We start from the raw sequence: 72,089 nt of genomic DNA, 5'->3' as shown, positions 1-72,089 counted from the left end.
GAAGCCCCCTATCGATCGATCATGTACTACGATCGATTCGTTTTTGGTTAAAGCAGTTAACGTTCTCTCAGAAGAAATTAACCGAACTGAGAGACGTCTTTCTATGGGTCCAAGCTCTGTGGGGGTCGATCGGGGTAACGAGGTTAGCACTCCCCCTAGCCCACCTGGTGAGACCGAGATTGAGATCAATATGTCGACTAATAACTCACCGGTTACAGGGGAGCTGGCCCTGGACACCATTGGTATAAGAGGGAGTAGTGGGGACTGTTCTCGAATATCACTGACCCCTAATTTGATTCCCCCCGAGAGCCCCCTGCCATTGGGAAAAACTAGGGGATGTAGAAAGAACATTTCGGAACGGGGGAATTTAAATTCTAACCCCAAGCCAAAAAATATTCGTGCTGCGAAACTAGGTTTGCTAGTTGATCAGCCGAACAGCACAGATCCTATACCCCAGCATTTAACATTGGCTATTATATCCGATAAAATGATAGAGCTACTAAGGCCACTATATGATAAATTGGATACTTTGGTCAGGGAAATTCATAAAATTACTGGAGCGTTGGATAAAGTTAATGACAAATTTACAAAGGAGCCAAGTAGAACTCAACAGAAAGATGCTACTATAGGCCCAATTAACTTGATCACCCCACAGGATAGGGAATCTCTTGATAATTTAAAGGAGCAGATTCTTGACTTAGATGTGAGGAACAAGGGTAACGAAAGAATCTTAGTATCAGGCAATTCAGCTAATAATTATGGACTTAAACCACTCCAGAAGGACGGAATAGTGACCAAGCCGGATAAACTTATTTTACCCAATTCGGTAAAACCGGTTGACCTAAGAGTGCCAGCCCACGAGGAAAGGAAGATGTCCCTGGGTCCAAATCTGCCCCCCTAATGCAGCGCATATGTTGCTATCCTGGCCAACGTACCTAAACTTGAATTCGGCCAAGCAGAAGATCATGAGTCTCTTACAAATAAAGTAGTGTTCTGGTTAACTAACAATTGTAATTTTCCAATGGAAGGGATAAACCAGATCCTGACAACACGTAGAGTAGGTTGGATTGGACCTTTAAGAAAATGTTTTGGTGGCGATTGTATAATTATTCATTTTAGGTCCCTGAGGTGGGCGTTTAATACACTCAATAATGCGCCATTACCCTCTCCTCGGGAATTTAACACTACTCTTCTTCCTCTTGGATATTTTTATAGACATTTAACGGGAACATTCGGTGACGGGTATTTAGGTCGACCCAGAAATGGACCCCGATCGACCTCTCTTCTGTACCCTTCCGTTTCTAACTTTGCTGTCCCAGTAACTAATAAATACCAGGTGTTGGGTAATTTGGACAGCAACGATTGACGTAAGGGATCCTTACGGATTAGCCAGGCAACAAGGGTAAGAACCGTATCCAAAGGTCCTAAAACAGGGAATTTAAATGCTAAGAATATAATTAGAAAGTCTAATTTATTATACCGGAACAGGGCGGGATTTTATCTAATAATGCAATATGTCCATCCATTGCTTCTAGTGAATGTATCTTTCCAGAAGCAATTACTACTAGGAAAGAGGTGGGATATGATAAATCTCTTCAGCAATCTGATGTAACGAATATGGCCATAGGGTACCAGGTTACCACTTGGAATATTGCTGGTTTTAATAGGAAAAAAGGTACACCATCATGGGTAGATTTTATATCGGCCCAACACGATATTATCTGTCTTCAGGAGACGTTGTGTATCGATCCAATTTAGGTAGAGGGCTTCACCTCCCATTGGCTCCCGGCTCAGGCTTCATCTTCCGGTAGGGCCAAGAGAGGTCTTTTGATCCTGATCTCTATTAGCTTAAACAAATGTAAAATTAATAAATGTATTAATGTGGGTATTTATGCTCAGATTATGTGGTTGGTCTCCCTTATAGGTAAAGATGTTATCCTGATCAATTATTACAATAATGTGTTTAGCTCCTCACGTGGTCTAATTATTAATGATCTGGAAAGAGAACTTGAGAAGCTGACCAGTATTATCAGGAAGCCAATTGTTATTGTTTGGGTGGGTGATTTTAATGTTCAAATATGTCCATTATCTTTAACCAAAGTTTGTGGCCCTAGGAGGGGGGAATCTGAACTTGACGATGATTGCTATATGCATTTCCCTCACTGTGAATATGGTTTGGCCCTAAATGGTGCCATGGCCAAATGGGACCTAGAATTTTTATATTGTGCTACTGATAAACATAACAAGAAATGCCCTACAATCACAGGCAGAAATGCAATGTCTATTATTGATCACATCATCATTTCCTGTAACAGTGCACATTTATTTTCCCTACCGTGGATAACGGTTCAACCCACTAGTGATCATAATAGCATCTCTGTGTATTTACTTTGTTGGGGACCAAAACATATTTTTAATGTACCTCAAAGTTCATGCATCGTCCCTATTAGACCAAATGGTGTCCGGATAAAATGGGCCGGTGTGGACCCATCTGGAATTTTGCATGATGTTGTCACTCAATGCCAGAATGAAATTGAAGTTTATCTAGGGGATGAGGTTGATTCCGCATTGATGCTAGAGAATTTTAACAAGATAAATAACACAGTGGAGAAGCTTTTGACGAAACCAGTCTGCAAAAATAAAAAACCCAAGGCGGGCTGGTTCGATACTAGATGCACGAAGGCCCTGAGTAATCTCAAACAAGTTTTGAGATGTAATCCTAGAAATTCGGATATAATCAAGGCCTCGCGTGCTGAATATGTTATAGCTTTAAAAAATAGAAAAACGGAACTTCAGGAAATAGCTTGGGAAGATTTAAGTCTGTCAGCCGATACTAAAAACAGCAAATTGTTCTTGGATACTGTAAATAGCACCTTTTTGAATGACGACCATATCCCCGAAATTAATTCCCATATCAACTGTAATGATTGGGTAACCCATTTTTCTAATATTTTTAATCCTATTAATACAGCTGTACTACCTACCCAATCTAACCAGTACTCTGTTGAATGGCCTATTATTCCTTTATCAATCAGCCTAGAAGAGGTTATCGATGGTATAATCAGTAGTAAGGGGGGTAAGGCACCAGGACCCGATGGGGTCCCCATAGATTTTTATAAGAATGAACTTGTTCTATGGTCCCCTTTTTTAACAAGAGTTTTTAATGCCGCCGTTGAGACCCAACTCCCTTTGTCATGGGGTCAATCCATTATAATACCCATACATAAGAAAGGAGTTAAAACTGATGTTTGTAATTACCGCCCAATATCTCTACTTGACTCGTCTATTAAGATCATGAGTAGGGTCATGTTATCGAGATTAGAAGCTTGGGTTCAGGAGAAGGAAGTACTTACTCCAGTACAACATGGATTTAGAAAGGGAGTTGGCACACTAGAGCAGTGTGTCAATTTGGACCTCTTGATTGGAAAGTATACCCTAGCCAGGGAAGGAAATTTATATTTATATTTTGCCGACCTTAGGAGCGCCTTTGATTTGGTAGACCATTCCATTTTATGGCCATTATTGCTAGATATGGGCGCGCCTAAGGAGATAATTTATCTCCTAGCGAGATTATATAGAAACCTGTCAAGCAAGGTGTGGTATGGACTTTTAGGCGAATATACTCCCTCCTTCAAAGTTAAAAGAGGCATCCGACAGGGCTGCGTGCTGGCTCCATTGCTTTTTTCTTTGTTTATTAATGAAGCAGATGCAGCCCTGAAACTGACCGAGTCGGATGCCCCTAGGGTCGACGGTTTGCCGCTCCCAATTCTTTTATATGCGGACGATGCGGTCTTACTCTCCCGCACTCCCATTGGTTTACAACGTCTCATGGACAATTTTACTGTTTTTATTGCTAAAAGGAAACTTTTAAACAACAAATCGAAAACTTTTGTAATGGCCTGTGGCAGGAACCCTATAACATCTAGTACTTATTACATCGAAGGCTCTAAGGTCCAGACAGTTAAAACCTTCAGTTACCTAGGCATTACGTTCGCAGGAAATCGGTCATGGGTTCAGGAACAGGATAATGCCTGCTCCAAGATGCTGAGAAACATCAATGGCATTTTTAGATTTGCTGCCAAACTAGGTAACCGACGCATCAGAGACATGTTGACTATTTATGAGATACGATGCGTCACTGCAGCCCTCTATGGGGCAGGTGTCTGGGGCCACTGTCAAGGCAATAAATTACAACAAGTTAAAAATTCTTTTTTAAAACGCCTACTGTGTGCCCCTTTATCCGCCTCTACTGAATTGATCCATAGGGAGGTGGGCATAAAATATATTTCAGACTTGGCTCTAATATGCCCCCTCCTATTATGGAAATCTATATGGTCAAAAGAGGAGACACTGTTCACGCAATCCATAATACGGGACTGCCTTAGTTTGGAAAACTGTTTAAAAATACCCTGGATTAATTATAATATCCATTGGTTTAAACTCTTATTTAACTGTGATATCCGATTGGATCCAGAGTGTCCAGTTTCTATCGATAGAACTGAGATAAAAACAGTTATGATGGCTAACAAATTAGAGGCAAGATCCCACGCCATCAAGACTCAACCAACTCTCGTATTTTATTTTAGCTTATTTAGCTGTGCCTTATAAGGCTAAGAGGGCCTTGCGTTCTGACCAGAAACATCTGCTTCAAGTTCCCAGGGTGAAAAGGGCTCGGGCTGGTGGACGAAGATTTTCGGTTAATATAGCCATTTTGTGGAACGGACTTCCTCTGAGTTTGCGCTCAGAGACTTGTTTTTTGCGGTTCCGTAAACTTCTTAAAACGTATCTTTTCCCTCTTTTCCCTGCCTGACGCTGCTGAACCTGTCTGCTTTTTTATGGTTGTCGCCCTGGACAAGCGCTGGGATGCCCTAGGGTAACTATGCGCTATATAAAACTCAGATTCATTCATTCATTCATTCATGTACAAATGGATCTTAAAAAGGGTTTCCAAAGCTATCTGTCATTTGTGACCAGAGCATCACATCGTTTCGTGTTGACACGATTAAGACTAGGTACCATACACCATCTTGTTAATTTCCCAGTCACGAAACAGAATTCCACTTACCCATGCCCATGTGATGGAGTATCCCACCAAAGCTGTCGCCACATGCTACTTTTTTGTCATTTTTATACTCATCTTAGGAAATTTTATTTAAAACCTTTCTTTTTATATTATAATACTAGATCTTTTGAAAATGCCATGGAGTTGCTTTTTAGATTAGATGATCCGCAATTGTGTTTTTATCTAGCCACATTTCTTATGAAAGCTATCAGTACTAGGAAATCTTTGATCATCGATAATTGATTTTGAATTAGGCTTGCTTATGTTCAAGTAATATGTTAGGGGATCTTTGCGATCTATGCACTCACACTTTTGTACTTTTGTACTTTTGTACTTGACATATCATGTTTATGAATTTTGATACTCTTATTTTTCAGCCCCACCGTTTTTAGATTTTATCGTTTTCTTTTAACCAGATTGTTTTATGGATGTATTGCTTATTTGGTTGATTTATTTGACCGAATAAAAGCTTATAAATTGAATTGAATTGAGTGCAACGTTCTCCAAAACAGTCTAGAAGATGTGTTTGCTATTCTAATCCAGTCCTAGAATATTTTGGGGAAGGTTGAACATTTTCCAAATATTTTTAGAAAGGAGTGGAATGCTGTAAGTTAGTATTGCTACCGGTCCCATGACACTTAACTAGAAATGCTTGTATTACTTACTGGCTTGCTGGTAAGCTCCATTACTCCAAATCATGGCCTTTCTTGTCAATCTCTTCACACAGTGAGTAATAGTCTCCTTCTCCACAGTCATTCCCCTTATTAAAAAAAGTTTCAACCTTTCCAATATGGCCGACATGGTCACTTCCTGACCTGAGCCTTGTGACATTTGTTCGAAATAGCAAATGTAGCAAACAAGGAGTCCCACTGCCTGAAAGATGAGGTTCTCGCCAGATAAATGGAGACAGCCCAATGAAGATCGAGAGAATACAGTAGACCTTCGTGCTCTGAGGATGGAGAGGCAACAAACACTGGAAGGGCTAAATTCTGAGATACATGAAAGGAGGATGCCATTTTGGAAGAAATGAGGCAACCAATCTAAGAACCACCTTATCCTGAAAAAAATAATGAGGGTCTCCATACATATTAAGGCACCAATTTCTCCCAACCTCCTTCCTGGGGTGATGACCACTAGAAAAAGTAGATGTTGTAGGTGAGGAAACTGAGGCACTGATTCTAGATGCTTGAAAGGACTTTCCCTTAAAAACTTTAGACTCAACTGAAGATCGCGTGCCAGGAGAGGGACATGAACTACTGGAATTCTCATGGAAAAACTTCTCAGGAGACGTTTTGTCAAAAAGTCAGAGGAACCTTAGTCGGAACCCCTAACAACTCCTATAGCTGACCACAGGCTATGAATAGCAGAAACTCCCAAAGAGTTTCCATTACAAGAAGAAGCAGAACATTCCTCAAAATACACCAGGAATTAAAATTCTTCCAGTGCCTCTCATAAACACTTAATGTACTTTGTCTCCTTAAATTTTGGATTGATATGGGAGACAGCATCCTAATGCTATCAACCTCTCCTTTCAATTTCCAGGTCCAGCTATAGCCGCTGACTCCCCCTCGTGACAGAAGGAAAAACCTCAGGGGGGAGAAGAGAGGCTGGACAAGTGAGAGGAGGAAGGACTGCCAATTAGGGAAGCAGGAGATACCAAAGCTGACGTGATCATCCCCTGGCTACACAAATCACTTCTGCCAGGTCTGACATGATCTTTTCAAGTACTCTGCTGAGCTCTAAAAAGGGAGTAAAAACATTCAAGAGCCCCTTGGGCCAGACAATGATGATGGTATTCACTGTCCATCCCCCTAGAGCGAGAAGGGAGCAGAAGATTGGAAGAAGTGCATCTTTTGGAGAGGCAAAAAGACCTAGCCACAAAATCTCAAACCTGTTCTTAAGAGCCTGAAAACCCATAAGCAACAGACACGTCCCTATGGAGGAAGGGAATACTCGGCTCAAGCTGTCCACAAGCACATTTTCTGTCCCTGAAGATAGGCTGCTGACAGAGAGGAGATTCCCCTCTGTCCAAATTCTCAGTTCCTCTGCCAGAGGAGCTAAAGATGAGACTCTGGAGCCTCCCAGATGGTTGATATAAGCTCTGGTAATCTGACTGTCTGTATGAACCCGGACTGCCTGGTTATGCAAATGAAAATCTAATGCAACAATGGCTTTGAGAACTGCCAGCACCTCCTTCCAGTTGGAGAAAGCCAGTGTCTCTAGATCCGACCATACTCCCCGTAAGTAGTAAGTAGAGATTCTCCAATGCTGCCTCCAGCCCAGACTGATGACATCTGTTGTCAAAATGCGGGGAGCAAGCAAACATATGGGTATTGCCTTGGACAAGTTGGTTGGATTTAACCACCACTGAAGCTTTTGGGCTATGACCGGATTCAGGGGTCCAGTGTCTGAGTCTTGTAATAATCCAAAGATAAATCCTAATGGGACAAGAGATGGTTATTGTTTTCACATAGGAAAGCAAGAGACAATTGAACCAGTTGCACTCTCCCGCTATCAATACTCTCACACATGAGCAACTGATTAATTAAAATAATTTTTCAAGGACAAAAATCGTTTTTATTTAATTTTTTCATTTTTAGGTAGGGGAAAGGATTCCCTCCTTTTGCAGGAAGTTGGTATTCACCTCTGCAGTATCCACAGATGAGGGGATATCCAAAGATATTGAAGAAGACGCCTCACTCACTTATCGCAACATGCTTCATTATCGGCACCTATCCACACCCTGGTAAGATGATACCACCAGGGCAGACTCAACCATAGATGGAATGGGATTTCTTAGATAAAGTCAACCTGGACATGCAGGGATCCAGATGAGTGATTAGTTAAAAATACCTATAGGTATACCCAAAGATGCTTCTTTATTTTTAGAGTACCTGAGGTATGAATAAAAACTTGAATTTATAGGGTTCTATTAAACATAATCGTTCAATTATACCCTTTTTGCCAACATGTTTCGGCCCACTCAAAGAGCCCGATCGGGTCGGGGGCCTTCGTTAGGGCTGAATTCCCTGCTCTCTCTCATGCATGCACACTATGCACTATGAGGCCTAACGATCTCACCTGTCTTGATTGTTTTCCAGTGGACTTTCCTCCAATAGTCATGCAGTACATGCAAGTGGTGTCGTTTTGTAGTCACACTTTCTTCAAAGATCGAACACCGCGGGATTACCTCAGTACTTCGAACACGTCACCCGGCAGCGGTCTGCGTTGGAAGTACTGAGGTAATCCGGTGTTGTACGATCTTTTTATGTTTAGCACTGAGCGAAAGTCCCCTGAAGACTTGTGGACCAAAAACCTGAGAGAGTAGCAACCCTGAACCATCTTCTCCTCTGGAACTGGTCCCTTTGGAAGGAGATCCCACACTCTCCGGGATAGAGCCTTATGCTGTCGAGGGAACCAAGGAATAGGAGTTGGACAGAAAAGTTCTCCTAAGTGGAAAGAAAGATTTTATTGTACAACTGGGATTCAATGTGCTTGTTTCCGGTTCAGGGAAGACTTGGCTCGGCAGTTCGGGCTGGACTGTTCCAATGACGCACAGGGTCAAGACTGATTTACATATAGCTGGGTCTAAACTGAGGTGGTGAAGTGAGCTAAAGAACGATGATGGATTCAACCCAGATTAGTGACTGGGGGTGAGTATCTGAAAAGTTTCAGCGCTTCGTCCATCATCTCCTTGTGGTTGCTTTGTTTGCCCTAAGTTGGCAGGGTATGCCCACCCTGTCCAGACGTGGATCCCTTGCTCACTTTGCCACTGGATTCAAGGTAGCCTGGCTGATGAGGGGTGTTATCCCAAAACCGGTCCCAGGATGCTTGGTTCCGGTTCCGGGAAGACTTGGCTTGGCAGTTCAGCCTGGACTGTTCCCATGAGGAACAGGGTCAAGACTGATTTCCATATAGCTGGGTCTGAACTGAGGTGGCAAAGTGAGCTAAAGAACAATGATGGATTCAACCCAGATCTGTAACTGGGGGTGAGTGTCTGAAAAGTTTCAGCGCTCCGTCCATCATCCCCTTGTGTTCGCTTTGTTCGACCTAAGTTGGCAGGGTATGCCCAGACGTGGACCCTTGCTCACTTTGCCACTGCATCCAAGGTAGCCTGGCTGATGAGGGATGTTACCCCAAAACCAGTCCCAGGATGCTTGTTTCCAGTTCAGGGAAGACCTGGCTTGGCAGTTCGGGCTGGACAGTTCCCATGAGGCACAGGGTCAAGACTGATTCGCTCCGTCCATCATCTTGTGTTTGATACCATTTTTAGTACCAGCAAGGACTTTTCTGATGACACCCAGGGGTCTACGAAATCCAAGAGTCTTCCTCCCACCTTTATGTGACAGTCATGACTTTTGTGAGGGAGAAGTTGCTGGGGTGATTAAAAGCGGGGGCCGGAATTTTACAGCAAATGGGTCAGCATGGCTGTGACCTCCTACTGTGAAAAAGCTAACTGATCCTCTAAATGCTTTATGTAATCCAAACTCTATTCTCCTCAAAGGAGGTCAGATGGAGGCCAGCAGCTTCTATCCTCTGCTGATGTTTTGACCAGTTCTTCTAGCTGAGTACCAAAGAGCTTGCTGCTGTTAAATGGATTGTGAGTTAGCAAATACTTCTAAGAGTTGTCAACCCTCCAGTTTTTTAACAGAGATGACATCTGTCAGAAACTGCACATCCAGAGGCCGCCACAGCTTCACACAGACCATCAAACGAGACTCCTAAGAGGAACCTGACCTCCTGCTCCGTCATTGACAGTCTAGAGGCATAATCTTCTTCTTTCTGGAGTTCTTCTGCTACAACCTGAAAGTCATGCAGCAGGGACTTCACTGCACATTTGGCGTACGTTTCTCCTCTTAGCAAAAAGTTGAGTGCACCATACACTACTTTATCCTCTGAATCTACTTTCTTATCCATAGCAACAGATAGAGACACATCTTCAGATATTACTGTACCAGCCCTGCCACCAGGGAATCAACCTTGACTGACAAAGGAAATTGATTCTGAAACCCCTTCACAGTGTATCTTCTTGATCGGAATCTGTGGAATGACGTCCTCTCCGCATCTTCCCACTCTCTGGACAACAGGTTTCTAAACGCCTTGTGAATAGGCAGGGACTCCAGATATGTGTGTCTATATTCTGCAAAGAAATCTTCCTCATCAGGCTCAGCTGCAAACTTTGGCAAGGATAGAATGGCCTAAATATGCCTGATCAGGCCAGTAAGTGCAGAGTCCTGTACATATTCGTCCTTCTGATCTAGCTCTTTCTCAGAGCCATCAGTGTCGTGTGCTTGAGAAGAAGACTTCTTTTTTAGGGGACGGGGACCCTCTTTCGCCTTCAACGCAACCTCCAAAGCCTTACTTACCTTTTCCTGCACCATGCCCATCTGTTGCAGATCAGTATTAATATTAGCAGTACTGGCTCCATGCACTGAGTCATTCCTAGAGGAATTTGCCTAAATTTGCTTCCTTTTTGTGCACTTTTTCCCTCCACGATCACTAAGCGAGAGCAGCATGACCAGAGACAATCCATTGTTCAGTCTTAAATACTCTGCTTAGGCTCCCTACTTCCTGCTTTAACAGATGAGAATAGCAGCAATACCACCACCCTGACAGGTCACGGTGTCCATCAGTGAGAAAATGATTATAGAGATACCAGGACTCGAACCCTTAACTTTCAGAATGAGAGCCTAAGATCTTAACCATTATGCCACAAACTATGGTTAAAAAACAAAACGAATGGTGCCTACATGAAAGGCACACTATTTGCGCTATCTCAATCGTCCAGTGGGAGAGAGGCATACTGAAACTCGGTCCACAAGTAAACAAACGTGCTACAGGTTGCAGAGGAAGACCGATAAAGCAGGCCTATCTGCAGACCCTGGGAAGGAAAATTAAAAAACATTAATAGATAAATATTGAATAAAAGACAATAATAATAATAACACTTTCCCTATGGGCGAATGATAGACAAAAAGAAAAGGAAGTATAGTAGTTCACCCCGACTTTATGTGCCTTATACAGGAAGTGGAAACAAAGCAAACACAAGGAGATAATGGACGGAGCGCTGAAAGTTTTCAGACACTCACCCCCAGTCACACATCTGGGTTGAACCCATCATCATTCTTTAGCTCACTTCGCCACCCCAGTTCAGACCCAGCTATATGCAAATCAGTCTTGACCCTGTGCCTCACTGGATCAGTCCAGACCAAACTGCCAAGCCATGTCTTCCCCGGACCGGAAACCAGCATCCTGGGACTGGTTTCGGGGTAACACCCCTCATCGGCCAGGCTAGCTTGAATCCAGTGGCAAAGTGAGCAAGGGACCCATGTCTGGGCATACCCTGCCAACTTAGGGCAATCAAAGCAAACACAAGGAGATGATTGACGGAGTGCTGAAACTTCTAAGACACTCACCCCCAGTCACAGATCTGGGTTGAATCCATCATCATTCTCTAGCTCATTTCGCCACCCCAGTTCAGACACAGCTATATGCAAATCAGTCTTGACCCTGTGCCTCATGGGAAAAGTCCAACCGAACTGCCAAGCCATGTCTCCCCTGGACCCGGAAACAAGCCTCCTGGAACCGGTTTCGGGGTAACACCCCTCATCAGCCAGGCTAGCTTGAATCCAGTGGTAAAGTGAGCAAGGGACACACGTCTAGACATACCCTGCCAACTTAGGGTAAACAAAGCAAACACAAGGAGATGATGGACGGAGCTCGGAAACTTTTCAGACACTCACCCACAGTCACAGATCTGGGTTGAATCCATCATCATTCTTTTTTTATTTCCATATAGCTGTGTCTGAACTGGGGTGGCGAAGTGAGCTAAAGAAGGATGATGGATTCAACCCAGATCTGTGACTGGGGGTGAGTGTCTGAAAAGTTTCAGCACTCCGTCCATCATCTCCTTGTGTTTGCTTTATACAGGAAGTGATCATGTCGATATTGGTAGGGGTTAAATATTTGTTTTAAACTTTTTAATATGTTTTGCAGTTACGAACTCAGACCAAGGGTATTGGAGCGCCAGTTGCATTGCACAAAGTCACATTCATTTTCTTCGGCATGGGGAGATTAATTAATTTGCCCAGAATCACAGGATGTTGAGAAGACGCAGGACTTGAACCTGGTACCCCAGTTCCAACAGTAGCAGCTCTGGGCTTAACGCCCCATTCTCTCTGCCAGACTTATATGGGGAATGATATTAAAAGAGACTGTCACTCAGTATGTGAAAACTAGGGGTGCCACCTGGCTAGTTTATACCGGCATAATTGGTTTTTTAATGTCCCTGACGGTACAAAAATAAGAAAACTCACCTAATCTGGTATTTTTTCCTCTCATCAACACATACTTTTTCAGTATGGTTATGTGTGACATTTCCATTTAGTGTGTTGATGTGTGACATTACATTGCATATGTATTACACTTTGAGCAACACTTTACCATGAGTGAAAGAAGCAGTTATCATTATGTAATCATGCAGAACTGGCACATTACACACTTCTGTGCAAAGGAATAATCTGGAACCTTCAAGATTAAGGTGCTCATGCAAGGTCACCAACATATTTCCTTAATTCGTTTTTGGCATCATAACAAATATATGCCCATGTACATCTTGTAGAGGGAAAAGTGATGAGGTGGACAAAATATCACAAGGACCCTGGCACACTGAACATCTCAATGTAGAAATTCATGTGAGTGGTCAGGATTAATTTATATAGGAAGAAGGGGCCCTGCAACAGAACATGTAACCAAATAATGCTAAATCTGTAGTAAGGAACATAATAAATATGTCCATAGTTTATTTACGCTATAGGTATACAAATGTAAGAACTGTTTCATATAAGAGTAGCACATTGCCTCATCGAGCGTAGTACTCTCCAGTAACGTCATGCACATTTCATGCCATCTTGTTTAACAGCCATCAAAAAGAGACATACTTTCTACTGCTTGTTTGGAGAACATACAGCGTAACAACATTTAGAAAGTCTATGTGTTACATGCATCAAGCTACTTACCGGTAGCAAACGGGCCGATTCACGGGATCCGCCCCTTTGCGACCGGTAAATAGCCATTTGGGATGCATCAACCCCAAAGGCATTCGTAAAATAGGTACTCAAAATTTTTGCAATTACCTGTTTTGTGAATTTAGGGAATCACAATTTGCGAAAAATGCACAAAATTGCATTTTTCTAATTGCCATGTGGTGCATACACATGCCCTTGGGGCATGTGTGTGCTCCACATGTGCACACATACCATTTTTGGGGGTGCCATCGCGTGGCCTTTTGGCCCCCTAGCACCCTTGAAATTGTATTCGCAATTTGCGATTATCTATTTGGTAATCGCAAATTGTGAATGCTTTCCCATTCATTCCTATAGGCCTCAAGACCCATAGGAATGAATGGGAAAGCATTCCCTAATAACGAATCGCAATTTGCGAATCGCTATTAGGGAATGTGTAGAAATCGCTATTTTTTCTGCGAAACCTACATGCATAAGGAATTGCAATTCCTTATTTAGCGATTCTTTAATAATCGCCATTAAGGAATCGCAATTCCTTTGCTTGATGCACGTGGCCCTATGGCCTTTATTTTAAAACAAACAGTGGCGGCTGGCATGACTCGTGGGTGGCGGGCGCAGGGTAGCGCAATTAAAAACAAACAAACATTACAACACTTACCTTGCCGCCGGTCCCACCGCCGCATCTCAGCTCCTTGCTCCTGCTCTCATCGTGGGACAGGAAGCCAGGCTCCCCTGACCAATCACAATGCTGCAATGCAGTGTTGTGATTGGTTTTGAGTGTCCTAGTGGTACGCTCAATCAGAGACTGGGAGCCTGGGCTTGTTGAAAGTGCGCAAGACTGGTTTGGGCGGCCCGAGAGGGCAGACCAAACAGTCATTGTGCACTTAGGAGTGGGCAAACCTCTCCTGCCCTGCGTGAGCAGAGCAGCCCTGCCCGCAAAGGAAGGAAACAAAACATGATAATAACTAAAAATTATCATCATTTTATATTTCTTTTCCTTTGCACTGCTCAAAGCATTGGGGCGACGCTTCTCCGCCTTAGCAGAGGAGCGATAACTTTGATCATGAAGCAGTGCTTTAATGGCCTCCCCACGTAGTAGGGGTCTAAACTGGAATGGCATGTAGAGCAAAAAAACAATGGATTTAGGCCCAGATCCCTGTACTGGGGTGAATGTATGACATTGTTCAGCCTTCTGTCCATCAATTGTTCTTTTTTAATTTGTTCTCCCGACGTAGTAGACCACCCAGCAGACTGAGTGTCACATAAATTACTTTGTTTACTGTGACAATGTCACTGATCACAGAACACACTTTACAGCAGCAAGATGAATTCACTTAATTAAAAGCATTGTTAGGACACAATGTCATCTGACCGGAATGATGTCTGGCCTAAGGGGCAGGCTACCTGGGTGGTGCCCAAGACTAGGATTCATGCCATCGCTGCAGAGACAGTGCAGTAGAGATTCCCTTTGTTTGTCTTGTGGAGAGCCCTCGGGCAGAACAGCCTCAGATTGGCCCATATTATTCCTGCTGTCATTGATTGAGCCAAAGCAGTCAGTAGCTTCGCAATTGTGGCCACTAAAATAGCTCCTCTAGGAGCAAGATGAAACTCTCATTGAAAGCAGCGCCTTTTTAAAAAGCCAAAATCTGTAGCGGAGCTCTGAATGCAGCCTCGTTGAATGTGCCTTGTACTTGGGCTACAACAAACGATGGATTTAACCCAGATCTCTTGACTGGGGGAGAATGTATGCATTGTCAGCATTCCGTCCATCATTTGTTTGTTGATGTACTTGGGCTGTCCTCGCATTCTGTGCCAGGACCGGAGGCTCCGATAATGTTTCTGAACCTATACTACTCAGAAAAAACAGCACCCAATCAAAAAACAGTAAAGCATACACGCTACATTTCCCATGAGGCTTTGAACCACCCCTTTAACCCCTTCGCCGCGGCACGAATTTTGCCGCGGCGCTGGGGGGGGTTCGGGGTGAGCGCGGCGCCGCCATGCTCATGACGGAACCACTCCATCATGAGCCATGGGCGCGCTGTGCTCATGACAGAGTGGTTCCGTCACGACTCCGCCCACTTGCATTATTCGCCCGCACAGGCGGGGAATCAGCGCCGCGTGGGCGGAGCGGCCGCAACGGCCGCAGCATTGCGGAACCACTCCGTCATGAGCACACGGCGCCCGTGGCTCATGACGGAGTGGTTCCGTCATGAGCAGGCAAGGGGTTAATAAACTCACCAATCATCTGGTAACATCTAATACAAAATAGAGAGGCACCATCTTCCTGCCTCTTTCTTTGCTGCTCCACATTCAAGATAAGTGGCTCTCTATTTTGTCGACATTGCTTCAGATTATAATTGTCATAGGATTGCATTTTATATGTGCCGGTGGCTTCACCGCTTATTACCCGCTTGCCTGAACGGTGGTTATTTCTATTCGGTGCATCTTGCGCCTTACTGTTATGGGCTGACTTCTGTTTGTTTCACCCCTTTCTTTCATGGTTTACTTTTAAGTTTACCTTTCCCTCGGCGTTCGGAGTACGCCGCTTGTTTCCCTTTATGTTTTTGCCTGGGGCGCTTCCTGCACAGCTGCACTACAAGCGGCAGCCCATCTTCGGAGCGAGGTTGCGTGTGTAGCCCAATTGGGCTACACACGCATACCTCTATGGAAGCCTGCTCGAGCCGCCTGGCAGCTTCCAATGGCATTGCTGGAGCCACCTCTCCACAAGCTATAACAACAGGGGATCTGCAGCTCTCTGTTACCGGGGCATATTTTTCCTGCTATCCACAAAGAAAATTCAGATGCCTGGTGAATTCCAGTCCCCAGTATAAGTCCTGCAGAGCACGCAGGGGTAACTGTGATAGCCTGCAACCAGCTGAGTGCTCGCAACTGATGCCCTGTCTCTGAGCTGAGCAGGACTGTAAAGATTATTCTTTCTGGTCAACCTCTCCCATTGCAAACAATATAGATTTGTTTTCCCGGTTGACCTGCGCTTCCCTCTGGGGATTCTGAGTGGGGTCTTGCTTCCTCTGGCGAGGATGTCGGCTTATGAGACCTATTATCAAGGTCTGGCAGCCAATGGCCCTGATGAGGATGAGGACTATTGTTATGAAGACGGAATAGAGGTCATTATTGATATGTCAGTCCAGAAATCTCTAGATAAGACCCTCACCTCAGCACTCCTACCCATTTCTCAATGCTTAGATGAGCTGGCAGGGCGTTCAAATCCTCCCCCCTCAGTGATCCCCCCCTTTCCCCTTCCGTACCTGCTTCGCCACATGTGAAGGTAATTGCCAGAGTGACAGAAGGGACTTTACCTGATCATGCTTACAGTGCAGGCGCACCTTCCAATCCCTATCTTCCCCCACCCTCTCTTCCTTCAGCTCCTGTTCCAGTCACCGACACAGACACTGATACTTGTCGTCTCAGGGATGCCAACCACGCAAACGATCAAGAAGCCCAAACACTCAATTTCTACCTCTTTGGTTTCTCTCTTCACTTTTGACCCTCTGACATTCTACATTCGAGGTCCTCTGATTGGTCCCCTGCTCCTACAATGGCAGAATATATGCAATAAATCTGCGGCAATGTTTTGATAAGGAAGTGAGGTCCCGCTTATGCTCTGAATGTCCTGGGCCAGATTTGCTCAGCCCTTACCTCCGACATTGATACTTCCATGCAAACCTTCCTTAAAAAGTACAATAAAGACCTGGAAAAGGGCATTGACCATGCACTTCATGCAGGCCAAGACAAGCTCTTGACGTTTCTGGTCCCTTGGCCAAGATATTAGAATTGGCCCTCCAAGCTCAGGAGACTGGGGCTCCTGTTCATCTACTGGGCAATGCCAACTGTGCACTGGCTTCGGAACGCCAAAAATCTGTACTTCTTAGAATTGATCCTCAGCTTGTGGTGTTAGCTTCTGCAGAACCAGGTCCCCTGGCAGAAGGCCAGTTGTTTGGTGACTGCTTTTTTAAAGATCTAGCCAAATTCATCAACACATTCACCTCGCGAGACAAATCCCAAACCTCCCTCAAACGAATCTCTAAACCCCTTTCTGGCAAGGTCCTCCTTGCGGATTTCACCCCAAACGTAGAGGCTACACCCAAGATCTGGCCCAAGCAGGGTTTTACCCTACAAGATCCAGTGGTTTACGGGGCCAATTTAATGAAGGAGTCAACAAACGTTTCTGAAATTTCGACAGCCAATCTACAGGTAATGATTCCAAGGACAAACCCCTTTTTCCTCTGGGAGGCAGACTGAAGTACTTTATTCACAATCGGGAAAAGATTTCTTCAGACTCTTGGGTTCTAAACACTGTCCAGGGTTATCAGATAGAACTGTGTCACCCTCCCTTTCAAGATTCTCTCCCTCCCCCTTTCTGTTTTTCCCAACAAGATGAGTCTTTTATAGACGCAGAGCTTCTGGAACTTTTGTCAAAACAAGCAATTGCACTAACGTACCCTCACCCGAAGGTTTTTGCAGCAATTTATTTTTAGTACAAAAGAAAGGGGGCAGTGAAAGTTTAGTGCTGAATCTCAGACTTTTCAACCCTTTTGTAATTTATCATCTCTTCAAGATGGAGGGCATCTATCTATTAAGGGATCTTTTGCAGGAAGGAGACTGGATGGTTCGCCTAGATCTGAAAGACGCTTATCGGTCAGTCCCTATTTGCCCCTCTCACCATCTGTATCTACAATTCTACTGGAAAGGCCTTTGGTACCAGTATCAAACTCTCCCATTCGGCATCTCCTCGGCTCCCTGGGTGTTCACCAAACTTCTGAAACCAGTGGTGGTTCGTTTAAGAGAGATGGGGGTTCGCATGATCATCTATATAGATGACATGCTCCTACTGGCCCCAGATCGTTCCCTTTGGTTGACTTATTTGTCTTGGACGATGTTCCTTCTTCAAGAGCTGGAGTTTGTGATAAACAACGTGAAGTCCATGATTGTCCCCTCCCAACAGGTCCTGGGATTCCAGGTGAATTCCATCACGGCGCAACTACTTCTTCCTCCTTCGAAAGTGAAGTCCATCAAGAGGGAATTGAAATCGACTCTGTCAAAACAGATGGTGTCTTTGAGATCCCAGATCGTGGGGTTGCTAGCATCTTCGATTCAAGCAATTTTTCTGGGTCCATTACACTACAGGGCCCTTCAACATCGGAAAATTCACTACTTGCAGCAAGGCTTCAATTACGACCATCTGATCCCCTTAGCGGCCAAAGCCCAAGAAGAACTTCAATGGTGGCTCCTTCACATGGAGGCGTGGAATGGAAAAGCCATTTTTTCGGAGTATCACCAGACGTAGTCATCAAGTTAGATGCTAGTTGTTGGGGCTGGGGCGCTCGATGCAGAGACTTTTTTACAGGCGGAAAGTGGTCTGCAGAAGAATTATGACTTCATATCAATTGCCTAGAACTTCTAACAGGCTCTTTTGCCATTCAGTCAATCTCTCCCACCAAAAGAAGCTGGTGCATTCTTTTGTGGATGGACAATGTGTCGGCAGTCTGGTACATCAACGGCTTGGGGGAAACAGATCGCCCTGCTGGCCAACATAGCCCAAGACTTTTTGCACTTCTTACTTTCTTAGAAGATTACAGTCTTAGCAGAGTACCTTTCGGGCCAGGACAACTTAGTATCGGATTGGAATTCCAAATTCCTGAGGGACTACAGCGACTGTAGACTCCATCCTCAAATTTTCAAGATTATGTTAGCTTGGGGTCCATGCCAGGTGGACCTTTTTGCTTCCCAGCTAAAAACCCAACTGAAACGATTCTACAGTTGGAGACCAGATCCAATGGCCTTCCTCCAGTCATGGAGAGAGCACATGCATTACGTGTTCTGACCTTTTACCATGATCTCAAGAGCAGCTGCACAAATCTGATGCCAATCAGTGACTCTGGTTCTTGTTAACCCTCTGTGGAAGACACAGTCTTGGTTTCCGACTCTGTTGGAATTATCTGTAGCTCTTCCCATTTTTACAACAGCTATTCCTGGACCCACTGGGTGCGCCGCATCTGCTAATTCTCCAGGACCAACTAGTTTTCATGGTCTGGACGTTATCGAGAGACATGAACAGATTAAGGGACTATCAGCGGCGGCTTTATACACCAAGCTTGGGCTCCTTCCACCTACAAAAGATATTCTTCAGCATGAAAACAATGGGTGGATTGGTGCCTTCAACTGGAAGTGGATCCCGTGGGATCCGAATTGAAAGACGTACTGAATTTCGTTTTTGAATGTGCTGAATCTGGATTACATTACAGGTCAGTAAATAATTTTCGGTCAGCACTGTCAGCTGAACATAATCCTATTGATGGTAAATCCGTAGGTGTTCATCCTGTGGTATGCAAATAACTGAAGGGCATTAGGGTGGCTCGTCCCCTGAAACCAAGGTACACTTAGTTATGGGATGTTACAACGGTTTTGTCACTATTGGAGTCATGGCCTGATAATAATTACTTGACTTTGAAACAAATTTCTGATAAATTGACTATGCTTTTATGCTTGATTTCTTGCCGACGGGTGTCGGATATTCGTGCTCTGGACCTAACAGGTAGGTTGTTTTCTCGTGAGGGTTTTTTTTTATTATCTCAAAAAGGACAAAGACAATGTCACAATCTATTGATTATACTGTGTTTCCACACAATGCTCAAACGTATGTTGTAAAATGTTTGAAAAGTTTATGAGGAACGTACTTTGGTTAATAGAACTGAACCCCTTCGTCCCTTATTACTGGCTATACAAAAAGCGTTCCGCCCATTGGCCAGATGGGTTCGTTGGATCATGTCTGAGACTGGAATTGATGCTTTTGCTTTAGGTTCTAGATTGGAAGATATTTTTAGGGCGGCTGATTGGTCATCTGATTCCATGTTTAATTTTTTTTATCATAAACCTATTATGCATGCATCTTCAGTTGTTGTTGTTGGTGAGCTTTAAACCAGCATAATTGGAGCCTCTGGTCCTGCCATAGAATAGAAAATGTTCTAGCTTTTTGCGATAAGAATTTTAGATTCTATTAAAAGCACGGAGGCGAGGATTATCCCCCCCGTTGGGGCAGGTAAGATTTACAATCTCAGTATTGTCAAGATATAATTTGTGTGAAAAGTATCTTTTTGTTCCCTCCCTTCTTTCTATTCTTATGTCAAAGATGGGATTCAAGGTATTTTTCTCTTTTTGGATCAGATTCAAAACAAACTTAAGGGCCAGTGATTGTCTGTTTTCGCTGGTTGTTGTTTATCTCCATTTGGCTCAGTTTGGATTCTTCTTCAGTTTGGACGTCCGTTGAAATGGTGGTAACTCTCCGTTGAGAGTTTGGAACTGTGTGCTTCTCCTCTTTTTTTTATTTTCTTATATTTGGACTGCTTGTTCGCAAAGAAAGAGGAAGGAAAATGGTGCCTCTCTATTTTGTATTAGATGTTACCAGATGATTGGTGGGTTTATTAGAGGCGTGGTTCAAAGCCTCATGGGAAATGTAGTGCGAATATACTTTACTGGTTTTTCATTTGGCTGCTGTTTTTTCTGCATAGTAAAGATTGAGCAGCATAATCCACGTTGAAGATGAATACAGCTGATGTTATATAAAGTTCTACTTAAGAATTACAAATTTGCAAACATTTGTGACAAGAATTTTCAATTCTGTTAAGGACACGGAGGCACCGATTATGCTTCTCATTCCTTTACTGATATTTTCTCAGCAGCCAATATAAGAAAAGTAACCAAAACACTACAATACCCATGAGCCCCTTATAGGTCACATGACTAACCATAGAGTATCCCCTATATAAGCTCTAGTCAAGGTGACAGCATCATCTTTCTTTAACAAATCATCAAACAGTTAAGTCCATAAATAAACAGCTTGATACCGAAGAACCATCCTTAATGTGGAAGAACCTCCTCTTGAAGAGACAACTTGCAGCCCAACGGGGCTCAATATTCAAGACCTGGTTCCTGAACCAACTAGACGGGGTATCCTCCTTGAGAACGCGAAGACCCTCCATCAATGTAGACCATCAAGCTCTACTTGTTATCAGCACCTGAAAGTGTCAAGGATAAACCGTAACACCATTCGCCATCTCTGATATCACATCAAATAAATCAGAAAGGGAAGGGAAAAAAACATAAGAACAGGTATGCAGTATGAAGATACTAAGCAACAATATCATGCAATTTACAATGCAAATCGCTTGGGTGGGATAATCCTCGCCTCCGTGTCCTTAACAGAATTGAAAATTCTTGTCACAAATGTTTGCAAATTTGTAAGTCTATGTCAGGACCGGATGCTCCGATTATGCTTGTTTAAAGCTTAGCCACCACCACAGATGCCACATCAACAATAGGCATATAGTTAAAGGATTTAAACGTGGTCTCCGTTGACCAATCAGCTGCATTCATAATGCCTGAGAGGCTGACCCTTACAGAGAAAGCCTTAGACGCCATAACCTCTCAAGCTGAATGGGCTCCAAATTTTGATACATCAATACCCGCTTCGCTCATGAGCCAGCGCACCTATCTTGACAAGGTGGCTGGGGTTCACCGGGCGAAATGGCTTTTGCAGTGCAATTATCAATTGACCTTTCAAGTCTGTACGAAACTCAGCTGTACTCACCTCGTAATCTTTAAAACACTGCACAACACACAGTTTAGGATTGTTAGGGAAAACTGGGTAAGACACCGAAGAGGTATTACACTTGGTTCGCTTTGTGATCGCAAAAGTCACACCCTCTGGGGAAAAACCTACGTCCCGCTAGATCTAGCGCGCGTACATCTGAGACTCGCTTGCATGAAACCAGGCAAAGTAATATGGTCAATTTAGAAAATAGTTGTTTTTTGACAGATACTTATTGGAAGGCCAGTATTCCAAGATTCTCAGGACGGAAGAAACATCCCATAACTCTGAGTACTTGGGACAAGGGGGTTTGACCATCCGGATACCCCTGAGCAGTTTACATACAAGGGGATACTCTCCAACCAATTTGCCATGCACTGACACGTGACCTGCTGAGATAGCCGACCAGAAGTTTTTTACAGTTCTATAGGCTAAGCCCAAAGCTGCGATGGAAGCTAGTAAGTTCACAATCAAAGAGACATGTGCCTTAGCGGGATCCACTTCCCGTTGAGAGCACCAACTACACCATTGTTTCCAAGCTGATGAGTATCACTTGTGGGTGTTAGCCAACCATGCTTCGTTAATAAATTTGTCAGCGTCTCTTGAAAGTCCTGGGATCTTCCATCTGTCCATGAAACCCGCCAGGCTACGAGAGGGAGTTGCCCTGATTCTATCAATGGATGAGGGGCTTTCAGAGGGTCCAGCAACAGATTCCACAGCAATGCACAGAGCATCTCCAGAAGTACTAGAAACCATACCTGCGCTCTCCAGAGTGGGGTGATCAGTTTCAATTCTGATTGATGACGTCGGGTTTGTGCCAGAACTCTTGGAATCATCATGAATGGAGGGAAGGCATTGCACAGAGATGCCGGCCAGTCCTGCAGAATACATCCGTGGCCAGAGCCTCTGGATCCGGACGCCAACTGTAAAAGGCTGGGAGTTGTCTGTTGAGGCGTGAAGCGAACAGATCTATCTGACAAGGGCCCGAAAGACAGTTCAGTGACTGGAAAACCCAGGGATGGAGTCTGCAGTCGCTGAAGTCCCGCAGGTGCCGGGCGTGCCCATCGGCTACTTCATTGTTGCAGCCTGGAAGGTATTCCGCCAAAACCGAAATTCTGTGTTGAAGGCAAAAGTGCCAGAAATCTTTGGCAATCTCCGCCAGAATCCGGGACCTCGTCCCCCCATAGTCTGTTCACGTAGCGTGCCACTCACACATTGTCCATGCGAAGCAGGATACAACAGTCTGTCTTTCGAGGTGAAAGGCAGCGGATTACAAAGGAGCCTGCCAGAAGTTCCATACAATTGATATGCAATGAAAGCTCCTCCTGTGACCAACGGTCACCAATGGAAATCTGACCGCAACAGGCTCCCCAACCCCACCGGCTGGCATCGGATTCTATCACTACATCTGGAGTGGATCCGAAGATGGCCCTGCCGTTCCAGGCCTCCATGTGGTCCAGCCCCCACAACATCTCCAACCGTGCCTCCTTGGAGAGAGGGATCTGCTCTGTGTATCCGAGGCCTTTCTGAAGATGCCGAATCTTGAGCCGTTGGAGCGCTCAGTAGTGAAGGGGACCCGGGAATATCGCTTGAATAGAGGAGGCTAACAGTCTGACGGCCTGTGCTACTGAACTCAATGACACACTCTGCTTGTGCAAAATAGACCTCAACTCTCTCTCTCTCTTGATAGACCTGATTTTCGGAGCTGGCAGCAGGAGTTGGCAACTCCGGGAGTTGATCAGAAAACACAAAAAACTCAATCCATTGAGCTGGAACTAAAATTGTTTTTTGTGGGTTTACAATAAATCCGAGACTCTGTCATAGGTTGATCGCTCATTCGAGAGGGGTCATCACCAGTTGAGGGCAGCGAACCATGATGATGATGTTGTCTAAGTATATGATCAGACAAACACCCTGTGCTCTCAATGATTCCACAACTGGAGAGTGGAGTTTTGTGAAGCACCAAGGTGCTGACGAGAGGCCGAAGGGGAGGACTCTATATTCGTAACAAACTCCTCGCCAAAGGAACCTCAGAAAATGTCGATGTGGTGCGTAGATGGGAACAGACAGATAAGCATCTTTCAGGTCTAAACGTACCATTCAGTCCCCCTCCTGAAGGAGGTTGCGCAGAAGATGCCCTCCATCTTGAAATTCCGATGTACTACCTATCCATTAAAATCCTTTAGAGTTAAAACAAGCCTGGATCCACTCCCCTTCTTCTCGAATAGGAAGATGCTGCTGATAAAGCCCCGGAGTGAGGGTCTGTGGCCACTGTTGCCCTTTTCCTTAGGAGAGAATCTATCTCTTCAGAGATAAAGTCCTGATCTTGTTGGGAAAAATACATCTGGGGGGGAGGAAAGTCCTGACTGGGGGAGTTGTAAAGCTCTAGCTTGTACCCCTGCACTGTCTCTAAGACCCATGCATCTTATGAGATTGTGTGCCAAGTGTGTAAAAAAACTGTATCCTGCCCCCCAACATTACTTCTGTACATGGAATCAGTCTCACATGAATTTCCGGCATCCTGCTGACCGCCCTGATTCCCTCCGTATCTGCCCTTCTGGAATCTGTTCTTGGAACACTGGGTCGGGTAGAAGGAGGAGTTATTATTGTAATTGGAATCCTGGTAGCCGCCTCATTGCTGGTGGTATTGAACACGCGGGGCGCCTTGGTTGTAACCACGGCCGAACGACTGCTCTCAGTATTGTCCGGCCCTGCCGAAAACCAGACGGAAAGCCCATTTGAGAGATCCTTGAGCTTTGTTCAACTCACTGAAGGTGGCGACGAACTTAGTAAGCTCTTTAAGGAAGGGCTGACCGAAGAGAACGCCCTGGGCTATGGGCCCTGACTCCGAGGAGGAGAGCTTTGCTAGTTTGGGGTCCAGCTTTAGTAAAATGGAGCGCTGGCCTTCGCGGAGTTCCGCATTACCAAGCTGGCATACAGCCCTCTGCGCCCATCCAATCAATTCCTCCAGATCTATTGCCAGTACAGACTCTTTGGCTCTAAAGCCCAACTCTAGTATATTTGTCAATGGGTCCGTCAAGTCCAAAAGTTTTTCCTGGCATGATCTCCATGCTCGGTCAATGCCCTTTTTAGGGTCTTAGGTGTATTTCTTCAAGTACGTGACCATAGAGGGGTCTATCTCCTGTGTCTCCGCCACCTTTCCTGGCAGATCAGGCCTTGGGCTGATCTGTGCCGTGCACTTGCGTCCTTGTCAAACGCCTGTCTAAGGTGAGCCTGGACGTAATCGGCCACTTCTTGGAGTGGGAGCCAGGCAGTGAAGTTGGAGTGCACTATCTCCGCCCGCTCGAAGATAAGGAGCTTAGGTTGTGAAGGGGTCTCTACGTGACGCTCCTTCTTTGATCTCTTAGAGGGTCTAGGAGCCTCTTCTTGGTCGGACGTATGGGCAGAGGAGGTGTCATCGTCGTCATCCTGAGGTAACTCAGTGACAGTTGCCTCCTTATTGGGGGTGACATAATCATGTTCGCCCTCCATTGTTCTGGCTAATCTTGCGAAGTCCGCAGCGTGGAGATTCCAAGCCCCTTTCCCACTGGCTTTGGGGCTACTGCCCTAGCTGGGAAGCCAGCCGTGTTGCTGTGCATAGCCACACAAGTGATGATTCAGCGGCTCTATGGCCCTCACCAGGGTCTTATTCACAGAATACTGCACTCCTGCATCTAGCACCTCCACGAGGTCTTGTTCCATGGACCCAGAGGGTTCCTCCTCAAAGTATTCCTCATAATAGAACTCCGATATGATGGCACACAGTTGTGTGGTAAACTATTCCACAGGAGGATTGCCTGTTTAAATTTCACAGGTGAGGCTTATAATCAGTCTGAGGGTATAGGAATTCAGGGGGAGTGGGCAACCCCAGGCAAGCCAAATATAATATGTTAGAACTTATAATGTGGAGGGAGGGCTTGCCAGATCCACTCTAGGCAGAGCCTATGCTTATTAATACAGCCCCACACACACTGGACATGCCAGGCGTCATCGGGAGCTGGTAAAGAGCCAAAATTGTGATAAGAGCCAGAAACCTGGCTCCCGCGTTCATTTAAGCCCGAGTATTAATTTTAAAATGGGAAAAATGGCTGCCGCGTATGCGCTGTGTCGTTACCGCAGAATGAGGACTGCGCGTTCGCCTGACGGGCGTCCTCGCTCCCTTTCCTCCCGGTCCACTCACTGAACAATGCGGGCGCGAGACGCCCGGTCAGGGAGGCAAGGCGCTCCCACAGGCACGAACGGATCCTAGTCTGCGTTTGGCAGGGTTGGGGAAATGCTATAAGGCAAGTGCAAATTTGGCTCGAGGGCCGCCGTGAACAACTGCAATAGCAGGCAACTTTCAGTCAGACCCAAAACATTAACATTTATAGCGTTTACAATCGCAATAATCAATCCAAATATCAGCAGCGGCCCGTGCAGGTAAGAGCGGTGGGCGGTGTGGCTGGGTAGGGGAGAGGGTATTTTAACAGGCAACGATGTGGGAAAAATCATTATTTATTTAATTTTCCCTCGTGGTCGTCTGTCGAAATCCCCTACCACCGCCCACCGTTCTTACCTGCATGGGCCGCTGCTGCCAAATATTAACCCATAAACCACCGTTAGTGTAAACCACAAAAACAATAAGCAGTGATGGGAAAGCTCTTAACTGGCTGCGGAGCAACAAAGAAAGAGGTCACTGACACTGTCACCGTGACTAGAGCTTATATAGGGGCTATTCTATGGTTGGTCATGTGACCTGTAAGGGGTTCATGGGTGTTGTAGTGTTTTTGTTACTTTTCTTTAATTGGCTGTTGAGAAAATATCAGTAAAGAAATGAGAAGCATAATCGTTGCCTCCGGTCCTTAAATTGAATCTTAAAATGCTAACAGGTGGCCGGTATTTTTCTCTGAGAAAAGTGACAACCATAGTAAAGACTGGTACAAAGAAGACTGTCGAGGAGGTAACAAGGGCGTAGGTAAAAATGTCAGCCGCAGAGGTTCATGGTCGCGTCTTTATATGCCAAGTTCTGCTTCTGTCCTGTCCCTTATAACCTTGTTTGTAAGCCCTATTTCTGTTTCCATGGCCGATCAGCTCCGCGCTGCGTGCTGGAAACACACGTAGCCTTGAAGAATGCCCTAAGCGGCGTAAGCTGAGCAAGTGCGGTATTGAAAGTAGCGCAGTTGTCGTAGCGAAAGGGTTTGACTTTGCAAATACGCTCGCGCCTCCGACGCATGCGCATATGCTACATGAGAGGCTGTGGCTTGACTGACGCATGCGCAGTCCTCAGCCGCGGGTCACAGCGCCCGCAAGATGGCGAACTACAAGCCTTCGTCGTTGGCTTCTATGCCACCCACCTTGGACCCAGGAGAGTACTACGAGGTGACCCCAGAGCAGCGAAGGGCGCAGGAGGAGCGGCTGGCCTTCAGGTCACAGATGAAGCGGCAGTACCAGCTGCAGTTAAACGATCCTCACCGCAGGCACTTGATTGTGAGTGGGAGTGCAGCACCCGGGGGGGAAGGGGGTGTTAATCCCATGTCCATGTGCTGCTGCTGGCCAGGATTTTTCCTTTTGACTTCTGGAATTTGTATTCATGTTTTATAATGATATTAAGAAGACTACAAGTCCAGAATTCAAAGCAAGCCCACACTGGAGAAGTACTTCATATATGGACTTGGGAATATGGCAGGGTTAATATATATGGACCCATTCTACACGAATTTGCAGAGCACAGCGCATAATACTACCGCGGTGCAGCAAACCAATGTTCCTGTACAACACAGAAATCTAAAGTTTTCAGTCCGGCTCATCTTTATCCCATCATAAGAATGGCTAACAAGTACCAGCATGTAATACAGCCTGTGTTAGCTGGATACACTTCCCTTCATACACTAGCATAAAGCAGTCCACACGCTATTATAGCCCGCCAGCAGCATTGCGAGCTTTCCATATCCTGGAGTATCTTGAAGTTCTCATATTAGATTGTATGCAAGTGTAGATGCAACATTTGGCGTATTTTCATGAATTATGTGAGCCACCACTAGTGTGTTGGGTCCAGGTTTGGAGGTGCTAACTGGCATATTTTATCTTGTTCTGATCGCCTCATGTGGGGGATTGTGTTGAGTTTTGTAAATCACGACTAGTGTGTAGTGTTCAGGATACCACACGTAGAATTTTGCGTTTTAGTTCTGAAGGCCACACTTGAAGTATGGTAAATTATTTACGAAAATCACCTTTTAAGTCATCAAAATGTATTTAAAAGAAAATAGATCTGCAGATGTAGATTATTCTTTTATTCAACAAACGATGCGCAATCAGTTAGGCTACAGACAGTGTCGTTAAACTATTGCTTGTTTATATATGCTTTATGCAATCAAACCACACAGCCAGAAATCTGAAAAACATTGTGATAGTCATATTAAAGTACAGTACTAATTCAAATGGAATCCAGAGTCGAGAACAGTGTATGCAGACTGTAAACACATGACAGGATAACTTTTGTTTTAGGCACTCCCAAATCTCTTGCAGTTGCAGCAGAATAGGCACGCTGTCATCTAGTGATCTGGCCTTATGCATAGAAAAACAAAGGATTTTGAAACTGCTGTTTAATTGCTTTTCAAGTGCTAATTCAAGGAAGAATGTGCTACTTCGCACTTATTGTAAGTGGCTAGCTGATTAGACTGGTGGCAAATATGAGCAGAAGAAGGAAAAGACAATTGAAGAGGAAGTGGGTTGGATGCACTACCTGGGCTGAGAGAGTTGTTGAAAAGGTTCATGAACAGCATAGGTTTTCCTTAAACAGGCTGAACTCTGATGTAAATCAAAAGTTCCAGAAGTGTGATATAGATTTGGGCCAAATGTTCAGCTCATTCATGCCCTGCATGAAGATACATCGCACACATAGTTTATACAAGAGATAGCGTGTGTTTATTCTCACTCTTCCTTTCTCTCCCTCCCTGTTCTCCCCCCCCCCCTTTTTTCAGGCTTAAAGCGCCGCATACATTATGCTAAAAAAAGAAGTAGAGAACTTGGTTCGTTTCGAGGTTTTGGGTGAAGAGCAGTTCCTTTTATATGGAACACTCTACAACACCACACTACCTACACTCCAAATCTGCTCACCTCAAATGTCTGTTTTTCTAGCAGTGTGTTTTAAGTATCGGATTAGCATAGTGCTATCCACGCCGAGTTAGAAAAGTGAGGAAGCCCTTTCCTATTTTTACAATAGTCTTTAAGCATAGAATTAGTGTAGTGGCATCCACACCGAGCTGTGTGATCTGCCCAGAGTTCCCTACTACCTTGTCTGCATGTTTTATGCAGCACTCTCAGCCTGAAAGGGTATTGCTTTGACTTGTATTGGATGTTTCCTTGTCTGGTCAAAGCCATGTCTCTATCAGAAGGTCTAATAAGAGCTAAACTGATGTGTCAGTGACTGTTTTTCTTCATTCCAAGTTCTCTTGTATATTTTACCAATTGAAAGCTGTAATACTGTGCCTGGATTTGTAAAAGGCTTTTGTAATTTTGCGGCTCGGCGTGGATGGCAGTAGCTAATCCTATCCCTAAGACTTTGCTGTAAAAATGCCAAAGAACTTTGCCACTTCTCTAGCTCCGTGTGGATGGCACTATGATAATCCTATGCTTGAAAACTGCTAGAAAAACAGACATTTGAGTTGAGCAACGTTAGCGTGCCGGTGATGTTGTATAGTGTTCCATATACAGGAGCTGCTCTCCACCTAAAACTTGGGAATTGCACAGAATATAGATAGATGGATCTATATCTCCCTTTCAAAAACGGCCCACTTTACCAACAATGGGCGCTCCAGGCAGTGCGTATGCGGTACGGCAGAGCCATTCCGTTTCAATTTTTGCACACCATCTACCGAGGAAGAAATTCCGCTCGCACTCACGAATAGAATAACGTTGAAAAGTAATACATTTGAAGCTTCGATTTAATCAGCATGCCAGTAATTCTCTGTGCGTTTCAGTCTCAGCAGAGACCTTGCTCACGAGGTAGACAACCCAACAAATGCCGCATTTTTATTTTTTATTTTAAATGTGCATGACAACCTTTTGCATCACTTCCTGCAGCATTCTGCAAAGCATTCTGGATATTGTAGTGCATATAATTAAAACCATAAGCATTTTTATGTGAAACACACAAATCCTAACATGTGATAAACCCCTTAATCATCATGCCAATCGTGTTAGTTCTAATACATGGATTATTTAACAGATTGCTCGATTATGACCTGCTCTTTGTTTCCTCATTAGGCACTGTAACATAAACATTTACATTGCTGTTTTTCAACAGTTGCCCGTTTCTGCCTATTAAATTTGTAAGATACCGACCTCCCAGTAGGTACATGTACGTGTTACCAGTTATACAATCCTGCCCTCCAGTGGGCATACCCAATATTTCTTACTCATTTCTGACTCAGAACCCTACCCACCAATGGGTTTGTACTGACAGCCGTTCATAATCATGTTAATCGCATATTAATTTCATCAAAGTAATCCTTGTATCACATTTATATCATTATATCCAACATCTTGCGTGTGGGTTTACTATTGGTCTAAAAAATAGTAATTACTGTGAAATGTGACCCCAAACTAATTCCCAAAATCCCTAAGTGCATTTTAAAATAAAGGGAAGCAGAAAATATTTTTGGCAATTTTTAACAACTAGAATGACGATTCTCCAATTATCATACAGAGAGAATCGTGATTTCATTAAAGACAACAGAGGCTGACATTATGCAATAACTTTTATTGCTGCCCAAGATATGCAGCCTTTCAAAGTGTAACCATTACATTCCAATCAACATAACAATGTGCCATAGCAACCAAATATCTTCCTCTTAGAGATGCGAAAAAAATAGGACAACTTCTTCACGTTAGGTGTCGTTCTGAATTTACAGAGAGGATGAGTCTGAAAGAGAAAAGAAAATTGGTAGACAAAAAACATATTGACTGACATTTTTTTTTGTTTTTGTTTTTAAATGTATATCCACCAGGAAGTGGTGGGAGGGATAATGTCAGCCTCCGTTGTCTTTAATGAAATCAAGATTCTCTCTGTATGATAATTGGAGAATCGTCATTTCATTACAAGACCGGAGGCTACATTATGAAAGTTTAAAGCTTCGCAGTACTACATTGCTTACATGTTCTACAGGCTTAAGGTAGAATTTAACAAAAGTGGAAGCATTTGACCAGTCTGCTGCTTTAAGGATATCTGAAAGTGAGCCTCCAACCCCCCCCCCCCGCCCACCCCCAGAAAACCTTGCTGGCCATAGCTCCTCGTGAGGAATGTGCACCAAATTTCTATAGATCTATACCTGCTTCCAACATCACTGTTCTAACCCATCTAGAGATAGTAGCAGAAGAGACTGCCTTGTAGGGTTTAACAAAGGAAATCAGTAACTGGTTTTCATTTATAGGTCTAAAAACATTCATTTTTTCTAAATATATTTTCATGCAACTTACCACACAAAGTTTGGGACAGTCAAAAAAGAAAGGATAGAAAATATTTTCCGACATAGTTTTGGTTCTTTTCCATATTTTAAATAGTACCCCATCAGGAGAGTAAAACCTATTTGATATTTCTAACGCTTTAACATCAGATACTCGTCTAAAAGATATAAGGCAAAGTAGAGTAGCTAACTTAATAGAGAGTTGTTTTCTCGTAAGGGAAGAATTATCAGGCCAAGAAGAAAAAAGCTCAAAAACAAGATTTACGTTCCATAATGAATCATATTTGGCATTAGGTGGACGTTTGAGTCTTCTACCTTTCATCACTCTATGAATTAGGGGATCAGTACCGATAGAGAAGTCATTTAATAAGGAATGTCCTGCAGAAATAGCTGATCTATAACAATTAACCGTTCTATAGCAAAGTCCTGATTTAAAGAGGTCCGCTAAGAAGTTTGCTACATCAACTACAGGTGCATCCACGGGATCCATATTCCTTTCCAGGCACCAACTACACCACCTTTTCCAAGCCCCAGTTTATCTTCTCCTTGTTCCTGGAGCCCAAGATTCGTCCAAAAGGTCTTTAGCCTCTCCCGAAAGGCCTGAGTATCTTCTTGAACCCCTGAAATCTTCCAGGCAAGAAGGTTCATTTTTTCTTCTAAAAGAAGAGGATGTACCTCTCCCTCTGGGCCTTGAAGGAAGTCCAAACTCCCTTGGATAAATCGTGGAGATTCTATCGCTAACTCCATCACGCTTGGGAACCATACTTGAGAACTCCAAAAGGGAGTAATTAGAACAATGCAGCAACGCTCCATTCGAACTTTCAGGAGCACTCTCTGAATTAATGCGAAAGGAGGGAAGGCATAACAACCTGGTGAGTCCCATGGTTGTAGAAGAGCGTCCACTGCTATTGCTAGTGGATCTGGTCTCCAACTGAAGAAGCGATCTATTTGAAAGGTCAGTCTGCTGGCAAAGAGATCTATCTCGAAAGGACCCCAAAGATCCTGAAGACTCTGGAAAACTAAATGGTTCAGTTTCCAGTCGCTCGAGTCTTTTAGGAACCTCGAGGTCCAATCTGCTCTTGTGTTCAGCTGACCTGGGATAAATTCTGCTCTTAGAATTATTTTTTGGTTCCAGCAAAAATCTCAAATCTTTTGGGCCAGATCTGCTAGAAGTTTTGACCTGGCTCCCCCTAAACGATTGATGTAGGAAACAGCTGTAAAGTTGTCTAATTTGATAAGAACTAGACTGTTTTTTAGTATATGCTTGAAGCTCATAAGGGCGTTCAGGCTGGCCATCATTTCCAGACAATTTATATGTAAGGAGAGTTCCTCTTGGGACCATCTCCCTCCGGTTTCTAATTTCCCAAGTCTGGCACCCCAGCCTAGATTGCTCGCATCCGATTACAATGTGTGGTCCGGGGTGTTCCCGAATATTGCTTTTCCATTCCAACGGTCTAAGTTGTTGCGCCACCATAATAGATCCTCTCGAGCTTCCAGGGAAAGGGGAATAAGGTCTGAATACCAAAGGCCTTTTTTTAGTCCTGAGGATTTTAGTCTTTGTAATGCCCTGTAATGTAAGGGACCCGGTGAAATTGCCTGGATGGATGAAGATAAGAGACCTACTATCCTTGCAAGTTCTCTCATGCTGACTGAGTTCTTGGTTAGGACATGAGAAACTTCTTTCTTTATTTTTGATAATTTCTTCTGGGAAACTTGTAATTGAGTTAGAGGAGTATTCACCTGAAAACCTAGAAATTCTAAGTTTTGAGAAGGGGTCATAATGGATTTCTCCACATTGATGATGAAACCTAGACTCTAAGAGATCTACAGTCCATTTCATGTGAGTCAGTAATTCTTCTTTGCTTTGGGACATCAGTAAGATGTCGTCTAGGTAGATAATGAGGCGAACTCCTCTTCTCCTCAGGGAACAGACCACTGGTCTTAGTATCGTGGTGAAACACCAAGGAGCTGAGGATAGACCGAAGGGAAGGCAACACAATTGATAAGTTACATTTCTCCATACACATATCAGGAATTTTTGAGAGGATGAATTCATAGGGATGGTGAAATACGCGTCCTTGAGATCTAGTTTTATGAGCCAATCCTTCTCTTGGAGGATGTCTCTCAGAAGGTGTATCCCCTCCATTTTGAAGTGTCTGTCTACGAGAAAGGAGTTCAAATCTTTTAGATTTATAACAGGACGCCATCCTTTGTCTTTCTTTTTTACAAGGAAGATTGTGCTCACAAAGCCTGGACTGTCGTCCGAGACGATGACAATCGCTCCTTTGGATAACATTTGGGTTACCTCTGCGTCTACCAAGGATGATTTCTCCTGATCTAGGGTAAGTTCTCTTGGAAGTTTGATCTGATAAGGGATAGTGATGAAGTCTATTTTGAAACCTTTCACAGTCTCTAAGACCCAGGCATCGTTCGTAATGGTGGACCAGTTGTGACTGAAGAGGAGAAGTCTTCCCCCTACCTTTGGGAGGGAAGAAGTAGGGAGAGAAGGTCTTACCTGGTTGTCCTTGTGTCTGGAATCTTCCACGACTGTTACCGCCTCGTGCTCGAGTGCAGCGGCCTCTTTGGGGATAAAAGTTGTTGTTCCCCCGATAGAATCTCGAGTAGCCACGTTGGTTTTGATGGTAAGAGGACCTATTAAAACCTCGGCTGACAGCCGGTCCTCCCCTGTCAGCCCTTCCTAAAACTCTTCCTCCAAACATTCTTCTCATATTAGATTGAGCTTTGTTAAAAGCTGAAAAAGTTGACACGTAATTTCCAAGTGTTTTAATAAAAGCCTCTCTGAAGAGTAGGCCGTTAGGGTCTCCTTGAATATCTTTGTTAGCCAGATCTCCCAATTTTGGATTCATGCGCATTAGGATGGCTCTGCTCCTCTCTGAGGTGAGATTGGCATTAGCGTTACCCAGGAGGCAAATAGCACGTTGGCTCCATCCTCGAAGGAGTTCAGTATCTACGGGGGTACCATTCAAGGAGGATTCCTCGGCCAGATCTAGAAAGAGGGCCAAGGGTGTCGAAGTTTATCTTGGCACTGCTTAAGGCAGCATTCTAGCCCTTTACGTGGATCTCTCCCAGTTTTAAACAGAAAGGTTATTAGTTCAGGGTCTAGGTTTGGGGTTAAACCGGCCTTATTGTCCAGAAACGGTCTTGGACATTCGGAACGCATTAGATTTCGAGTATTTCTTTCCAGCGGTTTTCTAATCCAAGCCTTAATGAATTTGGCTACGTGATCTAAAGGCCACCAATCCGAACCTCTAGGATGGGTAATTTTAGAAGGGTTAAACATCTCTGAACCAGAAGGATCTTTAATGGTGTTAGAATTAGTAAACTGCCCCAAATCTTCATCAAGGTCATCCTCCAATTTTTCTTGTGGGTCAAAGATGTATTCATCGGTCTCATCAATCATGTCATTTGGGGAAAAGTAATCATCGTCATCTTCGATGAGGTCTATTGTGCTGTGAGGTGCACCAGATCTTATTGTGCCGCGAGGGACACCTGAGCTTTTTGCGCCATTAAGGTAGCTCGTTCTTTTTGTGCCACTCTGGACACCTAGATCATGTGTAGCGCAGAGGCTACCAATAGATAAGACCCTTTCGTTGTTAGTACGTAGAATACCATGAGGTTCAATATGTTTAGTCTTTTTTAAAGCCTTACCGCCTTTAGTGGGGAGGCTGTCCAATTCTTCATCCGAAGAAAGCATTGATGGATCTCCATGAGTATCCCTTTTCCTTTTGGTAAGTGCTGCTTCTACAGCTTCTTTCAGTGAGGACTTTAATTGCCTCTCAAAGAGGTTCATTAAGGACGATTGAGTAAGGGGCGTTTCATTGTTAGATTGGGAGTTCTCTTGAGACATAATGTAATTCAAAATATGATTGTATACATATATAATTGTCAAAAAAACTCTTATTTTTTCCCCTTTTCATTTTTCTTTCTTGTCAAGCCTGTGAAAGAAATGTTCCTTTCTTGATTTTAGAAGGGAAAATATCAAGGTATTGTAGTTATTAGGGCTTAAAGAGAGAGAGAGAGAGAGCAGGCAAAGATCTCAGTCAGTTTGATCTGGTAGCGTTGGAGTAAACAGCTGATCGCGGGACGTTCTTTGAGCGCTGTGCGTCTCAATGGAGACACACAGCGCGTGAGATAGACATGCCCTTATTTTCATTTAAATTTATGCCTTGCTGGTCACAAAAAAGCAATGAGGTTTTGTTTGTAAGGTGGGTCATAACCAGGGGAGCCGGAGAGAGACCCGGAAGTAATCTGATGCGCTTGTATTGAACGCACGTATGAAGGGGGAATATACTCTGTCGAGTACAAGATGGGAAGGTCTGAAAGTGGGGAAAGGCAAGTTGTAGGGGGCGAAAGGGATGTTTGCACCTTGTGGGTCTAATAATCAAGGGCTTTATGCCTAGTATCCTTCTTACAAATTGCGATCGGACTTCAAAGCCTCGATCTAATTGCTCATTACGGACGAGGGAAAGAGAGATCGGAGAGTTAGGAGCTCTGGCGCTAAATCTAAACTAATTGTTAGATATGAGAAAAGAGAGAGAAAAGGATCCCAACCGTAAATTGGAAGGGAGAGGAGTTTAGAAAGGTAGGAATAAGAAACTTACTATATCTTAGGTTAAAAGATATGCAACATCATTATAATAATATGTAAAGGGTCACATTTTGAATATTAAGGTGTATATATAATAAGTAAAGCAAGTAAAAAACAGTATAAATATGTTTAAAAATATCAAGGTCATGAGAGAAGAAGTTGTACTTAACGGTCCGTGGGCAGCAAATAAAAGAGGACGATATTTGGTTGCTATGGCACATTGTTATGTTGATTGGAATGTTTTATTTGTGATGTAATGGTTACACTTTGAAAGGCTGCATATCTTGGGCAGCAATAGAAGTTATTGCATAATGTAGCCTCCGGTCTTGTAATGAAATCAATAAGTCTCCAGATATTGGCACTTTATAGTTACAAATGAAAATGAAGTTCCTCGTCTTGGTTCAATCCATTAGGGGTCAGAGTTTGAAAGTTAAGGATGTGTCGCGATTCTTTTTGTCTTAGAATATTTTCTCTGTCTCCCCCTCTGGTTATCATCAGATCGTCTATATACCTCAGCCACATTACAGTTTTGTTCACATAGCGTTAATTTTCGTGGTTCCAGGCCAAGGTATTTTTCCACCACCCCATCGTTAGGCAGACATAACTGGGGATAAATTATAAGCCCATTGCTGTCCCAGATCTTTTTCATCTCTAACAGCATTCTGTTGTGATCCGAGAATTGGATGTTTCTTTCTTGTAAAAAAAAATTCGCAAGCTGTTAAGCCAATATAATTTCTTATGTTTGTATAAAGTGATATAACATCTATAGTCACCAATTTATATGTTTCTAACCAAGGGATTTCCTGTATGTGTCTCAAAAGGTCTCCTGTGTCCTTTAGGTACAATGTCAATCTTTTCACATATGGTAATAAATACACATCCAAATAGTCTGCCATATTCTCCAATAACGCCCCTTTCACAGATCTTGTCGACCTACCTGGCGGTCTTGTGGGATGCTTATGAATTTTTGGGAGAAAGTAAATTGTCGCTTTTCTTGGATGGTCCTTTCTGAGGTATTTTACCCCCTCTTCATCCAAAAGGTTGTTCATCATCCATGATGATAATTTCGCATCCAGTTCTTGTTTCCACTTCATCGTTGGATTTTCCTTAAGTTTCTCGTAATATTCCCTATTCCTCAGTTGTGAGTATGCCTCCCGCATATACGCTTCTTTCTCCAGGATGATGACATTGTCCCCCTTATCTGCCATTTGTATTTCGATGGTTTCATCTTATTTCAGGCTATGCAATGCCTCTCGTTCTCTGAAATTTAAGTTGTCTGTCCCTTTTTTTTAATGGTTCAATTGGTAAAGATCTTTTATTACCGACTCATGGAAGGTATCGATTTTGTTGCCCTGTGGCAATTGTGGATATAATTTGATCGAGTTTTCTTGCCACTGGTTCCTGCTCCTAATTGTGGGCAGTAAATGTCCAGTTCTTTTGTTTCACAATTGGGATCTTGATCTAGTTCCATTAGCACTACAACGTTGTCAGTCTTTTGCTGCCAGCTCCATGCTTGGTCCTGTGATCTTTTTACTATACTGTATCATCTTTGAATTTTCTGCTAACAGTTTAGCCAGTTTTAGTTTTCGAACGTATTTATACAAGTCCATACGCATTTGGGCCAAGTCAATGTTATTGGTTGGACAGAAGTTTAGGCCACGTTTTAATAATTTAATTTCCATCTCCGTTAATGTTTTTCTTGAGAGGTTAATCACTTCCAGTTCTTGTGATGGATTTTCAATGAGTTCCATTTTTACCTCATGCTTCTTGTCATTGTTCCCACTCTTTTTGGATTTGTTGTTCCGCTTGCCTCTTCTTGTGGGTTTGTTCTTGTATACCCTCGTCCTCTGCCGCGATTTGTTCCTGATTGGGTCCCCATATTCTTCTCCCAATTTTTCTGTTGGAGAGCCAATCTCATTTCTCTTAAAAAATAAAAATTAAAAAAAAAGTGCATCTCGGTCACCCTTCACTTTGCTCTGCTTCCCCTGCATCAGTGGAGGTCGGTGATGAATTATTTATTTATATATATATATATATATATCTATATCCGTACAACAAACCTCCGTTCAGGGAGTCCCCAACCCTTCAGGGAAGCCTCTCAAACAGCGGACACGGAGAGGCCCGCCAAATCACTGCATGTGAACAAACAGAGGCCCATTACCGGGGTCAGGAATCCTTTAATCAAGGAAAAAACAGCACTCTTGCTTCCAATAACCCCTACATGTTTCAGCGCTTCTGCCTTGGTCACGGGAAAGAAGCAATATGCAAAGTGCGTACGTGCATGTAGTTTTAAAGGTCTTGATCACATGACTGTTCAGCATATATCTCCCACAATGCATCGGAAATATCAGGTAAGTTCTAGTATTTTTCGAAAGTTCTCTTTTCCATAGCACAGATAACATAATGAATGCTTCTCTTTCCAATGCATATTTGTGGTAATCAAATCCAGATGGAACACAGTCACGGAAAAATAAAGTTACCAGCGAAATGCTGAGATGACATGACCTCCCTGTTCAAAGTCCTGGTCCCGGAACGATCGGTGTAGGAGCTTATCCTCACCAAATCCCTTCCATCGCCGCTGCTTCATTTTACGCTCCATTAGCATAACCCCGGTGGGAGAAACAGCAGTGCGTGGGTCATACTCCTGATTTGAATCCGTACAACAAACCTCCGTTCAGGGAGTCCCCAACCCTTCAGGGAAGCCTCTCAAACAGCGGATATATATTCAATCCCAAACTGCCGAAGGCAGAGCTCCACAATTCGTCCCAGTTAAAAAATATCTGTCCCGCTCCAATCCAAAACACTCTTTCCCACTCCATTCTGCCTCCATTCCCCCCCCCCCCCCGTCCAACCAAAACAGTCTGCCCCCCCCCCTCCAGTCCAATACGGCCTGCCCTGCTCCAATCCAAAATGGTGTACTGACTCTATGACAAAGTTAGTAGGTCAGACTTACTTAAAATGACATCGACTTTATATTGCTACTTTGCATTAACAAAAAAAAAACCCTCAGAAATTCACTAAAAAAACTGCTTATGACCGCCCATATTGCAATACTCATTACATGTTCTGTGACATCATTGATAACATCGGTGACAACTGAAGTGACTTCAGTGATGACAACATTGTGCTTGCCGCAGGCGCGTTATTGTTACTTCAATAAACTATAAAAGGTTGCTGCCTGGATCTCCAAGAGCACATAAGTGTAGTTCACAAGAGAAGAATTAAGGTAGGAGAGCAAAGATAGCTGAAGATTAGCAGGGCATGAGGTCAGCAGTCGGCCCAGCACTGACAAGTCCCAAAGAAACCCATCACAAGAAGTAATCGCAGCATGAGAGCGTGAAAGGACTGGAGACTAAAGAGCATAGTGTCTGCTGTCCGCATCAAACAGCAGACGTATGGCGCAATGCCTGGGGATCTCGGAGAGCATAGAAAATGAAACTCCTTTGAAGGGAGTTATACTGCGAGAAAAAATACAGGCCTAATGATTGAGAGCCAGGGATCAGCTGCCACATTGCCTCAGCATCCGTGCAAAGTGTTATCATGGATCTCAAACGGGACATGAAAGGGCAAGAGTCTGGAATTAATAGACTGATGGTCTGTCATTGCATGCACCTTGGGCATCTAAATGATTCCAGAACTTACACGTTGCTGTGAGGAGAGCAAAGAAGAGCTGAAGACCATGAAGAGTACATAGGCAGCCGTGATAAATCAGCGTGAGCAATCATTAGTGCAGCTAGGAAGACTTAGAGGAGGGCAGAGAGCAAAGAATGCAGGAAGGCAATTCTACTGTGAGAGAAAAGGCAGAGTTGAAAACTAAATAAAGTCTATGGCCTATTGTCAGAGGTGAACAAGATTGGCAGAATGGGTTTTATTTATTTATTTATAAGGTTTTTCTATAGTGCGAATATGATCCATCAGGGTATCGGAGTTCTTTACATTATGGGGCGAACAAGATATTTAGGAGACAAAAGAAAACAGTCCACCAGTACGAAAAAGGTGCAAAACAAAGAGTTCAAGAGGTTGAAAACGTTTGACCTCCATATGAAGTCGGTAATAAAATGGTCATGGTCAGCAAATGAGTCCTAGTCATCGATAAGTTTGTGAAAGCAACAGGTGTGATTTTAGGGCAAAAATGTGTTAATCAGTAGTATTTTCACTTCTGTTTTTTAAGGAAGCGGTAGACGGAATCAAATGCATTTCTGGAGGCAGTGAATTCCACAGTTTTGGGGCGATACCCGAGAAGGCCCTGTTACATGTGTTTTTCCTTTAAAAAAAAAAAAAAATCTGTGGTTTCAGCAGCAGGGAGCTGCTACTGCGCGATGTTCTGATTCCACCCAATAGTTCTAGTTTTTGTGCCAAATACATAGGGGTATTGAAATGTAAGGCTTTATGCATCATACACAATTTTTAGTTGAATTCTTTCCTCATAAGGGAGCCAATTCAATAATTTCAGGCCTGGGGAGATGTGCTTGTTTCTTTTTGTTCCAGTGATGAGTCTGGTAGCAGAGTTAAGGGAGTCCCTGAGAGGGGCCAGCTTATAACTAGGAAAGCCCGCAAGTGTAACATTTCTGTAGTCCAGTTTAGGCAATACGAGATCTTGGACCGCAGATTTAAAGTCGTCCTGGGGAAGGAAGGGTTTTAGTTTCCTTTGCTCATCTGATAATTCGCTCCTTTGGCAGCGCTGATTTGATTCTGCATGTCCCGCTATTTGTGTATGGTAATTCCCAAGGATCTCGCAGAGTCTACCATGTGAGGAGAGCAGTTGAAGGCTGTTAGATGCTTCATCCATAGGCCGATCTTGAGTTTGTGGTTTGGGGGGGCTGGGGGTGGAGGAGTAGGGGTAGGGTAATGAGGAAGAATTTCATTTTGGCGGCATTCAGTTTGCGGTGATTGCAGTAAGCCAGTTTTGAGTATTTTGTAGAATATTATTGAGGGACATGAAGTAATCTTGGGAGGTGATTTTTCAGATACAGTTGAGTGTCATCTGCATACATGTGATAAAGTATGTTAGAAGATGTCAAGGCGTCTGCTAGCGGTTCCAAGAATAGGTTGAAGGGAATGGGTGAGAGCAGATCCTTGTGCGACCCCAGTGGTGACCGCAGTGGGCTTGGACAGGAATTGATTGGACTTGACTCTTTGGATTATGTTGTGGAGGAATGAGGTAATCCAGTGAAGGACAGACCCTGATAGACCCATCCTCCGTTAAAATAGTTTTAGTAGGCTGTCGTGTTTGACAGTGTTGAACACAGACGAGAAGTCAAGTAGGATAAGGAGACCCGATTCATTCTGGTACAGCATTTTTAAAACTTCATTCACTATGTGAGTGATGCGGATTCTGTGTTCTAACCTTGACGAAAGCCGAATTGGCATTCAAGTTGGAAATTATCAGTGTGGTTGCAGAGTTGGATATGGACACATTTTTCAGATGTTTCACTATAGTGGGAATGTTGGAGATTCTATGTCAGGACCGGAGGCTGCGGATTATGCTATCTCTCTTCGCTTTATTACTTATAACAAACACACAGCAGCCAGAGAGATTTGCAAATATCAGTGTAAAAAAAACCCATAAAAACTACAACTCCCTACAACCAGGGATATACAGAGTAAATTAGTCCATCAACTATTTCCACAACATCATGTAAACTCCTCTGTCAGCTCTCTCTCCTCCTCTTTCTTCGCTGCTGCGCAGCCAGTTAAGTGCTCGTGGTTTTTTTATTGATTTAGAGTGTTGTAAATGCTACATTGGATAGTTTAAATATTGCTTTGCTTTTCTATTGCGGATATTGGTACTTCTTTGCTCTTGAACTTTCTTACAGAGCCCCTACCGGCCGCGGGAACGTTTTCGCTCCTTACGCGGCCGGCACCCCTGCTGTTGCGGCTTGTTCGCATGCCGCTAGGGGCGCTCGACCGCCTTGTGACTCTTGCGTCGCGTCTCCTCAGAAGAGGAGCGCGCCGCGAGTCAAACGGTCGGAAGAGCCTGCACCGGCTGCCTCTCCACTAACGTCCGCATCGCGGACCGTACTTTCCCCTGCAAAATTTAAACGCCCCGTGGGGTCTGTCTTGCGGTTCGAACCGTGTGTACGCGCTGGTATACATACAGCGTTGTAGGCACTCTTCAAAACACCACGCATCTCGCGGGCAGTGTCGAAATAACTTTGGGCATATCAATCCAATTCTTTGGCATAATAATAATTGTTTTCAACGCGTTTGGAAGGCAGCTGCCCTGTCAGGTGAATCCTGAGGGCGTATGCGCGTTGAGGGCCTGGTGCAGCCCTTTTGTAGCCCTCTGGGCTATCCTAATTGCGGCCTCAGGCATGATCATAATTATATCCCCTGCTGATTGTGTGACACTTCTGTCCTCCTTGTCCTTCCCTAGAAGTACTTACCTTTGCCAGAGAAATGGCCAGTCAGTCTGAATACTATGAGGAGGAAGTTCAGGAATACTTACCTTTTAGCGATGATTTCTTCGAAGCAGTTGATGACTCAATATATCGTGTAGTTAATGAGGTAGTGGGCCCGATGGAGCAACGTCTCTCGGATAGAATAGTGCAGGAATGCAACCGATTGGCTGCGGCTCGCGGCAGCGCGGCGCCTGCCCCAGGTGATCTTACTGAAGGGGCTCTTCCCCCCCCCCCCCCCCCCCCCCCCCAAAAAAGTGTCCCGACGGTGTGGATGCAGACGCCTTTGCGCGCCTCAAGATGGCGTTTTTAGCGAAGACGGCCCCATGTGCTCCCCTCCCAGCGGGTGATCAACCTCATGATATGCCAGATCCCCCATCCCCGGCGACTGATAATGATACCCAAGGGGATACTGATGATGAAGCTGGTTCTTCCCGTCCTTGGCGCCCGACCCCGGCGACCTCTTCGGCGGCACCGGGGGAGGATGCTGATATGCTGAATCCGAATGATATAATACACCCCCGGTCTTCAGCTTGGGTCCCAGGGGATAAGGTAGTTAGATTCCTTGCCAACCGTCTGCGTAAGCCTCTGGAGAAGGAAGCGCGGAGTTGTTTGAGGGCGGAATGCCCGCGTCCCTCCTTGCCGGACAAAATCGCGCTTACACCGGAACTGGACTCCAAAATGGCCACCTTCTTGGCGAAATTAAAAAAGATCCCCAAAAAGGCATTGATCGGTCTTGGTGGTCCTGTCAAGATAAACTCCTCGACGCCGTCGGTCCAATGGCAAAAATCTTAGACATGGCGGAGGAGGCTAAGGTGACTGGTTCAGCGATTTCTCCTGAGGTGTTATCTAATTGGGCCCAACGGGCCATCATTTTTATGGGAAACGCAAATTGCGCTCTTTGAACGGAGCGTCGCCGCTCCTTGTTGATTAAATTGGATCCCAAACTTGGAGATTTAGCTTCTTCTGAGCCCGGAGCAGTTGCTCAGGGGAGCCTCTTTGGCGAGCCCTTTGTGAAGGAATTGGGGAAGTTTGTGTCTACCTTTACCTCCTTGGACAAGGCCCAGTCCGGTATTAAGAGACTGTTTACCCAGCGGGTTTTCCGCGGGGCCGGTCGAGGCAGGGCACGCTCGTCCGGCCGTGGGTTCCAGCAAAACCCTCCAAGGGGACAAGGCTCTGGTCGTGGTCAATACAATTCCACCGCAAACTACACCAACTTCTATCCAACGCGAGGACCGCGTTTCAGAGGCCGTGGAGGCTACAAGTCCAATTCTGGAGGCGGGAGTTCTGACGGTAAGTGTCCTTCCCGCGTGTCACATAAGGTTAGGGGGGCGACTGGCACGCTTCAGAGAGGCTTGGGCAGCGTTAACGTCTGATGCATGGGTCTTTCAGACAATTCAGGGCTTTCATGTAGAATTTCTGGACCACCCTCGCCAGGTAACGCGGCCAAGTCCACTACAATTCAGCCTTCAGGACGCACGGTTATCGACGAAGAGGTTGCCGACTTGCTTCGCAAAGGCGCCATTTGTCGCACAACTTTGCATCCTCACGGTTTCCTCAGCAATATTTTCCTCGTGGACAAGACCGATGGAGGTCGTCGTCCGGTAATCAATCTCAAAGAATTCAACACGTGGTTAGTGTATCGCCATTTCAAAATGGAGGGAATTCATCTCTTGCATGATCTCCTGCGCCCTTCCGATTGGATGGCGCGTTTTGGACTTAAAAGACGCCTACCTCGTGATTCCTGTGCATCCGCCCCACAGACGATTCCTACAGTTTCGTTGGGGGGGTCTGGTATACGAATTCACGGCCCTTCCGTTCGGGCTTTCCTTGGCACCGTGGTGTTTCACCAAAGTGCTTCATCCCGCGGTAGAGTTTCTCCGGGCGCGGGGTATACGCATGATCGTCTATCTGGACGACCTTCTTCTGATGGCTCAGTCTCCTCAACTCTTGTTGGTGCAACTCCAGCAAACCGTTTCTCTTCTGCAGAGCCTAGGGTTCGTTATCAACACAGCGAAATCAATACTTCAACCTTCGCAGTCAGTCACCTTCCTGGGCTTTATGGTAGACTCCGTTCAGGCGATGCTGAGTCTTCCCTCTCGGAAGATGGCAAAAATTTGGCACGAATTGCGCCAGACGGTGTCCAAGCCCTCCATTTCTCTCCGTCAACTGGCCAGAATTGTAGGCCTCCTGTCGTCCTCGATCCAGGCGATTTTTCCGCGTCCGTTACACTATCGAGCATTGCAGCGTCTAAAGGCCTACCACCTCAGACGGGGTCGGTCGTACGATTACGTGGTGCCACTTTCGGCTGAAGCCAAAGAGGAAGTTCTTTGGTGGCTCACTCATATGGAGGCATGGAACGGTCGGGCGATATTTGGATCCGTTCCAGACTTGGTCATCGAGTCCGACGCCAGCAAACTGGGTTGGGGTGCTCAATGCAGGGATTTTTCCACCGGAGGTGTTTGGTCAGCGACGAGCGAGTTTTTCACATCAATTGCTTGGAACTGCTAGCCGGTTCTTTCGCAGTGCGCTGTTGGACCAAGGACAGGATGCAGTCTTGTGTCCTTCTAAAGATGGACAGCATCTCCGCGGTCCGTTACCTCAATCGGTTGGGAGGGCCCCGTTCTCGGGCGTTGGCCAACCTAGCGAAGGACTTTTGGGGCTACTGCCTAGACCATCATATATCGGTGACGGCGGAGTATCTCCCGGGCCAGCACAATCAGGTAGCGGACTGGCATTCTCGTCATCTCTACGACTCCAGCTTATGGAAGCTGGACCTTCAGGTCTTCCAATGGTTGAACACTCTCTGGGGACCTTTTTCAGCGGACCTTTTTGCCTCCCGTTTGGACAATCAAGTGCCCAGATTCTTCAGTTGGAGGCCAGATCCGATGGCTCTGGCCACGGATTCCTTTCTCCAAGACTGGAGGGCGGAACACGGATATGCGTTCCCGCCGTTATCAATGATATGATAATGAGGACAACAGCCCAGATCCGACGACAATACGCAGAGGTGACCCTGATAACTCAAGTTTGGTTTCCAGTTCTTCTGGAACTTTCCTGGGATTCTCCAATCCTACTTTCCCCCCCCCCCTCCCCCCCCCCCCCCTATATCCTCAACTTCTTCGGAACCCAGAAGGGAACCTTCATCCCCTGATCACTCAGAAGACTCTCAGACTCATGGCGTGGCGTCTTTCAGGCGACGATGGTCGCTGCCGGGACTTTCGGGACAGGCTGAGGCCCTCCTGTCAAAGGCATGGGCAGACAGCACCACGAAACGTTATAGATCCGCGTGGTCACGATGGGTTCGTTGGTGTCTTCGACGGGATCTGGATCCCGTGGTCGCAGGAATCGTTCCCCTCTTGAATTTTTTCGCCGATTTGGCGTCGGACGGTTTGGCATATCGCTCCATTAATGCTATCAGGTCGGCGATCTCTGCCGGTCACGAGCCTCTAGACGAAGCGCCTATTGGGGAACACCCGATGGTCTGCAGACTTTTACGGGGCGTGTGCTTATCGTTACCCCCAGAACCTCGTTATTCCGTTCTTTGGGACGTCAACAGAGTCTTGAATCTGTTTCTTTCCTGGCAGTCTAATCGATACCTTTCTCTGAAAGAATTGTCTTCCAAGCTTGCTATGCTTCTATGCTTGATCTCCTGCAGACGAGTTTCCGATGTTCGCGCATTAGACGTCTCGGCGTGTGTTTTCTCCCCGGAAGGGGTTGTTTTTACGATTGGACGCAGGACCAAGTCGCATTCACGAACGATAACGTACCCGGCTTTCCGGGACTCCCCCAAACTATGTGTGGTAGATTGTTTAAAGACATATGAGGATTTAACGCAGGACCTCCGCCCGCCGGGCGAACGGCAACTCTTGATAGCTCTCAAGAAACCACACAAAGCAGTCTCTTCTCCCACCATTGCCAGGTGGGTGCGATGGGTTATGTAAGAGGCTGGCATTGACACAAAACTATTTGGTGCCCATTCTGCCAGAGGTGCTATGGCCTCGAAGGCTTTCGCGCTGGGTGCGCGTTTGGAGGATTTAATGCGAGCAGCGGACTGGTCGTCCGACTCCACCTTCAAGAGGTTTTATTTTAAGCCGGTTCTTAATGTGGCACAGTTAGTGGTAAGTAAGCTTTGAACTAGCATAATCCGAAGCCTCCGGTCCGGACATAGAATAGGAATTTGCCTAGTAACATGACGGTAAGTTCCAATTCTATTAAGGATACGGAGGCGAGGATTATCCCGGCCGGGGCACCTTTGGTGCGAACCCCCCTCCGCCCCCCACCCCCATATGGCAGTAAGTACATATTTTTTTCTCGACCTTGGTTGGCGGGACATGCTTGCTTTGTTTGATGTTGTTTCTACTGTGGCGATTGCATAATATGCTCGGTATGGTTCACACAGTTCTCACCTCCCTGCTTGGTTTCTTTTAGGTAATGATGGATCCAAGCAAGACCAATAAGGAAATGGCGTGACTTGCACGAAGAAAGAGGAGGAGAGAGAGCTGACAGAGGACTTTACATGATGTCGTGGAAATAGTTGATGGACTAATTTACTCTGTATATCCCTGGTTGTAGGAAGTTGTAGTTTTTATGTTTTTTTTTTTTTTACACTGATATTTGCGAATCTCTCTGGCTGCTGTGTGTTTGTTATAAGTAATAAAGCGAAGAGAGAGAGCATAATCCTCGCCTCCGTGTCCTTCATAGAATTGGAACTTACCGTCATGTTACTAGGCAAATTCCGATTGTGCTTTAGTTATTGAAGTCTGAACAATCAGCCGTTCGTTTTTTCAAAATGGGGGTACCTGTCCTACTTTTAGGCAGTCCGGGTAGGTGCCTTAGCAGAGTGAGGCGTTTACGATCTTGCTCCATACAGGGAGAATAGAGGATTTGACCTCCCTGAAGACATTTGGTGGTAAAGGGTCGATGAAGTGATGATGGTTTCAATGCTTTAAGCATGTTGTGAATGTCATTTTCGTTGAGGGGTGTGAATGTTTGTCAGGCGGCATTATTTTGGGAAGAATGCCCAGGGTGATCAACAGGATCAGCTGGCAGTACGGGAGGCTGACTGATGTGTGATCTAGCCAGCAGCTCTTCCTTGCTCACTGCTTGGGGAGCTCAAAGTGCATGTCATTAAACTAATTACAATGCAGTAAATAGCAAAACAGGGCCTGAGTTGCACAGCCGTCCACACTTGTAAATTTACAAGCCCAAATGGCTAGATATTTGACTGCTAAGCTGTAAAAAAAAAAAAAAAAATTACATAGCAATCATAAATCTATTTACTCCCACATATTTATTTTGAAAGTTTTATAGAGCGCGAACAAGACCCTTGCGGGTATCAGAGCGCTTAACAGTAAGTAGAATTTTTATACATAAATAAAAGGCAAATTGTAACATCTATACAAAAACATGTTGCACGAGCAAAGTGATCAGGTACATCGGGACGCTATCCCCTTGCGTCAGAAACAGGAAGATGGAATGTCCAAATTGCTTAGATGGTCCCTTGTCCTAGTCCGGGCAATGGCAACGCTATAGAAGAACACCAACAAATCTTTGTCCGTACTCGGGTGAATTTGGCCATGAGAATTGATTTTACTTCCTTTTTGAAGGAGACAATAGAGGGGTTAAGTCTGGTTTTGGGTGGTAAAGCATTCCAAATTCTTGGTGCCATCCCTGAGAAGGTACGGTTTGTTTTTTTCTTGTTGAATCTCTGTGGTTTTAGTAATATGTTTTCCGCACTTCTGGAAGATCTGAGCCCACCAGAGATCGTCCGCTTCTGTGTTAGATATCTGGGTGCTTTGTGGTGCATGGCTTTATGCGTCATACACGCTATCTTCAAATAAATTCTGGCTTCCAGGGGTAGCCAATTCAGGGATTTGAGGTCCGGTGAGATGTGTACATTTCTTTTAGAACCAGTAATGAGTCTCGCTGCGGCATTGATTGAGGCTCTTAGTGGTGCCGTGGTTGCCTTGGGTAGGCCGCAGAGAGAGACGCTTCCGTACTCCACTCTGGGGATAACAAGTGCTTCTACTGCTTGCTTAAAGTCCTTGATTGGCAGGAAGAGTTTCAACTTCCTCCGTGTATTTATCTGGTAGTTAGCTCCCTTTGTAGCGTTGCTAATGTGTTTTTGCATATTGAGGTTACTGTCAAGAGTTATTCCCAGAGATTTCGCTGAGTCAACGATGTTTGTTTGGACGTTGAGTGCCGTAAGGTGTTTTATCCAATCTTGCATTACAGGGACTTGGGCGGGTGGAGCTATAAGCAGGAATTCGGTTTTTAGGGCATTTAATTTGAGATGGTTTTTTGCCAGCCATATCTGGGTATTCCCAAGCGTTGTGTTGAGCAGTTTGATATCGTCTAAGGTGTGGATCTTGAGGTATAATTGAGTGTAGTCAGCGTACATGTGATATTGCACGTTAGAAGCTTGAAGAATTTCGGTGAGGGGTTCCATGAAGGGGTTAAACAAAGTTGGGGATGAAGAAGACCCTTGCGGTACTCCTAATGTTGCTGGGACGGGTTTAGACATGGTATTGTTGACCCTGAATTGTTGTGTTCGATTATGGAGAAATTAGGTAAAGCAGTTTAACATTGAACCTGATAAACCCATTCTGTGCTTCAGAAGATCCAACAGGTTCTCGTGTTTGACCGTATCAAAAGCTGAGGATAGGTCTAGCAGGATGAGTAGGCATGATCCATTCTGATTCAGGATTTGTAGCGCGTCATCAATTATGTGTGTCATGGCTGATTCAGTACTGTGACCTGCTCGGAAGCCTGATAGGTATTTATTAAGCAGGTCAAAGTGGTCGATATGCCTTGTCAGTTGGAGGAGTACACATTTTTCGAGGAGTTTGGCCAATGTAGGGATGTTGGAAATAGGACGATAATTGTTTAGGTCTGTAGAGTTGGCCTTGGGTTTCTTTAGAATGGGTGAGACCTGACCCACTTTGAGGGTGTCCGGAATGCAACCTTGTTGAAGTGAACTGTTTATGATCTTAGTCCAGAGAGGCAGAAGTAGTGGGGGTAAGGTTTTTAACAGCGTTAGCGGGTAGGGGATCGGAGAAGTGATTGGCAGGGTTCATGGCACCAAGTATTTTACCTATGGCTTCTTCGGAGTATGACGAAAAGGATGACCAGTTGGCATCGTTTTTTAGGTTAGGCTGTGATGGGAAATGGTAAGGTGCAATTAGCCTTTCTGGGAGGGTCTTCGTGTGCGGTTCCGTGTGTAAGATTAGATCATTAAGGAGGTCAGTCTTGATATTATCTGTCTTCAGAGTGAAGAAGGCGGAGAATTCTTCACAATTGGGTCGCCGGCAATCTATGTGTTGTGGACGTTGAGGTGTGTCCTTGTATTGGGTTTTGATTAGTTCAAAGAGTTTTTTGGGACGATTTCTTGCCTGGTCTAGTTGGTGGCTGAAGAATTCTGCTTTAGTTCGCTTGATCTTTCTGAAATAAGCGTTTCTCTTTTTCCTTAGTGTATTTAGGTGATTGGCTGAAGGAGTTGACCTCCCAGTGCTTTCCGAAGCTCGGAGAGAGCGTCTGTCTCCGTTGAGCATTCCATTGTACCAAGTCTTGGAGTCCTTTATGGAGGCTCTCTTTAGTTGCATGGGGGCTACCTCATTTATTATCCTGGTCATGGAATTAAGGTAGTGATTGGTAAGGTCATGGACTTCTGAAGATCCCATGGGGGGCAGAAGTAGGTTGTAACTGGACGATGGAAAAGTATTAGGGTTGATTTTTTTGATGTCCCTTTTCCAAACTTTAGGTCTTGTGGATTGCACTGAGTTGAGTTTCACTATTTCCTTGAAAAGAAGGTAATGATATGATGGTCTGACCAGTCACAAGGTTGGATCGAGTCTAGCTGAATGCAATCTCTTTTAGAGATTATTATATCCAGTATTGAGCCTTTGTCATGTGTGGGGCTGTTGCAGATTTGGGTGAGGTCTAGGTCTTCTAGGAAAGTTTTGAGGCTATTGACCACTGCATCACTGCAGTCGTTCCAATGGAGATTGAAGTCGCCAAGGAATATTTGGGTATATTGGCGAGGTTTCGGTAAGCAGTATCAGGTCCAGTTCCTGTGTGAGAATGAGGTCAGCTATATCCGCTGCGTGTCTAGCGGCCGATCTACAATTTAAGAGTATGCATTTGAGGCGGGGCATAATGAGGGATGATGTAGGTTCTTGAATGAGGGGGACTCTTTTTAGGTTGTTGTCAATGATGCCTCTAATGTTATGTTTGATGGTCCTGTGTAGGTTGGGGGGGGATAGTTGGGATGGTCATAGAAGAGGGCGTGATAGGGTTCGTGAGGGCGGGTACATATGAGTGAAGTAGAGATAGTAGATCCCTCTCTGAAAGCGAATTGTTGCTTCGTCGAGGGCGGGTAGAATTATTAATGGAGGGAACTGATTTCCAGCTAGGTAAGATTGGAATTGAGGTATTTGTTAGATGCATCAGGAGCCCGCTAACTTTGGGCTGTCTTGTAGCTCTAGAGAACCATGGTTGTTTCGATATCAACTCATTAAATGCTTGGATTTCTTCTTTGATTTGATGTAGTGCGATCATGATCTCATCAAGTCGGGGGTCTGGAGTGTTTAAGAGTAGGGTTGTAGGCTGTGATGTAGATATGGCTGGGTGCGTTGTGGTTTGGTCGGGTTCGTGGTCTAGTGCAGAAATGGGTGGGGTGGGTGGAGGTGTAGCGGGTGCGAATGGATGATTAGGGGATGTGGAAGGTTGAACTGTTGGCGTGGATGGCTGGGATGAGGGTGTAGGAGGTGTACTTTGGGCCAGAAGGGGCTCAGGTGGTGGTGTGTCATCAGTGTGGTGATGGAGAGTCTTATTATGTTCTGACAATTGAACTGGGTGTGGTAGGCTGGACTGCGGGCTATATGTGCAGGGAGTCTCAGTGGGAAGTGGAGATGGAGTGTTAGGTATGGAGGGGAGGGTGTTGACAATTGGGGAAGCTGTGCTCGAGAAGAAGGGGGATTGGTTATCTGTTGGTGGTGCGTATGCTACCGCGGTAGCGCTGGGTTGGAGTATTGAGAGCGGGTCAGGCGATATGGATGTTGCCTTTGAATCCAATGTGCCTAACGGTCGGTGTAATAACGGAGCAAGGTTGGGGGGAATGTTTGATAGGATGATGTGCTGCGTGTTGTAGTCAGGGGTTGTCTGGGTGTAAGTAGCGTCTAATTCTGATGGAGGTAGTGGTGGGGCTGGTGATGGGGCAGGGCTGTCAATGGGGAGAGATGCTGGGGTAACTTGTGTGGTGGTGGTGGGGATGGCCTGGGTGACAATTTGGGATTTCGAGGCTTGGGGCCATATGTAGGTAGCTAAATACCGGTCGGTAACGGCCGAAAATCGGTAAATATCCCATTACCGACTGGTATTTAGGCAAATGAGATGTAGGAGTCCAAAATGAAGGTTTCGGTAATTATGAATCGGTAAATACCGATTCATCTTTACCGAATTCTAAATTACCGATTCATATTTACCGATTCGGTAAATATGAAGTGGTAAAACGAGAAAGGAGATGTAGGTAAATTCGGTATTACCGAATTCCATGAAATTCGGTATTTAAGAGTCGGTAATTAACACTGAGTGAAAGCAGGTGGTAATCAGCCACAGTGCATATAAGCAATCCCAAAATGCAACAGCGTGAACACCATGGCGGCTCTGTATGTGATTGCAAGGCGCCTAAGTCTACAGGCAGCAGGTCTGAGGATTTGGAGACGGGAGGAACGCATTTACAGACAGCGCATCACACTCTTTCAACAGACTGAGATACATGAAAGGTACAGGCTACACCCCTAAACCATCATGGACCTGATAAGGGACCTGCACCCACTCCTGGACCATCCAACAACAAGGGCGCATGCCATACCACCACATGTGCAGGTGCTCTGTAGCCTACATCTACTCGCACTTGGCAGTTACCAGGGGGTGATAGCTGCGGTAGGCGGGGTATCCCAGAGTTGCCTGTCCCGTTTCTTCAGGAAGTTCCTGGATGCCATGATGCAGAGAATGCAACACTACATTCGCTTCCCAAACACCCAGGCTGAACTGCTGAAAACAAAGACAGACTTTTACCAGATGGCACAGTTCCCGCATATCATAGGCTGTATTGATGGCACACACATTCCAATCTGCCCACCAGCAGCCACTGAGCACATCTACAGGAACAGAAAGTCCACCCACTCCATAAATGTGCAGGTAATCTGCGATGCAGGCAACATAATCACTGATATTGTAGCTAAGTTTCCTGGGAGCACCCACGACTCCTACATCTTCCAGAACAGTGGGATCTACACACGCCTGGTTGCCGGAGAATTTGGAGAAGGATACCTGCTAGGTAAATCACTGTGACACTCCCTAATACTTACCGCATATGAATGTGTATTGAGGCATGTGACTAATGGTACTCTCTTACTCACTCACCTAGGCGACAGTGCATAGGCCGTCCGGTCATTCCTCCTCACTCCCTACTTACACCCATCAACCCTGAGTGAGAGACAATAAAATGTGGCACACAAATCAACACGCAACGTGGTGGAGCGCACGTTTGGACTATTGAAAAGCAGGTTCCGCTGCCTCCACAAGAGCGGAGGCGCACGCCAGTACACACCCATCATCTGCTGCAAGATCATTGCCACTCGTGCAATGCTGCACAACCTTGCCACAAAGACCGGTACAGAGGTGGAAATAACAGATTTTGAGGACAATGATGATGAGTTTGCACAGCCAGAGCCCAACGCAGCAGGAGTGGCAGCAGCAACAGATGGGAGAGTGAGACGGGCAGAGATCACATGCAACTACTTCTAAGTAAGTAAGGGGACACAGCCAGTAGTTGGATGCTATGACGTAGTTTTAATTATCCAGCACTACGCCACTAAACAACGGCAAAACTGGCCTAACAAATTGGTGACATCCCTAGTTGGAAGTCAAGGGTTCCTTCACCCAATTGTGTGCTGCATCAGCGCCCATGCACTACAGTGCGGGATGCCAGTGATTGAGTGTCCTCACTGGCTGTGGGACCAGTGGCAGCCCCATGCAGTCTGACACTCCTCCGTGTGTCTGTGACGGGGGGGGTAATGCTGCTCCTACTGGTGGTGTCCTCGCTGCATCCACAGCACCAGTGTTGGCAGAGTGGCTTGTAAGCAGCACCTCAAGTGCACTGGTCACCCTCACCAGCCCCCTGGAAACATCATTGCTGCAGTGCGCAAGGCCCTCCTGCATTGCCACGGAGCGCCTGCAGAGCAGAGAAGTGGCAGTTGCTAGGCGGTTCACTGCCCTTGTGTGGCGATCAATTTTCTGCCTCTCCCTTCGCCGTGTTGCTCTGTCCTCATCGAATTTTGTGCACAGCAGCATGACGGACTGGGACATGTCCCGCATGCCCGCAGCCATCTCCCTCATGCCCTCAGCCATTGAGCTTATGCCCCTGTCAATGTTGCCCATTGTGTCATTGAGGCCCTTCATTTGGCGCTGGACTGACTGGATTGCCTTGCCTTGTAGGCTCTGCACCTTCACCATGGTGGCCTCCAGCCCTAAGAATACACCATGGCTCTCACCCTGTGGAGGTGGACTGCGCACCATAACCCTGCGGCGGCGTCTGGCACCTGTGTGTGCTCCCTCAGAGGCGGAGGGCAAACCGGCATTGCTACCATCCAGTGGCACAGTGGATGTTTCCTCCCCCCTCGAGTCTTCTGATGAGGACTCAGACACATGCAGTCTGGCAACTGCACGCCTCCTAGACCTGACCAATGCAGGTGGTGTTGATGCGGGCGAGGCTGGATGTGGTGGCGAGGCTGGATGTGGTGGCGAGGCTGGATGTGGTGGCGAGGCTGGCTGTGGTGGCGAGGCTGGCTGTGGTGGCGTGGCTGGCTGTGGTGGTGATGCTGGCTGTGGTGCTGTTGTCTGCCCAGCACTCGTGGTGGCCTTCTCTGTGCTGTCCTTCCGGGGTGCCCTCTCTCCCTTCTCCTGAGCAGTCCTGCGCGAAGTATCGCCTGTGGACAGAAATTCAACATCAGCTCAGTGTACCTGCAGCCCTGCATTGCTAACATCATAATAAATTTCTGCATCACTATCTCCTTGTCCTCTGCCTGCTTATCGCTTATGTCTGTCACATGCCTTGTTGTTCTGTGCGAATCTTGTCACGATAGGGGTTTCACAGACTACATCTCCCATAATGCATTGCTGGTATGCACAAAACACCTGTACTGGAGTGGGATTTACATTGCCCAATTGGGGATTTGGGATAGGGGGCCACAATGCTGTGCATGCGTCTTACCTTGTTCGGTAGCAACTCTGGCAGAGCTGTCTGCATCCCCAATCCCAACGACACTTTCGGGCTCAATCGTGGACTCCACGAGCTCCTCCAGTTTAGTCAGGGCAGGTGCCCTGTTCCTTCCTCCTCCTGTCCGGCTGGCCTCTTTCTTCAGATCAGCCATCTTCCTCTTTGTGATGATACGGATGTCGTACCACCGCTTCTTCAGCACATCAATGTCCCGGGGGGTCACTCCGATGGCATTGACCTGCGCCTGGATTCCAAGCCAGATCCTTCTCTTCTCTTCTCTGATTCAGCCACTTGCAGGGACTGCTTTCCAAACAGCTTATTGTGCTGCTTCACCACCTCCTCCACAAGTACCTGCCGTTCCTTTGGACTGAATTTGAGTTTCCTCTTCCTTTCCCCTCCATCTCTCTCTGTGTCCTGGCTGGCCATTGTGTCAGATTTCCTGTGCAAGTTCAGGCACTGGCTATGTTGCTCTCCTCTGCACTCCCAGCCTCTCCAGAGTCTGCTGATTGTGTGCACCTGCCTGGGTGTGGCCACTTCCTGGTTGGGTTGGGTGGGGTGTGGTTTGCACAGGATTGGCTGATTCCTCAATTGCTGTTCATTTGAATTACCGATTCGGTAAATACCGGTTCGGAAACACCGGTCGGTATTGTAGATTCGGTAAACATTTACTGAATCGGTAATAGTTACCGAAAAATTAGGTACATAGGAAATACCGATTTCTAAATACCGATTCGGTATTTAGGAATCGGTATTTCTAGGTTACCTACATATGGCCCCAGATCTTTAATAATGGGGAAGATGCTATCCAGGAGGTTTAAATTACGGTTGTGGATTGCATGAGGATGGTGCCGTTATTGTAAATGGTGATGGTTGCTGTCGCGTGAAAGAGCTGGGAGGGGGAGATGTAAATAAGTAGGCCGTGTGCGAATTTCCTGGTGGAGGAGATCGTAAATAAGGTAACGAAGGCTTTCCTCCATTGCGCTCTCAGTTTCGTATGAAAAATGATATCGGTAGTAGTGTGCCCATTGTGCATTGAGAAGTAGGGATCAGCGATGGGTGTTTCAGGATGTGTTTTTATGAGATTGTGTTTAAAGCGTTTGGCTGATTTTTTTGATGGGTTGGGAGGGTAAATGATGGTGTAGGTATGTGAGCCTGTGAGTTCCATGATATGGCGCAGTTTATGCGACGATAAGGGGCTCAAAAGTGTATAGGGCTTGTGTTGGGTCTGTGTTGTGAGTTAAGGCGGGATTGTGGAGGCAGGTGGCTGTGGGAGGGTGAGGTAAACAGCTGTGGAGGTATGTAGATTTGGGTCTTGGTGGGGAGAGGGTGTTAATTCTATAGCCCTAATGGAATGAACCATGGGCGTAAACTGCGTGGAGAAATAGGGGGCAGGCTATGCAGAGTAAAGATTATAATAGGCAAAGGTTTACATAAAGAATCAGACCTGTAACGCTTAGGTAGGTCGGTCAATGTTCAAAGGATATGTGGTATACCCTTGAATTCGAGTCATTCTAAGATGGCCGCCTCCATTGACAGGGAGTCTTATGGCTATCTGTGCTGACCTGTGTCTATCTCTGTGGCATGTGAATTAGCTTGTTTCAGTTTCCTTTCCTTATTGTAGTTGATAGTCCTCTTTCAGTTGTTATGCTTAGGATGAAATTATTAAGACAGGAGCGACCAGTGGACAGAGGTGGACCCCTCGCCCTTGTTGTTTCAGTGGTCGGCCATTTTATGAGTCTGTGACCGAGGGGTATTGTCAGCTAGCTTAGTATACAGTTAAAAATAAAGATGAAAGATAAGAATAGAGGTAGAATGAGTGACCGTACCGTGAAGGCATCCCTGATGTCGTCGTTGGCAGTAGATGTATACCCCGCCTGGTGGGACTGCGGGCTCCCGCTGGGCCAGTCGTTGATTACCGTGGGGTTGTAACGGGGCTACTGTGGACTTATTCTATACCCCCAAACGAATCCAAATGCAAAATCAAAAATCCCATTTGTGTGCCCTCCTCGTTGTTGTGTGCTGAGCCTTGGGGGCGGGGAAAAGTACCGACTGCTTCCGTCGCGTACCGCAGACCAAGCAGTGCGGGAAGAAATGCGCTTTAACTGTGCCTTTGTAGAAGCGGTTAGAAAGGTTCTGCCTCCTCCAGTGCTGCCTGCCATCAACCATGGGCGCTCCCAGTTCCTTGGCCCGTGCAGACGGTGCGCGAATTAGCAGGTTTGTGTATGGACGCTCCTGCAATCACGTTCCGAGTGGAGGTCCGGGGCTATGCTTCGGTGCTTTGCTTCCGCAATGATGTGTGCTGTAGGGGCCCACAACCGCAGCCTCCGGGGGCGCAGCATTCTTTTCTGGTCAGGTAGCCTCGTCCAGGGGTCCGGGGTTAACCTTGTGTATCATACGCCCGACTGGCCTCTTCCTTCTTCGATGCGATCCTCGTCATGGGGTCCTGGTTTAACCTTATGTATCATACGCCCGACTGGCTCCTTCCTTCGTCGATGCGATCCAAGTCACGGCTCCTCCGGCTGCCATCAGCTTCGGCTACATCGTTGGGTGGATGAGAGGGCTCAGCCAACTCGCCAACCGAGTCTCGTTGAAAACAGCTGGACACCACAGGCTCTCTCGGGGTAAGTGGCGTTGTTTTGGACCCGATCCTTCTGAAAATAAGTTTGTACGATGATGAGTAAATCCTGTTACTGTGGTGTGTTCCGTTCCATTCAGTTGTTGCCGCTAACCGGGATATTCTGATTTCGGGATCCCAAGCGCATGGAGCTCTTTCGGAGGGCTCCTGCCAATCGGCCATCTTGAATATTACCCCACAACGATATAATGTTATAAGCACAGTCCTGGGCACACGTGGTGGGGGGTATAACAATGGTATTGAAGTCCCTATAGGATCAAAGTTGCTGCGGTCGACACCAGTATAATGTTCAGAGTCACTTAATGAAATAACAACTGAATAGAATCAAACAACCAGCCGACACGTGTTTCGTCACAAGGAAATTGACCTCTGACTCTTCGGGGCTGAGTGGGCTTCTTTTAGTGCTTATTAGCGTGTGGTGATGCTTCCGACCCACACGATACTCCCGCGTGGGTAAAGTTTCTAAGGGAGTATTCCGTAACGTCTTACTTTGTCCCGATTTGTGTATCCAACTTCCAGTTCAAATGTCGTAGCATCTACGACTCCCACGCCGGCATACTCGAGTACGAGCAATATAATATTATGTGGGGTATAAATCCCACACGGGGTGACAGATCTGGGCATGTTCACTCTTAGCAATCTTTTAACTCAAGAAAACGCAATTGTTTGTGGCCATTCATAAACTTCTCACAATCTCTCTCACCCTAGAGATGTCCAGAGATTTACTGGTTGGAGTAAAACCCATTTAAGTGGGCTGGGGTATAGAAATCATCCAAACTTTTTGAGTGTTCCAGGGAAGAAGTTTCCCTCAGTGAGCACTTTACTCTGTCAGGTTATTGAAGACTTATTTGAGGAGGTGGAGGGTTCTGAAGCTCGGATAGAGTATGACACCATAAGCAAAACTCAGTTATATCGATGTCTATTCAGTACTAACAGGTAGGTAACATTAAAGATAAATACAAAAAAACTAAGTGTTAGCATCTTCTGGGGGCTGAGATACGACTCCTAACATTATTATACATTGTTAGCTACTGATAACATTGATGTTATGGCAGTGTACCTATGGTGCTTGATCTTTGGAAGTGCTCTGGTCTTAGGGTTTTAGCTGGAGCTAAAAAAAAGTCTTGCAAATGAGTCTTAAAGTTTGGCAAGGGACACAAATGCAAAGAGACTGGTCCAAGCAATGTTCCTGGACTATACTTGGGTACCAAGGCTGAAATAAAATGCCTCCCTAAAAATGATGCCTTACAAACACCCACTACCCAAATAATTAGGACCATTGCTTAATTGAGTGGCAACTGGCGCTCATTTTTTGGGACCAGCACTTATTTTTCCTCATCAGACATTTCTGGAGAACAAGGCATGGAATAACGCATAAAAGGGAAGGAAGAGAAAGTTGGATAAAGAATCCTAAAAAGAGAAAGCAGGAACCTGCAAGAGTGAGATAAAGGGGGAGGGAGCATCTGGTAGTGGATTAAGGAGGCATAAAGTGGTTTGAACTCTGTGCAGCCTTAGTATTCAGCGTGCTAAACTTTAATGGCGCCGGCGGTGATCTGAGCAGCGCTTTGGGCACCGGCACACTTAGGACCACACCTAACAATGGCTCTTGTGCTTTCCTGGTGGTAATGTCCGTGTGTCAGGCCACTACTCTTTGGCTAGTGACCCAGTTCTCATAGTTACTTACTTGAGTCCAGCTAATAGTACCAGGCTCATCTGGTAAATATGGCTTTTCATGGACCTGCTTGGACTAGTGAGTCAGTTTGCTCAATGGTGCCTTTTTCTTTCTGTAGCCTAGAAAATATTTGTAGAAATCAATATTTTCCAGTGGCAGGCTCACCCTTTGGACTGGTGACACCCGAGGAAGGCACTGGAACTAGGATCAAGGGGGACTTGGTCTTTAAGGGGGAGGGACCAGTCTAATATCTGCTGGCAATATCTCCGGAACTGGGTACACCAGTCCTGTATGGTTGAAAAATTGTCTTTCAATATTTAATCTGGAAACAATTTTAAGATCTAATCGCAAAATGTATCTGAAAGAAATAACCTTTTCCGTCAGGAATCCACACTCTGGAGCTCTCTTCCTGAAAATTGAAAGCTTTGTCAAACATTGCTTCCTTTAATAATGTGTTAAACGCTCACTTGTTCTGAGGGGGGAAAAGGAAACTGAAAAAAGTACTTGAAAGCCTGTGGTTGATATAGTGCTATGTACATGTTTGGGTTAGTTCTAGCGAGATGGTTCAAACGGATTTGAAATGCGGAGGCACACAGTATCCTGATACCTTTCTGTGGCTGAAGATGGGATACATACTGTCTGAGTAGGGTTGGGGACAGTACAGACTCTGCCTTCTCAATGTCTGAAGTTGCTGATGGTGCTCTTCAAGACTTGCACCAATGTGAGGAGGAGTGGAGAGTATGGCCACGTGGTCAAGGACCCAGTATGGCCACGTGGTCAAGGACACATTCGCGATGAGAGAGGGGGCATAGATGCTTGGATGGGGCGTGGGCACTTGCACTGGGTAATGCTAGGCCTGGGATTGTGAGACGTTGCTGTTGAGACTTGGAAGATATAGAGATTAGGACACTAGGAAAATGCAGCTTGGGTGTCAGACAATTGAAAGGGAAGACAGACACGGGGATTACTAGACTGCATGCTCTTAAAGAATCAAAAAGAACGTTCAGCCATCGGGATTGACTCTATGGCCTTAAGGTTGCATACCGATGACTGAAGCACGGACATTCACCCACTGAGATGGACTCGTCATTCATGCTTGGTAGTGCACACAGACCTTGAGTAAGGGACAGATGTGCAGGCTTTATTCCTACTCGGCCTTTCCATGCTTTACTTGACTTATCTTTATCTTACGTACATACACTGCATGCTGCCACTACTGCAATTTACAGACCCAAAAATGCTTGGGGCCATTGTAGGATTTAACAATTTACCATATGCAACCAGTACTAGTAACGTGCGATAGTAATCCGGCCCACTATTTAAAACCCACTTGCCACTTATAGGTTTAGTTCACTTGGTACATTAAGGTACTGCAGCCCCGGGTAAAATTCACCATTTCATTCTTGATTTAAAAGGCACGTGTGCCTAGGGGCACTGACAGGTAAACTACACATGTTTTTGATCGAAATTTGTAGAGTATTTTGAGACATTAGATTTTCTTTGGAGAAAAAAAAAAAGATTTGTAATGTGTTGATTGGTAGATGCACGCAGGTTTGTTTGTTTGACCCGATATATGACATACACTTCGATTAGGCTTCCAAAATGAAACCTATTGCCATAATTGAAAGAGGTTATTATAATTGTTTCCTATATCCAAAGGTTTCTGTAAATCTGGTTCATTTTCTGCACTTCATCCAATTTCAAGGTTTGTTCGGGTGCATATAATGTTGGCTTCTTAACATCTACAGACTACTGTATGTTTTATGGTTCTTCAAACTACAGTGTATAGAACTCTACCTTTCTGTGTATGTTGAACCCAGATTTTTCTTGTTGTAGGAGGATCCCGCTTTGACCCGTTGGACTCATGCCCGAACATTGAATATCTACCCAAATTTCAGGCCTACTCCAAAAACCTCCTTGCTTGGTTTAGTGTGGGGTGTCGGCCCTCTTCTATTCTGGTACTACGTCTTCAAAACGGATAGGGTAAGACTCTGGATGGGAACAGCCCCCACATTTTATAAGAGTTAAGTAAATGTTCAGGAAAATGTTTATTGTATGTTGGAGAACCATTTTCAAAAAATGTGCATTTATGTACTTCTGAGATATATACATACACCAGGCCGAAGCAGAATTTCGATTAGGCGGGAGTATTTGGAGCAATTTCAGTATTTCTGCCTTGCTTTTTGATTATAAAATTACCATTAATTACGCAATAACTCCTGCAATTTGGGGGCAATAATCCTCCCACAAAAGCACATTTAGCGGACGCTTCCTATTCGTGTACTGCTGCAATTAGCGCTGTTTTTAGTGCGAAATGCATCTTCGGGTCCTCTTTGAATGCAAAGGTAATTTATGCGCTAAGAAACCTGTGCTAAATGCCGGTAATAAATGTGCGGCAAATCCTACAGGAAGAGCACATTTAGCGAGCGTGAGTGGCTGCCTGGTTTTTGTGTTCTGTTGCATTTAGTGCTATGTCTTAGAGCAAAATGCATCTTCGTTAGGGTCGTTTTGCGCTAAGAAGTAGCGCTACATGCAGAAATGCTCTTCTCGTGTAATTCTGTGTAATTTCAATGAATTCTTAGGTAATTCTGCGTGAACATGCCACAAGAATACCCGAGTTATGCCCACTCCTAATATTTACATATTCTCTAACACAAATCGTCTTTCCGTCGTGAGAGATGCAGCAGACATTTGAAACTAGATACTGCCACACGGGGGAGCAGTTGTCTCATTTAAACAGATGTGTGGACCACGATCTTTTTAAAACTGCGACCAAAAAAACTATGGTTCTCAACGTCTCAAAGATCATTTAGTGTTCAGTTACACAGTTTAGGGGCTCAGACTGAGAAAGACCGTTGGCCCGAGTTTGACTTCTGAAACCTGGGAAAAACAAGCGTGGGATTTGCTGTCAACCTTAAAAACCACGAGGTCATGTGCCAGCAAAGTACTGCTTTAAGAATCGGGGAACATGCTTTAAAATAGCCGTGGACCGCGAAGTGCCTCAAATTTTAAGCAGTCCACAAATTGCACCCAATGCATGAGCGACGTGACGTGATATGATTTCGCTATTTTAGTGTCAGCAGAGTTTGTGGTGCCTCATTTTCATGACCTAAGTTGAGTAATTGGTATTTAGACATACCCATATATGCTGTGCCTGTTCAAGACAGAAGTTGCAAGCCACCTTGGTAAATACTGAGTGAAACTAAGGAGCCATATCATTTTCTTCATGAATCAAAGGTAGTAGAATCCATGCTTGCCACGCTCGCCACTTGAAGAGCCCAAATCCAGACTGCCAGGTCCTCCCTTTCTTCACTGGCAGAGGAGAGTGGCCCAACCCCACTCTCTGAATATCTGCAGGGTATGCCGACGAGGGAGCCTCTATGGCCATCATTAGTGTTTTACTAGGATGTATTGAATGTGACAACCTTGAAAATGCTTTGGGCTTTCAAGAAGAGGTAATGTCGTTCCTGGAATGTGGCTGAGATCTGTCCATACTTTCTCAATTCCGTGGTGGACTTGTTGCTGTTTATAAAGCCCTGTGCATGTGTGTTACCTATGCATATCGGTCTCATTGTGAGTTCGCACATGACAGATTTTTGTCGTTCAGTATCTGACCTATTACGTGGAAGTAAAATAATGTAATGCTGGGTGTACTCCACACTCTGACCATTCTCGCATGTGGTGTAATTGCCACTTAATCAATCCAGGGGCCCAGCCACAAACGGTCAACACCTTTTCGAACGTGGGTGATTGAAAATAGTCTGCACAACCACTGAGATAGTGAAATATTGCATATGTAACTCTACCACCGGCTCCAATAACCAGACCTTCCTCCGCTATGTAAAATGACATCCTGATGCAGATTGTTTAAGTTGGTAAAATTGTAAAGATACCAGACACAATTTTGCAAAAGAAGAGTAATATTTATTATGTTGAAAAATATTATACATTCTAGATCAACAGGGCAGGAAGAGCTCACAGGTTTACCTCCGGAATCCATTAGCACAGCTTGGTAACATTCAGTATAAAGGGTATTAAAGTAAGAAATCTTTAAAGATGTGAGGAAATGACTACCTTCTTGAACGTATTGGTATGGCTTGCTTTGAAATATAGGTCTATGAAAGGGACCAGCGGCAAAGAGATGGTGTTTGAGCTGAGAGTTTGTGAACAAATATGTACCCTTACAACGCATGCTGTAGGGTGCGCATTGGACTTAGGAATATTATTATTTACTATTCCTACTCCAGTTTGCGCAAACTGAAGTAGGACATTGCGCCCCCTATAGCAAGTGTGAGAAGTTGGCCTGGTATATGATGTTCACGAGTTAAAGTGACCACCTTGTACCATGCCAAGCAACCCTTATGGTGTGGTTGTAAGTCAACCTATTCGGACTAGCCGCCCTAGTGGTAGCGTAGGCTAAGCAGTCTTTGAGGCTAAACTCGTTAAAGCGTGTTAAGCAGGCTGTTTTACCATATGTAACCCCCTTTTATACCAATGAAAGGACACCACACAGATATATATTCAAAATATATATGTATTTATTACTCAAAGTATCCCCTAGACTCTTTATTAGCACCGGAGCACAAATCGTTAAACAAGAAAGTATTACAATATACAGAAGTCGCGCTTTATATGGATGGGCCCTGGTGGCCACTCAAACCATATACTAAAATAGTGGTATAAGTACCACGAACAGGAAAGGGAAAAGGCCTAGGGCCTCTAGAATCGCTGGGCCTACAAGGAGCTAACTTCAGTTAGTGACCAGGAGGTCCACGGGTCACGTGTGCAGTGAGGAAAGTTACACGCGGGCTCCCATAGGTTTTCAATGGGTGCGTAAAAGTTCAAAAGTTACTGCTAGAAAGGGTCTTCTGGATGGACTACGAACTTAACACTTAAAACACAGACACTAGAGATGTTTCTCTACACTTGGGCACCGGAGTGCCAGCTTTACCTCACCCACAGGAAGCGGGTGCATAGGTCTCGAAGTGCGTCGGGTTTCGTCTATCTGTTAAATGGAGCCTGATGACAAAGATGCTGCAGGCGGCCGGTCCAGCAGAGATGCGGTGGATCCAAGAGTGGATCGGAGTTGTAGAAGACCTGAAAGCAGAGGGGACAGTGTTCAGTCACTAGCCAGTGACCAGCGTGGCACCAGGTAGGTACCAGGCGATGTCGGGTGAAAACAGGTGATATGGGGTAGCTTGTCTCCGCAGCCACGTGGTCCCTGAAGGTCGACGACGTCCAGGAGCTGTCCCACGCAGGCTCTCGCTGTCGGCGGTGTGGGCGACTCGAAGGAAGCAAACCAGCCTTGGCACAAGCAGAAGTCGTGAAGAAGGAAGAAAGCTGATTACTCTGACCAGCAAGGTCAGAGGGGCGGCTCCTTTGGAGGGGAGCAAGGGCCAGTCTGGAGCAACCAGACCAGCGTCGTAGATTTCAAGGTTCGTCGCCAAAATGGCCACTAGCCAACGGGCCAGGGACCGGACAGGCGCGTCGAGTTGCAAAGTGCAGAGGGGCCCCACGCAGATCGTGGAGATGCTGGAGGGCTCACCTTTGGTGCAGATGCTGCTCGGATGTTGGGCTTCTCAGGACCCAAAGCACAACTTTGAGGGAGCCTCTGTTGTCGCGCTTGCAGCTTGTCGTGGGTCTTTCAAGATGGCTGGCTCCACGTGTCTCGGTGCCTCCACGGGTTCCTTCTTCGCAGGGACTGTGGATCGGGCGGTGAGAGGTCTGGAGGTCCAGGTCTTGTTGGGCTCTGGGCTCGGGCTCCGGCAGGAGGCGGCGGCAAAGCAGACGTCGAGTAGCTGGTTGGTGCTTGCGTTAGCAAGATGGTCTCTCCCTGACCATAGGGGAGATTTCCTTCTGTCCTCTGTGCAGCAGAGCGTCGAAGTTCCCGTCTTCTTCTTGTAGTTAAGTTGATTCCAGGATGTCTGAAGTCTTAGGACACAGCTCCTACCTTTAAGCGGATTCTAGGGGCCGGACTACCTGCTAGGTCCCTCCCTGTGGGTGGGACCAGGAAGGGGGGTGGTTACACCCCCAATCCTTTGTCCAGCTCGCCCCAGGTCCGGGGCTGGTGTGCCCCAGGACCGGTTTGAACTGGCATATGCACCGAGGCTCCTTGTGAGCCTCAGGCATGTCTGATTCCATTCAAGCCCTACCAGCAGGAGGGCAGACTTGTGTCTGTGGTGGCAGCATCCATTTTGTGGAGCTGAGCTGAGGCTATGTCTGATTTTACCCGGGTTTCAGGTACTGTACATGTCGTGCCCCTCTAGAAGGGTGGAATTCTAACCCCGTCGCCAGAATTGGCGAGGGGTTAGTATTCCAATTCGTATGACACCTTACTCGACATGTTTTGATAAAGCCAAACCAAAGATAGCATTTAACCGCGAGGTTCATAATGCACTTAAGAGTATATGGTATGGCTATCTGGAAACGGTAGAAGGAAGTTGTTCCGACCACTGCAGACAGACTCAGCTCATGCCAGAGCACCATCTCACAGGGAACCAATCACTCTGCCTTCAGGATTGTCAAGGCCTGCCATAGGAGTGACTTATAGGTTACCAGGTGTCCCATTTAAGGTTAGGTATAGGTATACTACACCTAAGTAAGAGGTGGTTACACCAACTTACCCCAGCTGAGTGATCAGCCAGTTGTGTCAAATTGCTAGGCCAGGCCAGGGGTGGCACAATACATGCTTCAGCCCCTGGTAGGCCTTAGATACACCAATGCCCTGGGTACCTAGTGTACACTGGTACAGGGGCTCACAGGGTGATCCATTTCCAATTGGTTATGCACCTAGAGTGCATAGTGTCAATTTAGTAGAGAGAACAGCAGGCTGGGGGTCTGATTAGCAGGCCCACAGCCTCAATATGTCAAAAACCAGTGAAGCAAAAAGGAAAAATTTGGGGTGACCATAGGATAGCAGACCCTACTCTCCTACAGCAAGTCGTACTAATGACTTGCGATGTCATGGTATGCATACTAACAACGCGGTCGTTGTAATGGCATGCATTGTGGAGACAGCTTTGTAAACGCTGTTTTCCTATGTGAACCTGTGTCCTGGAAGCTCTGAGTAGTGGACACGGTAAAGTTGAAAAATTATTGATTAATTGACTCTTCTAGTGAAAACAGTAAAATCCTATCAAGTCTGAAGTTCAATGGACCTTGACTATCAATATTAGTACCTAAAATTACGCCATTATTGGATCCTGACAATCCTGATTAATGATCTGTTTGGTTAAAGTTTTGTTTTGGGTGAGGGGGTGGGGTACTTCTCAAAGAGAAATATTACACTCTCAATTAAGTCCTTCTCCTACCTGTACATGTGCATTTTCACAAAATGTCATCCACTGGAGTGACATGCATAAACTGATGATGGGACTCAGCCAACCAACAGCCAGTCCTCAAACCACCTGCTAATGTTTTAGCATATGTGTTGCTGGTTCGCACTCTAATGCATTTCTCTGAGCCAAGAGGGCAGGATTCTCATAACAAAGTTGTTACAGTGGGTGGTGGAGAAAGGTAATTTTAATCCCGATTCTGAAGAACTTGCCCGCAAAACCCTTCAAGAGACTGATAAATACTTGAAAATGCACAACAGACTGGTTATATGAATATGGAAGAAGTCAGCTGAAATAAATCCAGGCAAAGAAAACTATAAAAGTGTGTGGTGAAAATGTCCACAAATGTAATGCCACTTTCCGGCTTGGAAGCATCATTACAAGTTATCATATTACAAAGGCACTGGGTGGTGGATCCGAGGTTCTTTATGTAAGTCCCTAGAAGCAGGAACACCTGTCCTGCCATGTCTTGAAGTGGTGGCAATCTTGAATTGGCCTGAATGAAGCAAAAACATCCACCATCTTGCTTTGGTCCTGGTCAGGTTAGACTATCAGTGGCAGCCATCTTGTGGGGATGGTCAGTGAGTAATCTCCTATGACATACTGTCCAAAAATGAGGTGAGCCAAGGAATGGAACTATCCCAATAGGCTCAAGACAGTTTAGGGCCCTGGCAGGATCGGAGGAGTATGCAACATCTTGTCTACTGTTTTATCACTGATTGGCAGCAGTTTATCAAGTGTACCGTTTCTCACACTCATGCCCAGTGCGTTGTTTTTAGACATGGGCTGGAGACTACGTTTGTTCTCTAGACTGCTGGATCACATCAATCACCCACATCATATCAACTCTTCTCTTTGCTACACCATTCAATAACACGATCACCCAAAAGCTCACGCCACAGTCGTCTCTTGCTCACCTCAACTGATCGTTCGACTTCAGCACACCACTGCTTCATTTGAATACTCGCACCACTCCTTCAGGCATGACCTTATCTACATATATACCTTTCTACTCGTAATGATACTTTACCCCACTTGCCTATCACTGACCAACCCTCAACCACTTCTAACTTGCCTGCATCATCAAGTAATCATACTGGACCCCACTCTAACTCTCACCACCTTCACCCGGAGCCACCTGTACCACAACTCAGCCAGACACCAGTGGCAGCTCCTCTGCAATGGCTGAAGAGCATCGCTCCACTGGCTCAGTGCCAGCAGCTGAAAAATAAAACCATATTTTATTATCATTTTATTTTTCAGCTGCTGGCTGAGCCAGCTTGCGTAGGGTGGGGCGAGTCAGCCCATAGGAGAGAGGAGGACTAGAGTAGATGTGCACTTCCAAGTGTGCATATCTATTTGACCGGCCATCTTAGGCCGGCCAAATAGGCATGCACAGTTAGGTTTCTGCAACCCAGCTGTATTGCACAGCCGGGTTGGAGAAACAGTACAGACTCCCTGTGCTTGAGCAAGCTTTGAACCAGCCCGCTCAGTTCATACTATGAGAGCAGCGGGGAGATTGCACAGGGAGTCTCTGATGCTGTCCCAGTGTCTGCTGGGACCAGGAAGCAGAGAAAAAACGAGATGGCCAGCAGTTTAAGGTAATTTTTTAAATTTATATTATTAACCCCATCACACCCCCCAGTGCTTCCTCACCCCCTGTAATCTGCCACTCGCCCACCACTTTTTATTAGTTTCGGCTGCCACTCGCATCACAATTCAGTAACCCTACTCTTCCGCATACTCGTATCGACAGCCACCAATATCAAAACCAATTGCTCACACCATTAACTCACACCAACTTCTGTACCACAATCTCATACTTAACACTATAACTCATCCCACCACACTTTACCCACTTAGTTGCATACTAAGTCGCTTGCCATCTTCACTAATGTCCGATGAAGCCTAAGTGTATCCTCTACTCCTTGATGGTTGGCTCTGCATTTATTGGGTCTAGACCTCGGTTGTAACTCTGCTATGCCTACCTACAAGATGTGCATAGCCTGAAGATTGCATTGATGTGTGAAGACATCCTATAAGAAAGCTAGCTGATCTACTTGGACTGGGTCAGTACCAGTTAGTCTGTGTCCTGCAGAAACTTGGCTGACTAAGGTGACATCTGATATGAGTTACCCACTTACAACATCCATCTGTCTTTGTGTGGCTGCATGTGTTGTCTGACAGCATGTGTCCCTGTATTTGTTGTATGTGTTTACATGCCTCTCTATGAACATTATCTGGCTATCTGTGTTCATGTGTGTGTTGTCTGCATCCACACATCTTACAACGTAGCACCAGTACAACACAGCACACAGTGACTTAAATATTCCAGGTAGATTGGCTTCGCTAATGTTTGTTTCCTCTCTGATTTGGTTGAACTTGATTCAAGGCTGAATGTCTCAACCTTTGGGGTGGAAATGTTTGAGTAATGGTAAATAAATGGCCAACTAATCAAAGGATCTTGCCCAAGGCTGTGATGGATTTTCGTATTTTGTAGCACATTAGTCTTGGATTTGGATTCAGATTGAGTTTGTGAGGACGAGTTATGTTTTTCCCCTTGATAAAGCAGTTGTGTTTGTGATGGAAGTTGGAATTTCTACCTCCGAGACAGTTATTTCAAGTTTTCCATACAGTGTCTTACAGCCACTCAGATGTAGGTTATGCGGGAGAACGCAAATAACCCTAGAGAACCTGGGCTCAGAGCATGAAGAACATTAAGAAAGGGTTCTCTACAGGGTAAGATTGAACCTTATGGTACTTGTAGTCCACAATAATGGACTTGATATTATTGGAACTTGCAACCAACATGGCTTACACTTCATACTTAGTGTCATTAGTTATAGAAAGTACCTCGCCGATTGTACACCAGTGCAACTCTGTGGGAGACCCTCAAAAAACGAGATTGCAAATTCCCTGGAATAATTCAAAACCTATTTAATTACACATTAGTCATGTATATCAAAACATAGGTGGATATTATTACACGGTCCTTGTGTACTCGTACAGGGGGTGACATCACAAAAATCAAGTGTTCATCATACACCCAGAGATAGTAAAATAGCAAAATTCCATGGCGACTGCACGTGTTACTTTGCAGCTTGAGTTTATCCTTGGTGTGAATTCATCCTCAAATTTGCCATAGTGGATACTACAGCTCCTCCAAAAGGAGGTCTCTTCAGGGCGCTTTATTACCAGTTCCCAGAGTCACATTAAATTAGTGAGTTTGTATGAATCCAGTCATTTTCTCAAGTCTTTGCTACAAACACACTTAAAACCCTTTTTTCTTTTCTCCACAGGACAAGAGAGAAAAGCTTATTCAGGAAGGCAAGCTCGAGCGGCGCTACAACCTGTCCTATTGAATTGACTTTGCAGACTTGTCTCCCAATGAAATCTGTTGTATTTACTAGATCCTTTACTGCTCCAATAAAACGGATATCACTATTTATGTTACATAGAGTCTGTATTCATTTACTCTGGAGCAGCTTCAGGTTAGCTGCTCTTTGTAGCAGAGCTTCATTTCTTGTTTCTTCCATTTCCTTTATTTATATAGTTGAGGTTTTGTTATTACTCTTTACAAATATTAGGAGTACATGCATAAAAGGAATCATATGACATGAAAAAGCGCTGAGTAAACGTACAGGAGCTTCTATTTAGTCTATAGTTTGAGGTTTGTGAAGCACCAGAAATACATCTGTTTATTGTCTCAATTGTGATATTTTAAGAAGACAATTGTATGACTTTGGCATATTACTTTCTGGTGTTTAAAAAGACTGCACTTTATTACTAATGGTATGTAGTAAGACAGTACTTTACGCATCATGGTATATTGCCACAAGTACATGTAAAAATATATCAGAAATATCCCTACTCTTGTATATGGGATTGTTTTTTCTCAATGTGTAATGTGAGCAGCACCCTGCAAATAAGTCCCAGAATTCCTATCCATGTTATTTATCTGGTTGAAGTTCACATTTTAACTCTACACAAGACATAGTAAGGTGCAGTGAAGCCCGTTACCAAAGCACCCACTTGATCAGCAAAGAGGAATTGCAAGAAGCGAATCTTGAAGGCAGCATTGAATTTTCAAAAGTCCAAACCAAGCCACGTCTGTTCAGCTGAGTTCCACACACTTCTAGCCTGGATCAGAAAAATTGTACTGTTACACTGACTGCTGAAAGCAAAGTGGGAATAGAAGATCCTTATAAATATCTCAATTCTTGCAGATAACTGTTGCTTTAATAGAGGCACCCGTTTCTCCACTTTCAACCTTGCCTAGCCATATGACCTCCAAAATACGAGCTCAACTCCTAAGGCCCTTGGTGAGTTTAACACCTGCATGTTGTTCTAGCTGGAGTTAACAAGTTCTTGAACATCGCCCGAAAGCAAGGAATTTGAATAATTAAACTTTTAGTTAATAATACAACCAGCAGTTTTAAACTACCAGGTTTGTATCTTCTGTGTTATTTAAATGTCACTAAACGGCGAAGGACCATCCCTGACAGATTTTTGTTTACACCTAACCATGTATTCCAAAGGATAGAACCTATGCTGTTCTTGTATGATTGAAACCAACTGTTCTGCACTAGCCTCAGGGCATGTAGTCTGTGGGAAATCCCAACCATTTTTCCCTGATGGTTGTTTCTGTGATTTACAAGCTTTTGACATGTTTTTCTAGCAAAATCTCACAACCATAGAGTTAGAGTAACGTTTTGCATTATACACCTCTCTCAAAACTCTACAGACTTATGGCCCAAGGCAGAATCCAATCTCTGAAGCGTACCGGCAATAGACTTGGCACTTTATTCTTGCAGTGAGACATGCCCCCCAAAGTCTAGATTTTGGCTAAATAAGCTTTTGTGCACTAGTTAACTGACCATTCTTAAGTAGTTGTGTATCGCCAGCGTAGGACTGAAATTGCTGAGCTGAGCCGAGAGCAAAGACAAGTAAAAGCTGCAAGAAGATCGGGAAATCGGAAGAACTCTACAATCCATTTTGGTTGGTCCTAGAAAATAAAGCATGCTCACCTTGCCATTATTGAGCAGTTCAATAGACCTGATTTACACCAAGGCAGTTCCATCCCCCTGTGTCCCTCTAACTATCTGAGGCATGAGGAGTAGAAGCACATTCAATTTATCAAATACATTGGAAAAGTCCAGAAAAACTTAACAAGGGCAAACTTATTTTTCCTTTCATAAAGAAAAGATATTTATACAAGCAGGACAAACGTTTTTCCCTTTCATCAAGAGAATATATTTATAAAAGCAGACAAAAGATCAGTGTGTGTGTGTGTGTGCGTGTGTGTATGTATGTGTATATATATATATATAAGTTCATTTCAAGGCTATTCTAAAAAGAAATGCCTTACAATTAAAGTGTTCATACACATTGACTCCTATTAAGTGGGTTAATTCGTATCAAAGTATCTATTCCGTAGTTGCCAAGTTTTCAGACTGATTGTGTGACATTCTACAGCCAAAGTTGTGACATTTCTGTGTGTAATGCAATTTGTTTGAGGCATATGAGCTGCAGAATAGATACTTATGCATAGATCCCCATCTGGTGTTGGTCTCTGATGATTGCAGTTTGTTGTTGTCTTGGAAGAAGTCTTTGTAGTTACGAGATAGGTGACTCCTCCCTTGGACCATAGTGCGCATGGGCATCGACTCCATCTTTAGATTGTTTTTTTCCACCATCGGGTTCAGATGTGACTTTTGGCGCTCCGGTTCGGTACCGTGTTTTGAAACCTTTTCGACGCGCAAACCATCACTACTCGACGGTATTGTTAAGATCGCGTGACTTCGACGCGCTAACCCACAAACTCCTTGATTCCAGTAGTCGACGCGGGCCACTGGGCCTATCGGCACCATTCGGGCCTACAGCTAATGGAAAGGACTCAATTTAAAAAAAAAATTCCCCCAATGTGGAGCTAAATTTCCACACAGGGACCACCACAAGGTCTGCAACCTTTGCCTCTCGCCAGAGCACGAAGAAAAGGATTGCCAAGCCTGCGCCTCTTTT

At 45.2% G+C, this 72,089-nt stretch overlaps 1 protein-coding gene across 1 annotated transcript; it reads left to right on the top strand.

Moving 5' to 3' along the window:
- The first annotated feature begins 26,829 nt into the window (after positions 1-26,829).
- On the top strand, positions 26,830-69,521 carry NDUFB4 (NADH:ubiquinone oxidoreductase subunit B4). Its single transcript, XM_085621045.1, has 3 exons — positions 26,830-27,160; positions 60,571-60,717; positions 69,368-69,521. The coding sequence occupies exons 1-3, from the start codon at positions 26,984-26,986 to the stop codon at positions 69,428-69,430; spliced, it is 387 nt and encodes a 128-aa protein (XP_085477171.1). The 5' UTR covers positions 26,830-26,983; the 3' UTR covers positions 69,431-69,521.
- Positions 69,522-72,089: the final 2,568 nt, after the last annotated feature.

The sequence above is a fragment of the Triturus cristatus genome, chromosome 8 (genome assembly GCF_964204655.1).
Source record: "Triturus cristatus chromosome 8, aTriCri1.1, whole genome shotgun sequence".
NCBI classification, from domain to species: Eukaryota; Metazoa; Chordata; class Amphibia; order Caudata; family Salamandridae; genus Triturus; species Triturus cristatus.
This window is presented reverse-complemented; position numbering and strand designations above follow the sequence as displayed.

Coding starts and splice junctions, on each gene's coding strand:
- NDUFB4 (XM_085621045.1), top strand. CDS start 26,984: ATGGCGAACTACAAGCCTTCGTCGTTGGCTTCTATGCCACCCACCTTG. Junction 27,161..60,570: donor CTCACCGCAGGCACTTGATT/GTGAGTGGGAGT, acceptor TTCTTGTTGTAG/GAGGATCCCGCTTTGACCCG. Junction 60,718..69,367: donor ACGTCTTCAAAACGGATAGG/GTAAGACTCTGG, acceptor TTTTCTCCACAG/GACAAGAGAGAAAAGCTTAT.